Consider the following 72089-nt stretch of genomic DNA (forward strand, 5'->3'; position numbering starts at 1 on the left):
AGATCCGGGGAAGATTGAGACGGTAAAGAGTTGAGGACGACCGACTACACCTACGGAAATCCGAAGCTTTCTCGGGTTGGCCGGTTATTATCATCGGTTTATCCAAGAGTTTTCTAAGATTTATTCTCCATTGACGAAGTTGACGAGAAAGAACGCGAGTTTTAATTGGGAGAACGAGCAAGAAATTGCTTTTCAATTGTTAAAAGAGAAGTTATGTCAAGCTCCGGTGTTAGTGTTGCCGGAAGGGGTAGAAGACATGACGGTTTATTGTGATGCTTCATTAAATGGGCTCGGATGTGTTCTAATGCAAAGAGGTAAAGTCATCGCTTACGCCTCTCGACAATTAAAGGAACATGAAACGAGATATCCGACTCATGATCTTGAGTTGGCGGCGGTTGTGCATGCGTTGAAAATTTGGCGCCGTTACTTGTATGGTGTTAAGTGTACGATTTATTCGGATCATAAGAGTTTGAAACATCTTTTTGATCAAAGAGATTTGAATTACCGGCAACGTAGATGGATGGATGTGGTGAAAGACTATGATTGTGAAATCTTATATCATCCGGGCAAATCGAATGTGGTCGCGGATGCGTTAAGTCGAAAAAGTCAACACCTGGCGATACGAGTAGGATCATTATGCATGATTATTACAAACGATTTTCTTGTAAAGCTTGGTGAGATTCAAATTGAAGCTTTTGTTAATAACAAGCATGAGGAATGAATCTTGGGGCAAACGAAGTCTATTACCTTAGGCCAGCATGGTTTGCTGTCCTTTCTAGGACGAGTATGGGTGCCTAAGATGGGTGGTAATCGATGAGTGCTACTTGATGAAGCACATAAGCCAAAGTATTCCGTTCACCCGGGCGCGACAAAAATGTATCTTGATTTAAAGAAAGAGTATTGGTGGCCGGGCATGAAACGTGATGTTGTTAAGTATGTTGAACAATGCGTCACGTGTTTGCAAGTTAAAGCCGGACATCAAAAGCCGTATGGTATGTTACAACCGTTAGAAATCGTGAAATAGAAATGGGAGCACATTACCATGGATTTCATTACAAAGTTACCAAAGATGGCGAGAACCCAGTTTGATTCGATTTGGGTGATAGTTGATCGGTTTTCGAAGAGTGCTTTGTTTCTTCCCATTCGGGAAGCGATATCGTCGGAGGCTTTGTCAAAGTTATTTATCAAAGAGGTGATATCAAGGCATGGGGTTCCTATATCTATTATTTCGGATCGAGATACTCGTTTCACATCTCGGTTTTGGGAAAAGTTCCACGTAGATATGGGTACACAATTGAAATTGAGCACGGCATACCATCCTCAAACGGACAGTCAAACTGAAAGTACGAATCAAACATTGGAGGATATGTTACGGGCGTGTATTATCGATTTCGGTGGTAGTTGGGATGAGCATTTGCCTTTGGTGGCATTCTCGTACAATAATAGTTATCATACTAGTATCGGGATGCCACCTTATGAGATGCTTTATGGGCGTAGGTGTCGAACTCCAATTTGTTGGGGTGAAGTGGGACATAGAGAAATCGGGAGTACCGATTTGGTTTTAGAGACGAATAGTAAGATTGATATGATTCGGGCTCATTTGAAAAAGGCTCAAGATAGACAAAAGTCGTATGCCGATAAACGTAGGCGACCGATTGAATTCCAATAAGGTGACATGGTAATGCTTAAGGTTTCACCATGGAAGGGTATTATTCGGTTTCGAAAACGGGGAAAGTTAGCTCCTCGGTTTATTGGGCCATTTAAAATTTTAGCTCGGGTTGGTGAAGTTGCGTATCATTTGGAGTTAACCGAAGAGCTTGCGGGGATCCATAATACATTTCATGTTTCCCATCTTCGTAAGTGTCTTGCGAATGAGCGTGGGTACCGTTGGACGAGATTTCCTTAAACAGCAAATTAGAGTATGTTGAGGAACCAATGCGATTCTTGATGAAAAAGTTAAAATGTTGCGTAACAAAGAAGTGAGGACTTTTAAAGTCCAATGGCATCGTAGTAAGGGTTCCGAGTTTACGTGGGAATCCGAAGAGTTTGTTTTGGTATATCTTCTTGCTTATCATGCGGCTTGGATCGTGAGGACGCAATCTGGTTCAAGTGGGGGAGAGTTGTAAGATCCTGTTTTCTCAGAAGGTTTGGACGCCGTCCAAAATGGTGGGACGCCATCCCATTGTGAAGGGCTCGACGCCGTCCAGACTCTTGGACGCCGTCCAGATGAACTGGCGGGTCTGTTGTCCTGTTTTTAGATATTTTAAAGGGGTATCTTATTAATTTTACATGGGGGACGTAATAAAGGTCCCAAGATCAGTTTGGTGGAGGACTTAACTCCATTTTCATCTACCACTACCCTTTCCACTTCAATTCTAATGAGAGAGAAAGTTCTAAAGTGAGAAAGCTCAAATCAAGGAAGAAGAAGGTCGAATCGGGTCTAAGTGCGAGTTCTAAAGTTGCTCATCTAGTCCCTAGCTACATTTTGATTGTAGTGGTAAGTCTTAACCTTGATTTCCTTGTTTTAAATTGTTTAAGGGTTAGGGTTTGGGTTAGTGATGAACATAAAATCCAATTGTTAGTGTTTTGGGGGTTTTTGGGTAAGTTTGGGTCATGAGGACTCGAAGAAGACTAACCTAGGGTTTTGAAATGTTAAATTGTGTATATGGGTCTTAAATGTTAATAAATCACTAGCACACTTAGTGTTTAAAGTGAATGGGTGTATTTGGGTATGATTGATAAGGCTAAAAAGGAACATATATTTTATAGCAATATCCCTCCTAAATAATAGGTTTTCATATGTAATTGTATTATATTTTCATTGTAATTGTTTAAATAAATAAGTGCGAAGACAAAAGGCGAAAACGAAGATTTGAAGACACAAACGTCCAAAAAGCTCAAATGTTCAAGATACAATTCAAAAGGTTCAATTTATTGATGAAAAACGTCTAAAAATGACAAGAGTACAAGTTACAAAACGCAAAGTACAAGATATTAAATTGTACGCAAGGACGTTCGAAAATCCGGAACCGGGACATGAGTCAACTATCAACGCCCGACGCAACGGACCAAAAATTACAAGTCAACTATGCACAAGAATATAATATAATATTTAAATAATTATATAAATTATTTATATATTATATATATTTAAAAATTATGTCGACAAGCTATGAGACAAATGATCCTGAGCTGGATTTTCAAACTCCGCGACTCGCGGAGTTTGAAGGCTAAAAACTCCACGACTCGCGGAGCTGTCAGAAATCAAAATTCCTATAAAAGCTCACGAATTCTGCGTGTAAAAATATAGATAATAATAATAATACTCCCTAGTATAATATAAATAAATATATATATATGTATTTATAGTATAGATTAGTGTTATATTAGATTAGTTTGGGTTATGTAAAAGTTATTTTTACGGGTTTTTAAAGTCGGAGCTCTGTCCGTGTAACACTACGCGATAAATAATCAATGTAAGCTATGTTCTCCTTTTTAAATTAATGTCTCGTACTTAAGTTATTATTATGCTTATTTGAGCCAAAGTAATCATGATGTTGGACTAAATATTAAAGACGGGGTAATTGGGTTTTGTACCATAATTGGGGTTTGGACAAAAGAACGACACTTGTGGAAATTAGACTATGAGCTATTAATGGGCTTTATATTAAATTAACAATACCTCGTTAATTTAATATAAAGGTTATGATTTGAAGTATCTATATATAACCACATACGCTTAATCGGACACGATGGGCGGGATATTTATAAGTACGAATTATTGTTCATTTGACCGGACACGGGGATGGATTAATAGTCAATGGACTCATTAAAACAGGGGTGGATTACATTCAAGGGTAATTGATGTAATTGTTAACAAAGTATTAAAACCTTGGTTTACACACAGTCGATAACCTGGTGTATTCATTAAGCAAAGTATTATGACCTTGTTACAGTTCGAATCCCCAGTTAGTTGGAATATTTGACTTCGGGTATAAGGTTAAATTTGCCGAGCAGTTTATAATTATGACCGATGAACTATTATGGACAAAAACCAGATAGGTTTTAAATACATCCAGGACAAAGGACAATTAGCCCAGGACAATAGATTAAAATCAAAACGTCAAACATCATGGTTACGGAAGTTTAAATAAGCATAATATATTTTATTTCATTTTCCTCGTACTTTTATTTATTGTCATTTTAATTATTGTTATTTATTTTACATTGTTATTTAAATATCGTCATTTACTATACGCTTCGTTTAAAATATAAATCGACAAACCGGTCATTAAACGGTAAACCCCCTTTTATATATTATTATATATAATTATATATATTTTGTACAAATATAGTTGTTTAAAAATATAGTGTGCAATAAGCCCGCTCCCTGTGGAACGAACCGGACTTACTAAAAACTATACTACTCTACGATTAGGTACACTGCCTATAGTGTTGTAGCAAGGTTTAGGTATATCCATTCTGTAAATAATTAAAACTTGTGTAATTTGTATCGCTTTTCGTATAAAAAATATATAGTATTTCACGTACACCTCGCACGACATCAAGTTTTTGGCGCCGCTGCCGGGGAAGTCGGCAAAACTCTATATTTTTAATTTATTTTTGTATAAATATATATATTTTTAGAAAAACAATATAAAACTTAAGTTAAAAAAAAACACGTCGAATTAAAAACTGTACCAGAGTTGAATTTTGGAACCCCGCGACTCGCGGGGTTTGCTGCTTGAAATACCGCGACTCGCGGAGACACTCTGACACACGTGACAGAACCCTAATTTCACATTAATTACGGATTTTATTATTATTATTATTAATAAACCCTAATTAGTTTAATTATTATAATTAGTTTAAGTTTTTTTTAATTAAATTGTATTTTAAATTTTAATTAGTTTTATTATATGTAAAATTAATAGTTTTAATAAATAAATAATATAAAAATAATATTTTTATAAAAATTGTACTTTTTACAACTTTTTGTATATTTTTATATTTTGTCCCTTTTTAATCGTTTTAGCGTAATATTTGTATTTTTAGCTCATATTTAGTTTTAAACTTAGTTTTTGCCATAGTTATTTTTACTTCTAGATTTTTAGGCTTTGCCGTAAAATCCCTTAAGTGCTTTTTCTTTAGACTAAGATTTAGGTGCTTTAGAATTTTGCGACGCCGTTTTTAGATTTTAGTGCCTAATTAAGTTATTGCCGTTTTGGATATAGAATTCCTTTAAGCTTTAATACCTTTAGGCGTAACTTTTTAGATTTAATTTTTAGACTTTTAAGTTACGACGCGCTATTTTCTTATTTTTATTTTTTTGACGTTTTTCGACGCGCATTCTTTTTCTTTCTTATTTCTCGACGCTTTAGTTTTTAGGACTTAGAAATTTTCTCTATTTCTTATCTATTATCTTAAACAGAAAGAAAAATTATTTAAGTGGTTAAATTAATGGACGTTGACAATTTTCTGCTTCGTAGTAATAGTTGGATTTGTTAGTGGCTGAGTTGTGAGCTTCCGATTTAAAGGGTTCTGGCTCCCTGCTGCATCTATTGGCTATTCGAAACGTGGGCAAAAGCAGAAAAGTCTATTAATTGGACAACTTATATAAGTTTTTCTATTTTTATAACTAATAGGATAATTAGTAAATGCACCACATTGTAGCTAAAATTTGGCCATCGCAATAAAATGGAAAATTTTGAAAACAAGGCTATGGAAACTCTTTTTGATATCCAAAATCAATTAAATCAATACTCTCAAACGGGTGTTGATGACAATTCGTTCGGTCAATCTTGGATCACGAATGACGAAACAATAACTGGTTGTGAAATCTGTGGAGATTATCACTCAACATGAGAATGTTATTATTACGTTCCTATGGAAAATTACGCACCCACGGAACCTGAATGGAATGATTATGAAGAATACAATTCAAATTGGAATTATTCCCAAGAATATTTTCAAACTCAACAACCAGTAGACGAGGAAAATTACGTGTCTGAAAATTTATTAGACAATATGAAAATCAAACTCGAAGAACTCAATGCTCAAAATGAACAAATGAGAGAGTTTGTAAACCGGCAAGCTGAAACTCTATCAGACTACACACCTGTTGATCTGAGGAGTCGTGTGCAAGAAAATCTCATATCATCGAATTTTGATGAATTCGAGAGCTCCGAAATCACCAACTATCCCGACGATACTTTTTATTCAGTCTTACCAATTTCACAACATATCGACACATTAGCCTCTACCGACGAAATCATCGATCCATCAATGGATAAAGAAGAAGTAAGGGTGACAAATTGGTACTCTTGGGAATACGATAACGTTGAAAATTTTACCCCCGAGGCCAAACCGAACTTCACCATTCCACAACCTTCCAACCCAATATTCTCAATAGACGAGTCATCCACCGAAAATGAACTACGAGCTGTAATAGATAATGACACCTCGAATTTCACCCAATTGGGTAATAGAGGTGAAAACTTTGATCCTGAGAATAAAAGGAAGGAAATATTAGGAGTTGTCCACCCTATAGAAATATGTATGTCGGTGTATATCGATCCATTTGACCAAGAACCAGAAAAGAGACATATCCATTTACTAAAAGCTACACTTAAAAAAGAATTAAGTAGTGACGATCGGGTGGGTCTAAACTTTAAACCCATTGATATATTATACACCACCCGAGATGTAAATAACTGGCTCACTATTTTAATTCTTGGAACTTATTCTACCGACTTCACATGTCGTCAGCTAAGTGTGGGGAAGTCTAACCCCACTTAACGTTAAATTAGGGGTTCGGGTTAGTGCATAACTCGTTAATAAAATTGCATGATAATTTAGGGTAAAATACGTATATTCAAAGATTCGCAAACAGTTCAGAAAAGCAACCATTTTTGAAGAAAAACATGTGTGATAAAACAATAAAAGGAATGAACGATGAGGCGCGCCATCTATCTTTCGACGAGCTTTGTAATTACAAACTGGGTATTTTTAATTACTTTTCTACACTAATCACCCTCATGAATTTATAATTATAGTCTGATTTCATGCAAATGAGTGCATTGCATGATCTCAAGTGTGGGGAAGGGTTATAAATTCTCTCGGGATTACACTTGGTTTATTTGCCAAATTTTGTGAAAATTTTTCAAAATTTTCAACTAAATGAAGTCAAAATCATGTTTATATATATTTATGAACGGTGAAAATTATCGTTACCTCGGAAAGGACATAAATTGAGAAACACCCTAAAACGATTGAATTCATTTAAATGGAATAAAGGAGAATAAAAAGGCAAAGAAAGAAACTAAGTGTGGGGAGAATGTACCAAGTTATTCAATTAAAAACTATCTATCACATGTTTCTATAAAGTTATTGCAGGTGCTTTTGTTTTGGACTAAATTAACTGTTTTACCCGATTTACTGTAATATATTTGAAAGAAAAGATGGATCTACACGATGAATCAATTCCATCATTAAAAGGAAGTAAAGTCTTCCGAAAAAGACACGCGCTTCTTGATTTAGGTCATGAAGTTGTCGTCCAGACCAGCTGTAGGTTGACGAAAAATCTAGAAAAGTCATCTCTAAAATCAGCAGGAAATCCACGGACCTCAGCATCAAACAGGGTCGCCAAGTGGTCAGATTTATCCTAACCATGAGAAGGATTTATCTCGTACAATGGGGGGGGCACCGTGCAAATTAGCTTGATAAGACTAATGAATCAGATCCCCAGAAAGGATAATCTCCTTAAAGATCAAAAATCAGCTTTTAAGCCTGATATTACTCAATCCTTGAGATTGACCTTAAAGATTGAGAATTACAAACTCATGGAATTCAATGATATCTAAACTCGAGCTTGAACGAGAAAATATTTTGATCAAAAATAAAACCGATTTGTTTTTTGAAAACTCATTTTCAATGCGTTCATTACCTTTGAACGTAAAATCCTAGGAATTCACCTGGAATTCATTAGGTCACCTGAACCAAATCGGGTGTCAACCGTAAGAACGGTGGTTGCATAGCATGGTCGGAGACAGGACCTTGTGCCAGACCAAAAATTCATAGGATGATCTTTACTATTGCTCCTACAAAGGATAGTAATAGCATCCGACACGTTTATAGACCATAATCAAAAGCAAGTCATGGAACATTGCCTTAACAGTTTCTTGTTCATCGCTTTCCTTTACAACCGGACGGTAGTTTACCGAAAGGTAATATACGGAGCAAGTATACTGGACGTGTTGCTTTCCCAATACAAGGTTAGCAAGTGGGTAACACAAAACCACAAGTGTTGAGCTAAAATTTTCAAATCTGAAACCCACACAACCCACAAAAATAATTTGCAAACACCGGTGAAGGGTTATTCCGGAAAACTTATCTAGGGTAAAAACTAGATTGAATTTTCAAAAGATCAAATGTTTTCATAAAGATCCAATTTCCTTACGGATCTAAATTTTCATAGTCATGTGGGACTGTAAACCGCCTTTCAAATGTGCACTTTGCTTTGGAAACCGAAAGTAAATCGGCAATTTGATTGCAAGTGTCGTTGACCTAAACCCGAGGCAACTGTGGATGACACACCCACCTTTAACCATGGTTCTATCGTTACTATCATTGTTTATACCACCATATCAAAATCACTGATGTACAAAGTGTGATGAATAAAAAAGTGATTCATGTATGTTTTTATTTCAAATTCTGTATTGCTTGGGGACAAGCAACGCTCAAGTGTGGGGATGTTTGATAAGGCTAAAAAGGAACATATATTTTATAGCAATATCCCTCCTAAATAATAGGTTTTCATATGTAATTGTATTATATTTTCATTGTAATTGTTTAAATAAATAAGTGCGAAGACAAAAGGCGAAAACGAAGATTTGAAGACACAAACGTCCAAAAAGCTCAAATGTTCAACATACAATTCAAAAGGTTCAATTTATTGATGAAAAACGTCTAAAAATGACAAGAGTACAAGTTACAAAACGCAAAGTACAAGATATTAAATTGTACGCAAGGACGTTCGAAAATCCGGAACCGGGACATGAGTCAACTATCAACGTCCGACGCAACGGACCAAAAATTACAAGTCAACTATGCACAAGAATATAATATAATATTTAAATAATTATATAAATTATTTATATATTATATATATTTAAAAATTATGTCGACAAGCTATGAGACAAATGATCCTGAGCTGGATTTTCAAACTCCGCGACTCGCGGAGTTTGAAGGCTAAAAACTCCACGACTCGCGGAGCTGTCAGAAATCAAAATTCCTATAAAAGCTCACGAATTCTGCGTGTAAAAATATAGATAATAATAATAATACTCCCTAGTATAATATAAATAAATATATATATGTATATATAGTATAGATTAGTGTTATATTAGATTAGTTTGGGTTATGTAAAAGTTATTTTTACGGGTTTTTAAAGTCGGAGCTCTGTCCGTGTAACACTACGCGATAAATAATCAATGTAAGCTATGTTCTCCTTTTTAAATTAATGTCTCGTACTTAAGTTATTATTATGCTTATTTGAGCCAAAGTAATCATGATGTTGGACTAAATATTAAAGACGGGGTAATTGGGTTTTGTACCATAATTGGGGTTTGGACAAAAGAACGACACTTGTGGAAATTAGACTATGAGCTATTAATGGGCTTTATATTAAATTAACAATACCTCGTTAATTTAATATAAAGGTTATGATTTGAAGTATCTATATATAACCACATACGCTTAATCGGACACGATGGGCGGGATATTTATAAGTACGAATTATTGTTCATTTGACCGGACACGGGGATGGATTAATAGTCAATGGACTCATTAAAACAGGGGTGGATTACATTCAAGGGTAATTGGTGTAATTGTTAACAAAGTATTAAAACCTTGGTTTACACACAGTCGATAACCTGGTGTATTCATTAAGCAAAGTATTATGACCTTGTTACAGTTCGAATCCCCAGTTAGTTGGAATATTTGACTTCGGGTATAAGGTTAAATTTGCCGAGCAGTTTATAATTATGACCGATGAACTATTATGGACAAAAACCAGATAGGTTTCAAATACATCCAGGACAAAGGACAATTAGCCCAGGACAATAGATTAAAATCAAAACGTCAAACATCATGGTTATGGAAGTTTAAATAAGCATAATATATTTTATTTCATTTTCCTCGTACTTTTATTTATTGTCATTTTAATTATTGTTATTTATTTTACATTGTTATATAAATATCGTCATTTACTATACGCTTCGTTTAAAATATAAATCGACAAACCGGTCATTAAACGGTAAACCCCCTTTTATATATTATTATATATAATTATATATATTTTGTACAAATATAGTTGTTTAAAAATATAGTGTGCAATAAGCCCGCTCCCTGTGGAACGAACCGGACTTACTAAAAACTATACTACTCTACGATTAGGTACACTGCCTATAGTGTTGTAGCAAGGTTTAGGTATATCCATTCTGTAAATAATTAAAACTTGTGTAATTTGTATCGCTTTTCGTATAAAAAATATATAGTATTTCACGTACACCTCGCACGACATCAATGATAGTGACCCAAATGAGTGTGTTAACCTTGAAATGGGTCAAATGAGTCTTTGATTACCTAAGTGGGTTAATGGGTGTGAAAATGAGATAACTATGTGTCAAAAGGTGTATTAAGACCATAATCGAATTGTTGGTAAGGGTTTGACATAATCCCGACCTAGTGTTAGAATGAGTGGTGCAAATGGGTCACGTTTGCACCATGGGCCAAATGGCACTTGGATGACGAATAAGTTGGTTGACCAACTTGAATGAATGATTGATATATGTGCATAATGTAATAGGTACGTTATTTTGAAGTTGCGAGCTTGGTTTACCAATTCACCGAAGGCGTAAGGTGAGTGGAATAATTATGCGTGTACGTATATAATGTATTTATTTGTGTAGCGTGGAATGTGGAATTGTCGCGGTGTTCAAGACACCACATTCTACGTAACGAGTGGAATTGTCGCGGTGTTCAAGACACCACTCATTGTTTTGATTGACATGTAGAATTATCGCGGTGTTCAAGACACCATATTGTCATGGGAGTGGAATTGTCGCGGTGTTTAAGACACCAGTCATTGGTTTGATTGACATGTGGAATAGTCGCGGTGTTTAAGACAACACATTGTAATGGGGGTGAGTTAGTCGCGGTGTTTAAGACATCACCCAGGGGATTAGCGATTACGCGGCGTATATACACTAATGGATGTTATGAACTCCGATAGTCTTTAGCGAGTACCGTTCCCTTGTACGATTGGTTAACCACGGTTATGTGAATTTTGTATTAGCATATTTAATTGTGAGCTATATGCTATTGGTATCGCTAGCCTATTATAAATTTCGGATATTGGTTTATACATAATGTTTGCATAGTTGTCGAATTGCTAGCTTGTATGCGGTATTGTCTAAGTGGTTGCAAGTAAGTAGGTTATATATGTATATGTATAACTATTACACTCACTAAGCTTTAGCTTACCCTCTCGTTGTTTACCTTTTTAGGCTCCGGCGCGGACAAGGGCAAAGGTATTCGTTTGGAATAGTAGTGGCACTCGGGGGTTTTAGCTTTTGGAAGTTCGTCCAAGATTTGGGTAGTTTAACCCCAAACACCATGCTCTCGTGTCGTTTGGAAATTAAACTAGAACGGTCGAAACTTGTATTTTTGTACGAAACATGTAATTCTGGCCGATGTGGGCCCGACGATGTAAAACTTGTTTTGATGATGGAAATCCCTTAGTTTAACTTATTATGGCATGTTGTGAAAATGTTTTCGTTTAAAAGTGTCGGGAAGCGGGTTTTTCGCCCATGTAAGTTGGACCCCGGAGACAGCAAGCTTTGGTTCATTTGGACCCCGTCCAGATCTTCTGGACGCCGTCCAAGTCTTCTTTGCTGGACGCCGTCCAGATGTTTTGATTCAGAAAAGATTTTTTTTTAAGCGTGTTTTTGGAATAACGAAGTCGGGTCGTTACATTTTGTAAATGTATTATCGATTTATATAAAAGTCGATACATGAGATCTCCCACAGCAACCAATGTTGCACGATTATATAGTGCACACGAGGAGAAGCGTGAGTTCACCCTGTATGCTCGGTATTATCGATTGCATGCATTGGGAGTGGAAGAATTGTTCCGTTGCGTATAAAGGACAATATACTAGGGGTGATTACAAGAAACCGAAAATTATGCTGGAAGCTGTGGCTTCATACGATTTGTGGATATGATATGCTTTTTTCTGGATGGCAGGTTCTAACAATGACATAAATGTTTTGAATCAGTCTCCTCTTTTTGATGCATTAAAGACGGGAACAGCTCCATCTGCACCATTTGAGGTAAATGGTAATCAATACACCAAAGGTTATTACCTTACCGATGGTATATATCCCGATTGGGCGACATTTATCAAAGGAATGTCGTGTCTCAGAGATGAGCCAAGGATTAAGTTTACAAGATTTCAAGCTAGTGCCCGAAAGGACATAGAGCGGGCTTTTGGGTTTCTTCAAGGTCGGTTTCATATTTTAAGTCTACCTGCACGAACAATGAAAGTAAACAAGATGCGAAGAGTAACGGAATGTTGTCTCATTTTACATAATATGATATTAGAAGACAATGATTTTGCGCTATGTAAATGGGAAGAAAGAGTTATAACTGGGGAAACGGCGAATCGTGCACAACGGGTAAGGAACATAGGACGAGATCAAGACATTATCCGAAGAGAAATAAGGGATAGGACAGTGCACAACCAACTTACTGATGATTTAGTCGAGCTTATATGGAATCTGCCGGTTTCTTTTCGTACTACGAATTAGTGTTTCTTCATGTAATCTTTTTTTTTTTTTTAATATTTTTAAGTTATCTGTATTTTTTTATTTTATTTTAAGTATTTTTTTCATTTGTAGTTTGTATTTTTTTTTTTAATTTAATGAATTTTATATTATTAGTTTTATTAATTTATGTGTTTAAAATATATAAGAAAATGTGAAAATAAAAAACTGGTGGACCATACTGAAAACTGACACAAAAAACTGACACATATGATTAAGAAAAGTCGGAAACTGTCCGTGACGTCACAAGCACGCTTATAAATGGTCTTAATAGCTATCACTTATTAAAGTTTTTCATAGATAGCAATAAAATATCACAAAATCAGCTGAGAAGTAGAATAACTAACAACATTTAGCTAGACAGGTGTAAAACTGAACATGGGTATAAAAAAGCCTCTGTTTTTATTCACTAATGCTTCATCAGTCAAGTAGAACAATCAAAGATCTTATAAAAATCTTTGAAAGTTATGGATCATGAAAATAAGCATGTGGAAAGTATGATAGTTTTTGTCACCCAAATGAGTTGCACACCATATAACTTTCACTATCAACGATCCTTTTTCAGTAGTATTATGAACCACCCAACTTCATTCACTGCAAGAGATAATGACTACACTCTTCAAAAAGAAAACTTCAAAAAGTCTGGATTAACACCAAAAACAGTAATACTTCAATTATATGTTAGATAAGATTTCTCGAGCAATAGACTTCCTCCGTCCAAAAAAAACTGTCTACCTTTCTTTGTTTGTTTGTTTCAAAATTATTGTATCTTTCTCCAAGTAACAATTAAATATCATTAAAGTATCAATTATGTATCTGTTAATTTTGGAAATTTAACTTTAAATACATCACTTAATTTATTATTACTCTTTATAACCACATTAAAATATGGGCAAATTAGACAATTTATTATTATATCTTAAACCCAACAAAAAGTTAAATATTACCGTTTTTTTGAAAGGATGAAGTACTAAACTTAATATATATATATATATATATATATATATATATATATATATATATATATATATATATATATATATATATATATATATATATATATATATATATATATTCTATTACAAAAATAATAATATTAGTTAGTGTATATAAATGCAATATTTGCTAAGGCTTACAAGTTTGTTTGAGCTCGAGTTCAAGATCATTTCTAAAAGAGCTTCAAAAAATATTTTACAACGGGATTTATCTCGTTTAGACTCGTCTAGATTCGAACTTTTAATGAGTCGAGCTCGAGTAGTCTGGCTCATTTACACTCCCAGTAACAAATAATATACTCTCTCAGTCCCAAAAGAGTATTCTTAAGGATTTAAGATAGGTATGATAAATGTGAGTTTTGACTTTATATTTAAGGTAAGTTTAACTGAATTTATTAGATACAAATAAGTTCCAAATCAACTACCCAACACTCGACAACAAATTTCAGGACCTAAAAACACAAGATTAACCGGAATTAAAAATTTAGGTTTTATGTTCAAAAATTTAATCTCGAATTTGAAATTGAATATGAGTTTTTAATTCAATTGAAGATTTTCGAAGCTTAAAAATATAATATGAAACACAAATATGATAGCTATTTGATCTATAAACAACTGAAATAATCCATAGATATCAATCTTTGACTTACGGTTTTACTGATCGAAGAACAACGAATCTGCATGTAAAATGTTGCTGTTTATTCGATCTAATTAACGCCGAAGGTTAGGTTTACGATAAGGAACACATATCCGAGTTCAATTTCGGGTTTAATGTTCATGTCAGGAAACGCCTAAAATTATTTGATGAACACAAAGAACATGAATATGAAGATGAAATCTGGATCTGAATATGTTTATGTTTTTGTTAGTGAATCTAATAGTGATTACGATACAGATCGAAAACCTAAGGTTGATTTTGTGAAATGGGTTTTAAGGAACGATGAGTTTGGAAGTGAACCATGATGATTTTTGTTTTAAGCATTTTGTCTTCAGAAAATGCTCAAGGAATAATACTATTAGGCTCTGTTCCACGGATTTTGCCCAAAAGAAATGAAATGAAATGAAGTGAAAGAAAAGGAGAGGATTTGGAATCCTTCCAATTTGGAAAGAAAGATTGAAAGGGAAATTAGGCTAAAATCATCCTTCTCTTTTCTTTCTCTTCCTTAAAATCAAAACTCAGGAACACAATTTTTTTTCAATTCTTTTCAAATCCTTTCATTTCTCTCCAAATATGATCTATGGAACAGAGCCTTAGTGGTTGCTTTAAAAGATTTTGGAAGGAAAGGATTTCTTCAATTGTGGATAAAGTCAAAGAGATGTATCAAGGAGAAAGAAAAAGGGGAGAAAAGGAAAAAAAAAAAAAAAAAGAAAGGAATTTATTGTATTAAATGACCTTTTTACCCTCATGTGCAAAGCATGTGATCATTTAACGGAAAATTTGACAGACGTTAGTTAAATGGACCCTCCGTGAAAAAATGCATACCATAGTGAACCCCCCAAGTTCAAAAAAATCTTTTGAACTACGGTTGTATTTTTGAACATACCACAGGGACCCCTCGTGTAATTATGTCAAAGTTTAATGATGTTTAATATGGAGTAGTTATTTTGTGTAACTTAACAAATTTTTTTAGACAAATAAATAATAAGGCGAATACTTATTTTGCCGAAATAGGCTAAGAAACCCTTTCGATAGACAAGTGGCAGCTTGACTTCTAAATAAGAACAGGAACACCGGTGATCAATAAAACACCACAATCATGAGACGGAAAGAGTAATAGAAACTTTAAACGTTAAAAAGTTAGTCAATTGTACACTCTTTGAATGAATAATAACACACAGGGAGAATGAATTTTGTTTCGTAAGAAATATGAAAGAGAACATATACTCCATGTATATGACAAGAAGTTACCCGACAATTAGCTCTAGTCATTGGAGACAGGGGAATGCACATATAACTCCATAAAAGTACAATAATAGAACATAATAGAGATTACCATTTTTTGACGATCCCACTCGACTCTAAAGTACATAAAAAAGCACCAAAAAGAATGTGTTTTGAACAACTAGACCCAAAATCACATTAATCTATCCTAAAACAACTTTGACCTGGTCAGTGCAAAATTAACCAAAAGGACCTTATGACCATGAAAAATCCTTAATCCAATTACCCTCATCATCATTGAAATAGAAACCATCTTCCTTGACCAACCACGAAACTTTCCTAAGAGTTCCACACTTAGGTCTCTCTCGGTGCACCTGAAAAGGTTCAAATTTTTTCCTGGTTCGATCCCATTTCATAGTGCATGAAAATGCTGGTGTAGATGTCCAAAACCCGAGCGTTATGTCCCACGAAAAGTCATCACCTTCTTGAAGCGCCCGACCGCCAATATCGTCACCATTTTGTGTTACGCACCATATGACTAAAGGGAGTGAGGAGTTGTTGGTGAAACCGTTAACGACACTAACTTGATATGTAACGCCATTAATGGAGAAATATTCAGGTTGGTGGTGTTTCATGGACATGAAGATTATGTATGAACCTAACAAGAATATCAATATGAGTTGCCAATTTTTCATGATGGTGTTGGGATTTTTGTTTGAATGTAAGGGAGTGTTGTAGTGATTGATAGTTGTATTTATAGGAGTTTTTTATGAGTTTCAAAGACAGGATAAATTTAAAAAAAGACAACTTTTTACGTTATTTAATGTTATTTATGTCATATTCTAGATAACAGTTATGCAATTTAATTTAATTTGATTCTATCATCAATGTATAAATTTGATTCTATCATCAATTCATCAATGTATAAAGTATTATTGTTTTAGATTTCTAAAAGAGTTAAAATAAATAAATTATTCATTGATTTATGATCGTAAAATTTTAATCTGTATTTTTTAATTTCCTTTTTTGTCAAAGTAATTACTCCGTAACTAATAATGTAAAAAATTCAAATCCTTGTTAATTCCGCGGTTTATTTTTCAAATGTTTAGCTATCATGTGTTGTAGACACATGACAATTCATATCTAATAAACTCAAGATTTTCTGTATGGCAAAACGTATGCATTTACAAGAGCTATTTACAAGGGAAAATTAGCATTGATCGTAATTTTTCCTATAATATATATAGAAAGAAAAAGAAAAATGTTAATTCATTAAATGTGAATTATTATATGATTTGCAAACTATTTTTAAACTAATTTGAATTTTCTATATATTATCTTATATACTAAAACTCAAACGGAATCCTGCCGTTTTCTTTTTTCCTTACTGTTGTACCGTACATGTTTTATTAAATATTTCCCACTAACACTCACAAACGTATTCTGGTACAGCTGGTTAAGTGTTGTGTGTCTGGCCGAAAGGTCCCGGGTTCGATTCCGGGTTTTTTCCTCCTGTACGATTTTTTTTGGGGATGCCACGTGGGTATTACGTGTCTTACTTCGTAGTTCCCACTATCCCTTTTCTGTTCCCTTTTTTGCTTTTCTTTTTTCTTTTCCGTTTCACTTTTTTATTTACAGATATACTTGCTTTCTCCCTTTTATCTTCCATCTCTGATTTCTACACCTGCATGTTTCTATTTCCTTCAAGTTTTAGGGTTTTCAGATAACGATCGTCGTTTGTTGTTGCTGTTTCTTTATCTAGCGTCTCTTAGCTGCAATCGGGTATGTTTTTAGGATTTAATTATGATTTTGCTCAGCTTTTCGTACTGTGTAATGCTTTTTACACAAGAAATTGCTGTTATTTTTTCTGTTTCGTTTCGGATTACATTCTGTATGGGTCAATGATTTAGATGGATTATTAGTTCAGGTTTGTTATTTTGGTGATTATTTGCTGATTCAATTAGCGGTGATTCTTGCTTCCGAAATTATTGCTATACATGGAATAACGTTTTGCATTTAGGAAATTTAATTGAAACTTGAGACTTTAAAAGTGTTGGTTGTTTCCGTTGGTCAATTAAGGTACTATGCAAAAGTAAAAAAGGGATCTTGAAAAAACAGGAAATGGGGTAGTGGTGACTGTTTTACCGTTCATGTGGGCAAATAGGGTGTCTCTAAAAATACACAAAACTACAAAAGTGAAGTGTGCTTTATCAGAACCTGACTACTGAATTTTGTTTTCATGGGAGTGAAATTTCAAAACCATTTGTTTATTTCATCAGGATATAAAAAAAGAAAATGTATAAGTAAGCTAGAAATTGTGACTTTGTGGGTACAAATGGGGCTGCATGCATCTTTTTTACATAAAAAGTGTGTTCATTGTGACCCATTTCTTGCCCACTGATATTAACTTATTTAGTCCAAGATATTTTAGGTGCTTCTCATTTGTATTAGTATGCACATTTTCACCGATATGTAAATATTTTGATGTTGCCTATACCATACATGTTCCAATACTTATGTATGCACCCAATTTTATACTAGGTAATTCATATTTACATAATATAATCCATTGCATTATTAGGTAACAATTACTTGAAAAGACACTCAAGTCATCTTATAAGGATGTAGGATATACTGATGAAATTGTTGCATTTGTAAAATAGCCAGAAACATTATATATTGGTGATGTAAAAATTGACTTATGGTTATTTTGATAAATTTCTCCCCCTGACTACAAAAGATAAATAATTATATTGAATTAACTTCTAGAATCACTTTACAATTAACTTTATCAAATTGGCTGATTTGGCTGTTTATGTAATGCATATGTGCTATAGATACTTTTATATTAGGAGAATTATATGGTGTGATTCCTGCTTTAGGGTTCTGGTCTGAACCTTTCAGTTTGCAGCCCAATCTATTCGAATTTAGGTGTCCAGGATGACTGCTCTTAGGTGGTGGGCTGCATTTCTAACAATTAGCAATAATGTGATGTTGATAAGGATACTATTTTGATAGATGGTAGGCTAGGATTTTAGCTGCATTTGTTGTTTGTAAAGATGATTAAACAAGTTTCCGTATGGAAGTGGTGTCAAAATCAAATAGCGAATATCAAGTATTCAGAAAGCGATGTGGTAACTGAATGGAAGCATGCTATTGATTTAATTGTTAGATACTTATTAATAGTTATGAGTTTTTTTGCTTAATTTATGTTTATTTGTTGCTGATTTTATCCGTTATTATATGTGCAGAGTTATAGGATTCTACTATTTCATCAGTCTCTTTACCTGCTGCTATTTGGCCGAATTTATATCAGTGTACTTCAGAAGTTTCTATACTCAGCTTTACTCAGGTATATATACATGTTCATGAGTCCCTTTTTTTTTTGCTTCATTTTGTATTGTATTTGCTGAATAACATCAGTAACCTGTTTGTTAGAGTTTTGCGTTTTAATTTAACTGCAAAATATTTAGTAGTAGTAATGCAATTTTTTTATTGCTATTGATTTGGAATTGGTTTTGTTGGCATTACTATTTTGATGCTGACTGTATCGGGATGGGTAAGGCTTAATAATGCCGCCTAAAAAACGAACTAACCAACTACCTGGTTCTGCTATACCATCCTCCTCTGATGGTGTAATTAGTAATATGGAATTAAATCCCTCTAAAAAAGGAAGAAAGTAATTAATAAATTAAACGTTGGAGATGGTAATCTGACTAATATAAGTGACTGTGTGAGTTCTTCAACTACAATTCCAACCGGTTCCTGTGATGATATTGCCTTACCATTGACAACTTCACGTACACATACAGGTATGCTACTCCCATTTCTTTCATTTTGTTTTGTCTTAATTTTTTTTGTTCAACTCATGTCTTCTGAATATCTTACGCTAAATTGTAGCTGCAATACGTTCTGATGTTGGTTTCAATCAGTTGACTTTCGGTTCAAATGATGCAGAAGGTACGGTAATTTTTTCTTTAATATGTTGATTACCTCTTTTTATCAGAAACTCCATCTCACTTATGATTTTATATTTGGTTGTCAGGTGTAACAAATGCGTGTGATGACATCGGTGACTGCGGTTGTGTTTGTTCCTTTTGTGGTGCTACTTTTTGGTATGAAGAAAGACTAAAGATCTCTTCAAGCAGTTTAAGGTTTAATCGTTGTTGTGAAGGGGGTCGTGTTGATCTGCTGCGTGAGGAGGAACCTCCAGCTACTTTTGTGCAGCTCTTAGGCACCAAGAATTATGTTGATAATATTCGTGCATATAATTAGATGTTCAGCATGGCTTTATATGGCGCTCATATCGATGATACTATCAATAACAGTAGGGGGCCTTATGTATTTAAGATTTCGGGTCAAGTTTATCATTGGGTGGGGTCGCTATGTCCAGAAGACGGTGATCCTCCCCGTTTTTTACAACTGTATATATATGATACCGTCAACGAAATCCGAAATAGAATGAGATTTTTTGGTGGAGATAGTTCCGATGTTCTCAAAGCTGAAATCATTAGGCAGTTAATAGAGGTTTTGAATGCTAAGAATGAATTAGTTAAGTTGTTTAGGACTGCGAGGGATAGAATTGAGTCAAATGATATCCCAAATTTACGTATAAGGCTCTACAGCGTCATTGGTACACGGCAACATGAGATGCCTACCAGTGATGCAATTGGTGCTATTATTTTTGAGTCGGGTGATAAGACTAAGACCGACTATGATATGATCATAGAGTATAAAGGTGGTACACCAAAACGTGTAAACAAGCTGCATCCATCTTATATTTCTTTACAATTCCCACTACTATTTGTGTATGGTCAATCGGGATATCATCCGGATCTGAAACTAAGAAATGTTCATGGAGCTGGTGGTAGAAGAAAAGACAAGATGACCATGAACATGTTCTATACTTATCAACTACACGATAGGTATAATACGTTTGGTTTGTTGTCTAAATGCGGGAGGTTATTTCAGCAATATGTAGTCACAGCTTATTGTAGCATAGAAATGGATAGGCTCGACTACGTTAGAAATCATCAGCAGAATATACGCAACGAATATTTAACCGAGTTATATGATGCCATAAATAGGGGTGATTACTTTGGTTCTGACGTTGGTTCGAGAACTATATTACCTGCATCATTTACAGGCGGTCCTAGATACATGTATAGTCATTACCTAGACGCGCTTGCCATATGTCGTGTGCACGGTAATCCAAGGTTTTTCATTACGTTCACCTGTAACGCTCGATGGCCGGAAATCAGAAGGTATATGCGCAGATACCCTGGCCTCACTTCCACTGATCGTGCAGATATTGTTGTTCGGATTTTTAGTATAAAATTGAAGCAGTTTATTTCCGTCTTGAAAGAAGAAGAATTGTTTGGCCCCTACGGATCTGGTACGTAATTATCAATTAATTTTTCTATCCCATATTGTAAAGCACTAAAGCTTAGTAAATATCTATATATTTTTCATAATTCTACATTAATCTTGAATATTTATTCCTTATCGGTTTACTTTACCATTCAATTATATAACACATATAATTTTCATGTACAATTGTTATTTACTGAAATTTAACCATTTATCATTGTTTATGCAGTCCTTTACACGATAGAGTTTCAAAAAAGGGGGCTTCCGCATTGTCATACGTTATTATGGATTAAATCTACACATAAATCCTATGAACCAGAAGATGTGGACCGCTTTATTTCAGCTGAATTGCCTGACCTCATTAGAGATCCTAACGGTTTCAAAGTCATTTCTGAGATGATGATGCACGGTCCTTGCGGTTCATTAAATGATAAAGCACCATGTATGGAACAAACCATGCAGGAACCTATTTGTTCCAAGAAATTTCCGAAACCATTCAATGAAAGTACATATTTTGATAGTGAAGGCTTTGTTCATTACCGAAGACGTAATCTGGGTGTTTCGGTCGATAAAGGTATCTGCCGACTTGATAATGGTTATGTGGTGCCATACAACCGTGCATTATGTTTGCAGTTTCATGCGCATATTAATTGAATGGTGTGGGTGGACGATGCTTATCAAGTATTTATTTAAATACATCTCAAAAGGGACTGATCGTATTGCCGTCCACATTCCCAAACCTATCGGCGAGCATACATCAGCCGATACCGAACAGAACCCGAACGTTTATGAAATAAAGAATTTTGTTGATGCTCGGTTTATCTGTCCATATGAAGCGTTTGGCGAATATTCAATTTTCCAATTCATTATCACGAACCAGCCGTCCAAGTACTCGCTGTTCACTTGAAGGATATGCAGTTAGTCAAATTTCGCTCTACTCAGCGCCTAAAATCGGTTGTCAACAATCCAGTTCAAAAGAAAACAACGTTAACAGAATGGCTATTTTACAATAGACATTCTGATGACGGAAAGCATCTAACCTACTTAGATTTCCCGCTTGAATTTGTCTGGGTGGATAATGAAAAATGATGGAAAAGGAGGCGCAATCTGAATAGACCATCAATTGGCCGACTCACATACATGCATCCTGCCTTTGGGGAAGTATTTTATCTTCGAATGCTTCTGTTCCATCGGAAATGTTGTGGTACATTTGAAGAACTAAGGACAGTCAATGATCATGTTCACTCTACCTATCGGGAAGCATGTCTTGCAATGGGTCTATTAGGCAATGACAAAGAATGGTTAACTGCAATGGAAGAAGCAAGCGCAACAGCGACATCAAGTCAACTACGGACGCTGTTTTCACATATACTTATTTACTGTGATGTTGCAGACCCCCAAAAGTTATGGAAACAATGCTGGAAACTAATGTCTGATGACATACCACTCAGAGTTGCAGCCACCTTCCATATGTCGAAGATATACATAAATTCGACAGAATTGGAAAGTTACGTGCTGTACGAATTACAAATTTTATTACACCAGCATTCGAAGAGTGTTTCCGACTTCGGCCTACCCAAAATTCCACAACACCTTCTAGATGATCTTCAAAACAGACTCATCATGGAGGAAAAAAATTATGATCGTAAAGCATTGATTGCAGAAAAATTGATTCTTGAATCAAAGCTGAATGATAAACAACAAATGATATACAACATGGTCATCAGCTCAAACAACAGTAAAAAACAAGAGCTTATATTCGTTTATGGCCAAGGTGGGATGGGGAAAACCTTTCTTTGGAAAGCAATCACAACTGCACGACGTGCCGAAGGGAAGATAGTACTCGCAGTAGCATCATCCGGTATAGCTTCCATGCTATTACCTTTCGGTCAAACTGCACACTCTAGGTTTAAAATCCCCCTAGATTTGACAGACGAGAGTATGTGCAACATTAAGAAACAAACAAACATGGCGTCATTACTTAAAAAATGGAGCTGATAATTTGGGACGAAGTTCCAATGAATGACCGAAAGTGTTTGAAAGCTCTCGATAGAACACTCAGAGATATCTACGATACCCCAGAAATTCCTTTTGGTGGACTAACATGAGATTATATCAACCGAACCTCTCCATTGAGGAGAAACAAAATGTCGCAAAATTTGCAGAATGGTTATTGCAAATCGAAAATGGTCGTGTTGGCATTCCTGATAAGTCAGACCCCCATAACGCCTCTTGGGTAGAAATTCCAGAAAAGTTTTGTATTCAACATACCAAAGAGAGTCTCCAGCAACTTATATCATTCATCTACGATGAAGAGCTACTACACAATCCAGATGCAATGAAGCTACAACAGCAGGCAATAATTTGTCCAAAAAATGAAACGGTAGACATCATAAACAACATGATCATGAGAAAGAAACAAGGTCAGCAGAAAACGTATACGAGCTTCGATTCTGCAACTCCTTACAGTAATGTTGGCTGGCAGACTGATTTACTTTATCCGACCGAATATCTAAATTGTCAAAACTTTCCAGGACTTCCACCTCATGAACTGTCACTAAAAATCGGTGTTCCCATAATTCTACTCAGAAATTTGAATGTTGCCGGAGGTTTATGCAATGGAACAAGGATGATAGTAACACAACTACTATCAAATCTAATCGAAGGCGAAATCATCATAGGAACAAGAGTTGGCCAGAAAGTCCACATCCCCCGAATATGAAATGTCCCGTTCTTATTGATTAAAAATGTTCCATATTAATTGATTTCGTTGCGAGGTTTTGACCTCTATATGAGACGTTTTTCAAAGACTGCATTCATTTTTAAAACAAACCATAACCTTTATTTCATAAATAAAGGTTTAAAAAGCTTTACGTAGATTATCAAATAATGATAATGTAAAATATCCTATTTACACACGACCATTACATAATGGTTTACAATACAAATATGTTACATCGAAATCAGTTTCTTGAATGCAGTTTTTACACAGTATCATACAAACATGGACTCCAAATCTTGTCCTTATTTTAGTATGCAACAGCGGAAGCTCTTAGTATTCACCTGAGAATAAACATGCTTTAAACGTCAACAAAAATGTTGGTGAGTTATAGATTTAACCTATATATATCAAATTGTAACAATAGACCACAAGATTTCATATTTCAATATACATCCCATACATAGAGATAAAAATCATTCATATGGTGAACACCTGGTAACCGATATTAACAAGATGCATATATCAGAATATATCCATCATTCCGGGACACCCTTCGGATATGATATAAATTTCGAAGTACTAAAGCATCCGATACTTTGGATGGGGTTTGTTAGGCCCAATAGATCTATTTTTAGGATTCGCGTCAATTAGGGTGTCTGTTCCCTAATTCTTAGATTACCAGACTTAATAAAAAGGGGCATATTTGATTTCGATAATTCAACCATAGAATGTAGTTTCACGTACTTGTGTCTATTTTGTAAATCATTTATAAAACCTGCATGTATTCTCATCCCAAAAATATTAGATTTTAAAAGTGGGACTATAACTCACTTTCACAGATTTTTACTTCGTCGAGAAGTAAGACTTGGCCACTGTTGATTCACGAACCTATAACAATATATACATGTATATTAAAGTATGTTCAAAATATATTTACAACACATTTAATATATTTTGATGTTTTAAGTTTATTAAGTCAGCTGTCCTCGTTAGTAACCTACAACTAGTTGTCCACAGTTAGATGTACAGAACTAAATCGATAAATATTATCTTGAATCAATCCACGACCCAGTGTATACGTATCTCAGTATTGATCACAACTCAAACTATATATATTTTGGAATCAACCTCAACCCTGTATAGCTAACTCCAACATTCACATATAGAGTGTCTATGGTTGTTCCGAAATATATATAGATGTGTCGACATGATAGGTCGAAACATTGTATACGTGTCTATGGTATCTCAAGATTACATAATATACAATACAAGTTGATTAAGTTATGGTTGGAATAGATTTGTTACCAATTTTCACGTAGCTAAAATGAGAAAAATTATCCAATCTTGTTTTACCCATAACTTCTTCATTTTAAATCCGTTTTGAGTGAATCAAATTGTTATGGTTTCATATTGAACTCTATTTTATGAATCTAAATAGAAAAAGTATAGGTTTATAGTCGGAAAAATAAGTTACAAGTCGTTTTTGTAAAGGTAGTCATTTAAGTCGAAAGAACGACGTCTAGATGACCATTTTAGAAAACATACTTCCACTTTGAGTTTAACCATAATTTTTGGATATAGTTTCATGTTCATAATAAAAATCATTTTCTCAGAATAACAACTTTTAAATCAAAGTTTATCATAGTTTTTAATTAACTAACCCAAAACAGCCCGCGGTGTTACTACGACGGCGTAAATCCGGTTTTACGGTGTTTTTCGTGTTTCCAGGTTTTAAATCATTAAGTTAGCATATAATATAGATATAGAACATGTGTTTAGTTAATTTTAAAAGTCAAGTTAGAAGGATTAACTTTTGTTTGCGAACAAGTTTAGAATTAACTAAACTATGTTCTAGTGATTACGAGTTTAAACCTTCGAATAAGATAGTTTTATATATATGAATCGAATGATGTTATGAACATCAATTACTACCTCAAGTTTAGTAGGTAAACCTACTGGAAGTGACAAGAAATGATCTAGCTTCAAAGGATCTTGGATGGCTTGAAAGTTCTTGAAGTAGGATCATGACACAAAAACAAGTTCAAGTAAGATTTTTACTCGAATTAAGATAGTTTATAGTTATAGAAATTGAATCAAAGTTTGAATATGAATATTACCTTGAATAAGAAAGATAACCTACTATATATAACAAAGGTTTCTTGATCTTAGATGATTACTTGGAATGGATTAGAAATCTTGGAAGTAAATTAGTAAACTTGAAGGGATTTTTGAAGTGTTCTTGAAGTGTTCTTCCTATGATGATTATAGCTTAATTCTTGAAGTGATTTTTGATGAAGATGATGATTAACTACTGGAAAAATACGTTCATAATAGTGTGTGTGTGTGTTGAGAGAGAATTAGAAAGACAATTGGAAGTGAAATGGAGTGAATGATGAGTGGTAATTGGTGAGTGGTGAGTGGGGTTAAAAGGAGTTCTAGTTAGTTGACTAGCTCATGGTAGAAGTTAAAATTGATTAGTCATACATGACATAATCAAGAGTGGAATCCCATCCTAGTTCCTATTGGTATATACCCATAGTAAGTACGTTTTGAAGCTGTGTATAATACGGGTAAGAATACGACTAGAATTCTTGATGAAAGAAAAGAATGGGAAAGTAACTGTAACCATTTTCGTTAAGTATGAGTGTTTTGATATATGTCTTGAAGTCTTTCAAAAGTATTTTAATACATCTAAATACACTACATGTATATACATTTTAACTGAGTCGTTAAGTCATCGTTAGTCGTTACATGTAAGTGTTGTTTTGAAACCTTTAAGTTAACGATCTCAATTAATGTTGTTAACCCATTGTTTATTATATCTAATGAGATGTTAAATTATTATATTATCATGATATTATGATATATTAATATATCTTAATATGATATATATACATTTAAATGTCGTTACAACGATAATCGTTACATATATGTCTCGTTTCGAAATCCTTAAGTTAGTAGTCTTGTTTATATGTATATAACTCATTGTTAATATACTTATGAAGATACTTACTTATCATAATCTCATGTTAACCATATGTATATCCATATATATATCATCATGTCGTTTTTACAAGTTTTAACATTCGTGAATCGCCGATCAACTTGGGTGGTCAATTGTCTATATGAAACATATTTCAATTAATCAAGTCTTAACAAGTTTGATTGCTTAACATGTTGGAAACATTTAATCATGTAAATATCAATCTTAATTAATATATATAAACATGGAAAAGTTCGGGTCACTACAGTACCTACCCGTTAAATAAATTTCGTCCCGAAATTTTAAGTTGTTGAAGGTGTTGACGAATCTTCTGGAAATAGATGCGGGTATTTCTTCTTCATCTGATCTTCACGCTCCCAGGTGAACTCGGGTCCTCTACGAGCATTCCATCGAACCTTAACAATTGGTATCTTGTTTTGCTTAAGTCTTTTAACCTCACGATCCATTATTTCGACGGGTTCTTCGATGAATTGAAGTTTTTCGTTGATTTGGATTTCATCTAACGGAATAGTGAGATCTTCTTTAGCAAAACATTTCTTCAAATTCGAGACGTGGAAAGTGTTATGTACAGCCGCGAGTTGTTGAGGTAACTCAAGTCGGTAAGCTACTGGTCCGACACGATCAATAATCTTGAATGGTCCAATATACCTTGGATTTAATTTCCCTCGTTTACCAAATCGAACAACGCCTTTCCAAGGTGCAACTTTAAGCATGACCATCTCTCCAATTTCAAATTCTATATCTTTTCTTTTAATGTCAGCGTAGCTCTTTTGTCGACTTTGGGCGGTTTTCAACCGTTGTTGAATTTGGATGATCTTCTCGGTAGTTTCTTGTATAATCTCCGGACCCGTAATTTTTCTATCCCCCACTTCACTCCAACAAATCGGAGACCTGCACTTTCTACCATAAAGTGCTTCAAACGGTGCCATCTCAATGCTTGAATGGTAGCTATTGTTGTAGGAAAATTCTGCTAACGGTAGATGTCGATCCCAACTGTTTTCGAAATCAATAACACATGCTCGTAGCATGTCTTCAAGCATTTGTATCGTCCTTTCGCTCTGCCCATCAGTTTGTGGATGATAGGCCGTACTCATGTCTAGACGAGTTCCTAATGCTTGCTGTAATGTCTGCCAGAATCTTGAAATAAATCTAACATCCCTATCAGAGATAATAGAGATTGGTATTCCATGTCTGGAGACGACTTCCTTCAAATACAGTCGTGCTAACTTCTCCATCTTGTCATCTTCTCTTATTGGTAGGAAGTGTGCTGATTTGGTGAGACGATCAACTATTACCCAAATAGTATCAAAACCACTTGCAGTCCTTGGCAATTTAGTGATGAAATCCATGGTAATGTTTTTCCATTTCCATTCCGGGATTTCGGGTTGTTGAAGTAGACCTGATGGTTTCTGATGCTCAGCTTTGACCTTAGAACACGTCAAACATTCTCCTACATATTTAGCAACATCGGCTTTCATACCCGGCCACCAAAAATGTTTCTTGAGATCCTTGTACATCTTCCCCGTTCCAGGATGTATTGAGTATCTGGTTTTATGAGCTTCTCTAAGTACCATTTCTCTCATATCTCCAAATTTTGGTACCCAAATCCTTTCAGCCCTATACCGGGTTCCATCTTCCCGAATATTAAGATGCTTCTCCGATCCCTTGGGTATTTCATCCTTTAAATTTCCCTCTTTTAAAACTCCTTGTTGCGCCTCCTTTATTTGAGTAGTAAGGTTATTATGAATCATTATATTCATAGATTTTACTCGAATGGGTTATCTGTCCTTCCTGCTCAAGGCATCGGCTACCACATTTGCCTTCCCCGGGTGGTAACGAATCTCAAAGTCGTAATCATTCAACAATTCAATCCACCTACGCTGCCTCATATTCAGTTGTTTCTGATTAAATATGTGTTGAAGACTTTTGTGGTCGGTATATATAATACTTTTGACCCCATATAAGTAGTGCCTCCAAGTCTTTAATGCAAAAACAACCTCGCCTAATTCCAAATCATGCGTCGTATAATTTTGTTCGTGAATCTTCAATTGTCTAGACGCATAAGCAATCACCTTCGTTCGTTGCATTAATACACAACCGAGACCTTGCTTTGATGCGTCACAATAAATCACAAAATCATCATTCCCTTCAGGCAATGACAATATAGGTGCCGTAGTTAGCTTTTTCTTCAATAACTGAAACGCTTTCTCTTATTCATCATTCCATTCAAATTTCTTCCCTTTATGCGTTAATGCAGTCAAGGGTTTTGCTATTCTGGAAAAGTCTTGGATGAACCTTCTGTAGTAACCAGCTAGTCCTAAAAACTGGCGTATGTGTTTCGGAGTTTTCGGGGTTTCCCACTTTTCAACAGTTTCTATCTTTGCCGGATCCACCTTAATACCTTCTTTGTTCACTATGTGACCGAGGAATTGAACTTCTTCCAACCAAAATGCACACTTTGAAAACTTAGCATACAATTCTTCCTTCCTCAATACTTCTAACACCTTTCTCAAATGTTCACCGTGTTCTTGGTCATTCTTTGAGTAAATAAGTATGTCATCAATGAAAACAATGACAAACTTGTCAAGGTATGGTCCACACACTCGGTTCATAAGGTCCATGAACACAGCTGGTGCATTAGTTAAACCAAATGGCATGACCATAAACTCGTAATGACCGTAACGTGTTCTGAAAGCAGTCTTTGGAATATCATCTTCTTTCACCCGCATTTGATGATACCCGGAACGTAAGTCAATCTTTGAATAAACAGACGAGCCTTGTAGTTGATCAAATAAGTCGTCGATTCTCGGTAGTGGGTAGCGGTTCTTGATGGTAAGTTTGTTCAACTCTCGGTAGTCGATACACAACCTGAATGTACCATCTTTCTTCTTGACAAACAAAACAGGAGCTCCCCACGGTGATGTGCTTGGTCGAATGAAACCACGCTCTAAAAGTTCTTGTAATTGGCTTTGCAGTTCTTTCATCTCGCTGGGTGCGAGTCTGTAAGGAGCACGAGCTATTGGTGCAGCTCCTGGTACAAGATCTATTTGAAATTCAACGGATCGATGTGGGGGTAATCCCGGTAATTCTTTCGGAAATACATCGGGAAATTCTTTTGCAATGGGAACATCATTGATGCTCTTTTCTTCAGTTTGTACTTTCTCGACGTGTGCTAGAACAGCATAGCAACCTTTTCTTATTAGTTTTTGTGCCTTCAAATTACTAATAAGATGTAGCTTCGTGTTGCCCTTTTCTCCGTACACCATTAAGGGTTTTCCTTTTTCTCGTATAATGCGAATTGCATTTTTGTAACAAACGATCTCTGCTTTCACTTCTTTCAACCTGTCCATACCGATTATCACATCAAAACTCCCTAACTCTACTGGTATCAAATCAATCTTAAATGTTTCGCTAACCAGTTTAATTTCTCGATTCCGACATATATTATCTGCTGAAATTAATTTACCATTTGCTAATTCGAGTAAAAATTTACTATCCAAAGGCGTCAATGGACAAATTAATTTAGCACAAAAATCTCTACTCATATAGCTTCTATCCGCACCCGAATCAAATAAAACGTAAGCAGATTTATTGTCAATAAGAAACGTACCCGTAACAAGCTCCGGGTCTTCTTGTGCCTCTGCCGCATTAATGTTGAAAACTCTTCCGCGGCCTTGTCCATTCGTGTTCTCCTGGTTCGGGCAATTTCTAATAATGTGGCCCGGTTTTCCACATTTATAACAAACTACATTGGCATAACTTGCTCCGACACTACTTGCTCCGCCATTACTCGTTCCGACACCATTTGTTCCTTTCGTTCTATTAACCCCTGGTCCGTAGACCTCACACTTCGCCGCGCTATGACCATTTCTTTTACACTTGTTGCAAAATTTGGTGCAGAACCCCGAGTGATACTTTTCACACCTTTGGCATAGCTGCTTCTGATTGTTGTTGTTGTTGTTGCGGTTATTATTGTTGTTGGGATGATTGTTGTAGTTGCTGTTGTTGTTGTTGTTGTTGTTGTTGTTGTTGTTGTTGTTGTTGTTGTTGTTGTTGTTGTTGTTGTTGTTGTTGTTGTTGTTGTTGTTGTTGTTGTTGTTGTTGTTGTTGTTGTTGTTGTTGTTGTTGTTGTTGTTGTTGTTGTTGTTGGGCCGTTTGTTGTAGTTGCGATTGATGTTGCGATTGTTGGGATAATTATTGCGATTATTGTTGTAATTGCTGTTGTTGTTGTATTGGTGATTCTTATCACCGTTTTCCTCCCACTTTCTTTTGACTTGCTTCACATTGGCCTCTTCAGCAGTCTGTTCTTTAATTCTTTCTTCAATCTGGTTCACTAGTTTGTGAGCCATTCTACATGCCTGTTGTATGGAGGCGGGCTCGTGTGAACTTATATCTTCTTGGATTCTTTCCGGTAATCCTTTCACAAACACGTCGATCTTCTCTTCCTCATCTTCGAATGCTCCCGGACACAATAGGCACAATTCTGTGAATCGTCTTTCGTACGTGGTAATATCAAATCCTTGGGTTCGTAACCCTCTAAGTTCTGTCTTGAGCTTATTGACCTCGGTTCTGGGACGGTACTTCTCGTTCATCAAGTGCTTGAATGCTGACCACGGTAGTGCGTACGCATCGTCTTGTCCCACTTGCTCTAGATAGGTATTCCACCATGTTAACGCAGAACCTGTGAAGGTATGCGTACGTACTTTACTTTGTCCTCTTCAGTACACTTACTTATGGCAAACACCGATTCGACCTTCTCGGTCCACCGTTTCAATCCGATCGGTCCTTCAGTTCCATCAAATTCCAAAGGTTTGCAGGCAGTGAATTCTTTGTAGGTGTATCCTACACGATTTCCTGTACTGCTAGATCCAAGGTTATTGTTGGTATGTAGAGCAGCCTGTACTGCGGCTATGTTTGAAGCTAGAAAGATATGGAATTCCTCTTCATTCATATTCACGGTGTGTCGAGTAGTCGGTGCCATTTCCTTCAAAATAGTCAAATGGAACAAGTTAATCATACAGAATATTTAGAGTAGTTAATAGTATTTCGTAGCATAATATGAACTCATTTATAAAAGCTTTTTCTTCATATTAGCGTTTTATAAGTTTAAATTCGGGTAGTACCTACCCGTTAAGTTCATACTTAGTAGCTAATATACAATTCAACTACTACAATTCTATATGAAAAACTGATTATAATAATATTTCGCGTTCAAACTTTTATACAATATTTTTACAAACTTACAGTACCGCTTATTTTACATAAAGCATGAAATATAGCACACAATAACTTTGATACAAGATAGTTGTGAAGATAATTCTAGCTAGTACACAAGTCGTTCAGCAAAGGCAATAAATGAAATGTCCCGTTCTTATTGATTAAAAACGTTCCATATTAATTGATTTCGTTGCGAGGTTTTGACCTCTATATGAGACGTTTTTCAAAGACTGCATTCATTTTAAAATAAACCATAACCTTTATTTCATCAATAAAGGTTTAAAAAGCTTTACGTAGATTATCAAATAATGATAATCTAAAATATCCTGTTTACACACGACCATTACATAATGGTTTACAATACAAATATGTTACAACAAAATAAGTTTCTTGAATGCAGTTTTTACATAATATCATACAAGCATGGACTCCAAATCTTGTCCTTATTTAAGTATGCGACAGCGGAAGCTCTTAATAATCACCTGAGAATAAACATGCTTAAAACGTCAACAAAAATGTTGGTGAGTTATAGGTTTAACCTATATATATCAAATCATAATAATAGACCACAAGATTTCATATTTCAATACACACCCCATACATAGAGATAAAAATCATTCATATGGTGAACACCTGGTAACCGACATTAACAAGATGCATACATAAGAATATCCCCATCATTCCGGGACACCCTTCGGATATGATATAAATTTCGAAGTACTAAAGCATCCGGTACTTTGGATGGGGTTTGTTAGGCCAAATAGATCTATCTTTAGGATTCGCGTCAATTAGGGTGTCTGTTCCCTAATTCTTAGATTACCAGACTTAATAAAAAGGGGCATATTCGATTTCGATAATTCAACCATAGAATGTAATTTCACGTACTTGTGTCTATTTTGTAAATCATTTATAAAACCTGCATGTATTCTCATCCCAAAAATATTAGATTTTAAAAGTGGGACTGTAACTCACTTTCACAGATTTTTACTTCGTCGGGAAGTAAGACTTGGCCACTGGTTGATTCACGAACCTATAACAATATATACATATATATCAAAGTATGTTCAAAATATATTTACAACACTTTTAATATATTTTGATGTTTTAAGTTTATTAAGTCAGCTGTCCTCGTTAGTAACCTACAACTAGTTGTCCACAGTTAGATGTACAGAATTAAATCAATAAATATTATCTTGAATCAATCCACGACCCAGTGTATACGTATCTCAGTATAGATCACAACTCAAACTATATATATTTTGGAATCAACCTCAACCCTGTATAGCTAACTCCAACATTCACATATAGAGTGTCTATGGTTGTTCCGAAATATATATAGATGTGTCGACATGATAGGTCGAAACATTGTATACGTGTCTATGGTATCTCAAGATTACATAATATACAATACAAGTTGATTAAGTTATGGTTGGAATAGATTTGTTACAAATTTTCACGTAGCTAAAATGAGAAAAATTATCCAATCTTGTTTTACCCATAACTTCTTCATTTTAAATCCGTTTTGAGTGAATCAAATTGCTATGGTTTCATATTGAACTCTATTTTGTGAATCTAAACAGAAAAAGTATAGATTTATAGTCAGAAAAATAAGTTACAAGTTGTTTTTGTAAAGGTAGTCATTTAAGTCGAAAGAACGACGTCTAGATGACCATTTTAGAAAACATACTTCCACTTTGAGTTTAACCATAATTTTTGGATATAGTTTCATGTTCATAATAAAAATCATTTTCTCAGAATAACAACTTTTAAATCAAAGTTTATCATAGTTTTAAATTAACAAACCCAAAACAGCCCGCGGTGTTACTACGACGGCGTAAATCCGGTTTTACGGTGTTTTTCGTGTCTCCAGGTTTTAAATCATTAAGTTAGCATATCATATAGATATAGAACATGTGTTTAGTTGATTTTAAAAGTCAAGTTAGAAGGATTAACTTTTGTTTGCGAACAAGTTTAGAATTAACTAAACTATGTTCTAGTGATTACAAGTTTAAACCTTGGAATAAGATAGCTTTATATGTATGAATTGAATGATGTTATGAACATCATTACTACCTTAAGTTCCTTGGATAAACCTACTGGAAAAGTGAAAAATGGATCTAGCTTCAACGGATCCTTGGATGGCTCGAAGTTCTTGAAGCAGAATCATGACACGAAAACAAGTTCAAGTAAGATCATCACTTGAAATAAGATTGTTATAGTTATAGAAATTGAACCAAAGTTTGAATATGATTATTACCTTATATTAGAATGATAACCTACTGTAAGAAACAAATATTTCTTGAGGTTGGATGATCACCTTACAAGATTGGAAGTGAGCTAGCAAACTTGAAAGTATTCTTGATTTTATGTAACTAGAACTTGTAGAATATATGAAGAACACTTAGAACTTGAAGATAGAACTTGAGAGAGATCAATTAGATGAATAAAATTGAATAATGAAAGTGTTTTTGGTCGTTGGTGTATGGATTAGATATAAAGGATATGTAATTTTGTTTTCATGTAAATAAGTCATGAATGATTACTCATATTTTTGTAATTTTATGAGATATTTTATGCTAGTTGCCAAATGATGGTTCCCACATGTGTTAGGTGACTCACATGGGCTACTAAGAGCTGATCATTGGAGTGTATATACCAATAGTACATACATCTAAAAGCTGTGTATTGTACGAGTACGAATACGGGTGCATACGAGTAGAATTGTTGATGAAACTGAACGAGGATGTAATTGTAAGCATTTTTGTTAAGTAGAAGTATTTTGATAAGTGTATTGAAGTCTTTCAAAAGTGTATAAATACATATTAAAACACTACATGTATATACATTTTAACTGAGTCGTTAAGTCATCGTTAGTCGTTACATGTAAGTGTTGTTTTGAAACCTTTAGGTTAACGATCTTGTTAAATGTTGTTAACCCAATGTTTATAATATCAAATGAGATTTTAAATTATTATATTATCATGATATTATCATGTATGAATATCTCTAAATATGATATATATACATTAAATGTCTTTACAACGATAATCGTTACATATATGTCTCGTTTAAAAATCATTAAGTTAGTAGTCTTGTTTTTACATATGTAGTTCATTGTTAATATACTTAATGATATGTTTACTTATCATAGTATCATGTTAACTATATATATATCCATATATATGTCATCATATAGTTTTTACAAGTTTTAACGTTCGTGAATCACCGGTCAACTTGGGTGGTCAATTGTCTATATGAAACATATTTCAATTAATCAAGTCTTAACAAGTTTGATTGCTTAACATGTTGGAAACATTTAATCATGTAAATATCAATCTCAATTAATATATATAAACATGGAAAAGTTCGGGTCACTACAGTACCTACCCGTTAAATAAATTTCGTCCCGAAATTTTAAACAGTTGAAGGTGTTGACGAATCTTTTAGAAATAGATGCGGGTATTTCTTCTTCATCTGATCTTCACGCTCCCAGGTGAACTCGGGTCCTCTACGAGCATTCCATCGAACCTTAACAATTGGTATCTTGTTTTGCTTAAGTCTTTTAACCTCACGATCCATTATTTCGACGGGTTCTTCGATGAATTGAAGTTTTTTGTTGATTTGGATTTCATCTAACGGAATAGTGAGATCTTCTTTAGCAAAACATTTCTTCAAATTCGAGACGTGGAAAGTGTTATGTACAGCCGCGAGTTGTTGAGGTAACTCAAGTCGGTAAGCTACTGGTCCGACATGATCAATAATCTTGAATGGTCCAATATACCCTGGATTTAATTTCCCTCGTTTACCAAATCGAACAACGCCTTTCCAAGGTGAAACTTTAAGCATGACCATCTCTCCAATTTCAAATTCTATATCTTTTCTTTTAATGTCAGCCTAGCTCTTTTGTCAACTTTGGGCGGTTTTCAACCGTTGTTGAATTTGGATGATCTTCTCGGTAGTTTCTTGTATAATCTCCGGACCCGTAATCTGTCTATCCCCCACTTCACTCCAACAAATCGGAGACCTGCACTTTCTACCATAAAGTGCTTCAAACAGCGCCATCTCAAAGCTTGAATGGTAGCTGTTGTTGTAGGAAAATTCTGCTAACGGTAGATGTCGATCCCAACTGTTTCCAAAATCAATAACACATGCTCGTAGCATGTCTTCAAGCGTTTGTATCGTCCTTTCGCTCTGCCCATCAGTTTGTGGATGATAGGCAGTACTCATGTCTAGACGAGTTCCTAATGCTTGCTGTAATGTCTGCCAGAATCTTGAAATAAATCTACCATCCCTATCAGAGATAATAGAGATTGGTATTCCATGTCTGGAGACGACTTCCTTCAAATACAGTCGTGCTAACTTCTCCATCTTGTCATCTTCTCTTATTGGCAAGAAGTGTGCTAATTTGGTGAGACGATCAACTATTACCCAAATAGTATCAAAACCACTTGCAGTCCTTGGCAATTTAGTGATGAAATCCATGGTAATGTTTTCCCATTTCCATTCCGGGATTTCGGGTTGTTGAAGTAGACCTGATGGTTTCTGATGCTCAGCTTTGACCTTAGAACACGTCAAACATTCTCCTACATATTTAGCAACATCGGCTTTCATACCCGGCCACCAAAAATGTTTCTTGAGATCCTTGTACATCTTCCCCGTTCCAGGATGTATTGAGTATCTGGTTTTATGAGCTTCTCTAAGTACCATTTCTCTCATATCTCCAAATTTTGGTACCCAAATCCTTTCAGCCCTATACCGGGTTCCGTCTTCCCGAATATTAAGATGCTTCTCCGATCCTTTGGGTATTTCATCCTTTAAATTTCCCTCTTTTAAAACTCCTTGTTGCGTCTCCTTTATTTGAGTAGTAAGGTTATTATGAATCATTATATTCATAGATTTTACTCGAATGGGTTATCTGTCCTTCCTGCTCAAGGCATCGGCTACCACATTTGCCTTCCCCGGGTGGTAACGAATCTCAAAGTCGTAATCATTCAACAATTCAATCCACCTACGCTGCCTCATATTCAGTTGTTTCTGATTAAATATGTGTTGAAGACTTTTGTGGTCGGTATATATAATACGTTTGACCCCATATAAGTAGTGCCTCCAAGTCTTTAATGCAAAAACAACCGCGCCTAATTCCAAATCATGCGTCGTATAATTTTGTTCGTGAATCTTCAATTGTCTAGACGCATAAGCAATCACCTTCGTTCGTTGTATTAATACACAACCGAGACCTTGCTTTGATGCGTTACAATAAATCACAAAATCATCATTCCCTTCAGGAAATGACAATATAGGTGCCGTAGTTAGCTTTTTCTTCAATAACTGAAACGCTTTCTCTTGTTCATCATTCCATTCAAATTTCTTCCCTTTATGCGTTAATGCAGTCAAGGGTTTTGCTATTATGGAAAAGTCTTGGATGAACCTTCTGTAGTAACCAGCTAGTCCTAAAAACTGGCGTATGTGTTTCGGAGTTTTCGGGGTTTCCTACTTTTCAACAGTTTCTATCTTTGCCGGATCCACCTTAATACCTTCTTTGTTCACTATGTGACCGAGGAATTGAACTTCTTCCAACCAAAATGCACACTTTGAAAACTTAGCGTACAATTCTTCCTTCCTCAATACTTCTAACACCTTTCTCAAATGTTCACCGTGTTCTTGGTCATTCTTTGAGTAAATAAGTATGTCATCAATGAAATCAATGACAAACTTGTCAAGGTATGGTCCACACACTCGGTTCATAAGGTTCATGAACACAGCTGGTGCATTAGTTAAACCAAATGGCATGACCATAAACTCGTAATGACCGTAACGTGTTCTGAAAGCAGTCTTTGGAATATCATCTTCTTTCACCCGCATTTGATGATACCCGGAACGTAAGTCAATCTTTGAATAAACAGACGAGCCTTGTAGTTGATCAAATAAGTCGTCGATTCTCGGTAGTGGGTAGTGGTTCTTGATGGTAAGTTTGTTCAACTCTCGGTAGTCGATACACAACCTGAATGTACCATCTTTCTTCTTGACAAACAAAACAGGAGCTCCCCACGGTGATGTGCTTGGTCGAATGAAACCACGCTCTAAAAGTTCTTGTAATTGGCTTTGCAGTTCTTTCATCTCGCTGGGTGCGAGTCTGTAAGGAGCACGAGCTATTGGTGCAGCTCCTGGTACAAGATCTATTTGAAATTCAACGGATCGAGGTGGGGGTAATCCCGGTAATTCTTTCGGAAATACATCGGGAAATTCTTTTGCGACGGGAACATCATTGATGCTCTTTTCTTCAGTTTGTACTTTCTCGACGTGTGCTAGAACAGCATAGCAACATTTTCTTATTAGTTTTTGTGCCTTCAAATTACTAATAAGATGTAGCTTCGTGTTGCCCTTTTCTCCGTACACCATTAAGGGTTTTCCTTTTTCTCGTATAATGCGAATTGCATTTTTGTAACAAACGATCTCTGCTTTCACTTCTTTCAACCAGTCCATACCGATTATCACATCAAAACTCCCTAACTCTACTGGTATCAAGTCAATCTTAAATGTTTCGCTAACTAGTTTAATTTCTCGATTCCGACATATATTATCTGCTGAAATTAATTTACCATTTGCTAATTCGAGTAAAAATTTACTATCCAAAGGCGTCAATGGACAACTTAATTTAGCACAAAAATCTCTACTCATATAGCTTCTATCCGCACCCGAATCAAATAAAACGTAAGCAGATTTATTGTCAATAAGAAACGTACCCGTAACAAGCTCCGGGTCTTCCTGTGCCTCTGCCGCATTAATATTGAAAACTCTTCCGCGGCCTTGTCCATTCGTGTTCTCCTGGTTCGGGCAATTTCTAATAATGTGGCCCGGTTTTCCACATTTATAACAAACTACATTGGCATAACTTGCTCCGACACTACTTGCTCCACCATTAATCGTTCCGACACCATTTGTTCCTTTCGTTCTATTAACCCCTGGTCCGTAGACCTCACACTTCGCCGCGCTATGACCATTTCTTTTACACTTATTGCAAAATTTGGTGCAGAATCCTGAGTGATGCTTTTCACACCTTTGGCATAGCTGCTTCTGATTGTTGTTGTTGTTGCGGTTATTATTGTTGTTGGGATGATTGTTGTAGTTGCTGTTGTTGTTGTTGTTGTTGTTGTTGTTGTTGTTGGGCCGTTTGTTGTAGTTGCGATTGATGTTGCGATTGTTGGGATAATTGTTGCGATAATTGTTGTAATTACTGTTGTTGTTATATTGGTGATTCTTATCACCGTTTTCCTCCCACTTTCTTTTGACTTGCTTCACATTGGCCTCTTCAGCAGTCTGTTTTTTAATTCTTTCTTCAATCTGGTTCACTAGCTTGTGAGCCATTCTACATGCCTATTGTATGGAGGCGGGCTCGTGTGAACTTATATCTTCTTGGATTCTTTCCGGTAATCCTTTCACAAACGCGTCTTCTCTTCCTCATCTTCGAACGCTCCCGGACACAATAGGCACAATTCTGTGAATCGTCTTTCATACGTGGAAATATCAAATCCTTGGGTTCGTAACCCTCTAAGTTCTGTCTTGAGCTTATTGACCTCGGTTCTGGGACGGTACTTCTCGTTCATCAAGTGCTTGAATGCTGACCACGGTAGTGCGTACGCATCGTCTTGTCCCACTTGCTCTAGATAGGTATTCCACCATGTTAACGCAGAACCTGTGAAGGTATGCGTAGCGTACTTCACTTTGTCCTCTTCAGTACACTTACTTATGGCAAACACCGATTCGACCTTCTCGGTCCACCGTTTCAATCCAATTGGTCCTTCGGTTCCATCAAATTCCAAAGGTTTGCAGGCAGTGAATTCTTTGTAGGTGCATCCTACACGATTTCCTGTACTGCTAGATCCAAGGTTATTGTTGGTATGTTGCGCAGCCTGTACTGCGGCTATGTTTGAAGCTAGAAAAGTACGGAATTCCTCTTCATTCATATTCACGGTGTGTCGAGTAGTCGGTGCCATTTCCTTCAAAATAGTCAAATGGAACAAGTTAATCATACAGAATATTAAGAGTAGTTAATAGTATTTCGTAGCATAATATGAACTCATTTATAAAAGCTTTTTCTTCATATTAGCATTTTATAAGTTTAAATTCGGGTAGTACCTACCCGTTAAGTTCATACTTAGTAGCTAATATACAATTCAACTACTACAATTCTATATGAAAAACTGATTATAATAATATTTCGCGTTCAAACTTTTATACAATATTTTACAAACTTACAATACTGCTTATTTTACATAAAGCATGAAATATAGCACACAATAACTTTGATACAAGATAGTTGTGAAGATAATTCTAGCTAGTACACAAGTCGTTCAGCAAAGTCAATAAAGACACGTAATTCATACGTCCAGAAACAAGTCATGCATTCTGGTTTTACTAGGACTACTTCCCATCCTTGGTCTTGTGGAACATAACCGTTATGGCCGTTGATAAGACAGCGTGTTGTAACGTCGTCAAAGGGACGAGGGTTACGTAATGTCCAACAGTCCCGTAACAATCTAAAAACCTCATTTCTTACCCCAATTACCGACTCCGTCACTTGTGGGAACGTTTTGTTTAATAGTTGTAGGCCGATGTTCTTGTTCTCACTTTGGTGAGAAGCGAACATTACTAATCCGTAAGCATAACATGCTTCTTTATGTTGCATGTTAGCCGCTTTTTCTAAATCACGAAGTCCAATATTCGGATATATTGAGTCAAAATAAATTCTTAACCCATTGCGTAAAATAGCATTTGGGTTCCCCGCAATATATGCGTCAAAGTAAACACATCGTAACTTATGGATTTCCCAATGTGATATCCCCCATCTTTCGATTGAAAGCCTTTTATAAACCAAGGCATTCTTGGAACATTCTTCGAATGTCTTACAAACTGATCTCGTCTTAAATAGTTGTGCCGAAGAATTCTGACCGACTCTAGACAAGATTTCATCAATCATGTCTCCGGGTAGGTCTCTTAAAATATTGGGTTGTCTATCCATTTTGTGTTTTTATACTGTAAAATAGACAAGAGTTAGATTCATAAAAAAAAATACTTATTAATACAAGCAATTTTTACATATATCATAAAGCATAAGCACACTATATTACATATATTACACCACACGAATACAGCTATCTTATTCCGACTCGCTTGTTTCTTCTTCTTTGGTTTTGGTTCATTTTGCCAAGTTTCTAGGGATATATGATGCTCCCCTAATACGAGCCGTCGTTATCCACATTGGTTTAGAAAAACCTGGTGGTTTAGAGGTTCCCAGGTCATTGTTACAACTTAAGGAATCCGGGGGTTGACGATACATATAGAGTTCATCGGGATTGGAATTAGATTTCTCTATTTTTATGCCCTTTCCCTTATTATTTTCTTTTGCCTTTTTAAATTCAGTTGGGGTAATTTCTATAACATCATCGGAATTCTCGTCGGAATCCGATTCATCGGAGAATTAGTAATCCTCCCAATATTTTGCTTCCTTGGCGGAAACACCATTGACCATAATTAACCTTGGTCGGTTGGTTGAGGATTTTCTTTTACTTAACCGTTTTATTATTTCCCCCACCGGTTCTATTTCTTCATCCGGTTCCGATTCTTCTTCCGGTTCCGATTCTTCTTCTGGTTCCGACTCTTCTTCCGGTTCCTCTTCGGGAACTTGTGAATCAGTCCACGAATCATTCCAATTTACATTTGACTCTTCATTATTATTAGGTGAGTCAATGGGACTTGTTCTAGAGGTAGACATCTATCACATAATATCAAACGCGTTAAGAGATTAATATATCACATAATATTCACATGTTAAAAATATATAGTTTCCAACAAAATTTGTTAAGCAATCATTTTTCAAGTAAACACGGTCGAAGTCCAGACTCACTAATGCATCCTAACAAACTCGATAAGACACACTAATGCAAAATTCTGGTTCTCTAAGACCAACGCTCTGATACCAACTGAAATGTCCCGTTCTTATTGATTAAAAACGTTCCATATTAATTGATTTCGTTGCGAGGTTTTGACCTCTATATGAGACGTTTTTCAAAGACTGCATTCATTTTAAAACAAACCATAACCTTTATTTCATCAATAAAGGTTTAAAAAGCTTTACGTAGATTATCAAATAATGATAATCTAAAATATCCTGTTTACACACGACCATTACATAATGGTTTACAATACAAATATGTTACAACAAAATAAGTTTCTTGAATGCAGTTTTTACATAATATCATACAAGCATGGACTCCAAATCTCGTACTTATTTAAGTATGCGACAGCGGAAGATCTTAATAATCACCTGAGAATAAACATGCTTAAAACGTCAACAAAAATGTTGGTGAGTTATAGGTTTAACCTATATATATCAAATCATAATAATAGACCACAAGATTTCATATTTCAATACACACCCCATACATAGAGATAAAAATCATTCATATGGTGAACACCTGGTAACCGACATTAACAAGATGCATATATAAGAATATCCCCATCATTCCGGGACACCCTTCGGATATGATATAAATTTCGAAGTACTAAAGCATCCGGTACTTTGGATGGGGTTTGTTAGGCCCAATAGATCTATCTTTAGGATTCGCGTCAATTAGGGTGTCTGTTCCCTAATTCTTAGATTACCAGACTTAATAAAAAGGGGCATATTCGATTTCGATAATTCAACCATAGAATGTAGTTTCACGTACTTGTGTCTATTTTGTAAATCATTTATAAAACCTGCATGTATTCTCATCCCAAAAATATTAGATTTTAAAAGTGGGACTATAACTCACTTTCACAGATTTTTACTTCGTCGGGAAGTAAGACTTGGCCACTGGTTGATTCACGAAGCTATAACAATATATACATATATATCAAAGTATGTTCAAAATATATTTACTACACTTTTAATATATTTTGATGTTTTAAGTTTATTAAGTCAGCTGTCCTCGTTAGTAACCTACAACTAGTTGTCCACAGTTAGATGTACAGAATTAAATCGATAAATATTATCTTGAATCAATCCACGACCCAGTGTATACGTATCTCAGTATAGATCACAACTCAAACTATATATATTTTGGAATCAACCTCAACCCTGTATAGCTAACTCCAACATTCACATATAGAGTGTCTATGGTTGTTCCGAAATATATATAGATGTGTCGACATGATAGGTCGAAACATTGTATATGTGTCTATGGTATCTCAATATTACATAATATACAATACAAGTTGATTAAGTTATGGTTGGAATAGATTTGTTACAAATTTTCACGTAGCTAAAATGAGAAAAATTATCCAATCTTGTTTTACCCATAACTTCTTCATTTTAAATCCGTTTTGAGTGAATCAAATTGCTATGGTTTCATATTGAACTCTATTTTATGAATCTAAACAGAAAAAGTATAGGTTTATAGTCAGAAAAATAAGTTACAAATCATTTTTGTAAAGGTAGTCATTTCAGTCGAAAGAACGACGTCTAGATGACCATTTTAGAAAACATACTTCCACTTTGAGTTTAACCATAATTTTTGGATATAGTTTCATGTTCATAATAAAAATCATTTTCTCAGAATAACAACTTTTAAATCAAAGTTTATCATAGTTTTTAATTAACTAACCCAAAACAGCCCGCGGTGTTACTACGACGGCGTAAATCCGGTTTTACGGTGTTTTTCGTGTCTCCAGGTTTTAAATCATTAAGTTAGCATATCATATAGATATAGAACATGTGTTTAGTTGATTTTAAAAGTCAAGTTAGAAGGATTAACTATTGTTTGCGAACAAGTTTAGAATTAACTAAACTATGTTCTAGTGATTACAAGTTTAAACCTTCGAATAAGATAGCTTTATATGTATGAATTGAATGATGTTATGAACATCATTACTACCTTAAGTTCCTTGGATAAACCTACTGGAAAAGTGAAAAATGGATCTAGCTTCAACGGATCCTTGGATGGCTCGAAGTTCTTGAAGCAGAATCATGACACGAAAACAAGTTCAAGTAAGATCATCACTTGAAATAAGATTGTTATAGTTATAGAAATTGAACCAAAGTTTGAATATGATTATTACCTTGTATTAGAATGATAACCTACTGTAAGAAACAAAGATTTCTTGAGTTTGGATGATCACCTTACAAGATTGGAAGTGAGCTAGCAAACTTGAAAGTATTCTTGATTTTATGTAACTAGAACTTGTAGAATATATGAAGAACACTTAGAACTTGAAGATAGAACTTGAGAGAGATCAAATAGATGAAGAAAATTGAAGAATGAAAGTGTTTTTGGTCGTTGGTGTATGGATTAGATATAAAGGATATGTAATTTTGTTTTCATGTAAATAAGTCATGAATGATTACTCATATTTTTGTAATTTTATGAGATATTTTATGCTAGTTGCCAAATGATGGTTCCCACATGTGTTAGGTGACTCACATGGGCTACTAAGAGCTAATCATTGGAGTGTATATACCAATAGTACATACATCTAAAAGCTGTGTATTGTACGAGTACGAATACGGGTGCATACGAGTAGAATTGTTGATGAAACTGAACGAGGATGTAATTGTAAGCATTTTTGTTAAGTAGAAGTATTTTGATAAGTGTATTGAAGTCTTTCAAAAGTGTATAAATACATATTAAAAAACTACATGTATATACATTTTAACTGAGTCGTTAAGTCATCGTTAGTCGTTACATGTAAGTGTTGTTTTGAAACCTTTAGGTTAACGATCTTGTTAAATGTTGTTAACCCAATGTTTATAATATCAAATGAGATTTTAAATTATTATATTATCATGATATTATCATGTATGAATATCTCTTAATATGATATATATACATTAAATGTCTTTACAACGATAATCGTTACATATATGTCTCGTTTAAAAATCATTAAGTTAGTAGTCTTGTTTTTACATATGTAGTTCATTGTTAATATACTTAATGATATGTTTACTTATCATAGTATCATGTTAACTATATATATCCATATATATGTCATCATATAGTTTTTACAAGTTTTAACGTTCGTGAATCACCGGTCAACTTGGGTGGTCAATTGTCTATATGAAACATATTTCAATTAATCAAGTCTTAACAAGTTTGATTGCTTAACATGTTGGAAACATTTAATCATGTAAATATCAATCTCAATTAATATATATAAACATGGAAAAGTTCGGGTCACTACAATAAAGACACGTAATTCATACGTCCAGAAACAAGTCATGCATTCTGGTTTTACTAGGACTACTTCCCATCCTTGGTCTTGTGGAACATAACTGTTATGGCCGTTGATAAGACAGCGTGTTGTAACGTCATCAAAGGGACGAGGGTTACGTAATGTCCAACAGTCCCGTAACAATCTAAAAACCTCATTTCTTACCCCAATTACCGACTCCGTCACTTGTGGGAACGTTTTGTTTAATAGTTGTAGGCCGATGTTCTTGTTCTCACTTTGGTGAGAAGCGAACATTACAAATCCGTAAGCATAACATGCTTCTTTATGTTGCATGTTAGCCGCTTTTTCTAAATCACGAAGTCTAATATTCGGATATATTGAGTCAAAATAATTTCTTAACCCATTGCGTAAAATAGCATTTGGGTTCCCCACAATATATGCGTCAAAGTAAACACATCGTAACTTATGGATTTCCCAATGTGATATCCCCCATCTTTCGAACGAAAGCCTTTTATAAACCAAGGCATTCTTGGAACGTTCTTCGAATGTCTTACAAACCGATCTCGCCTTAAATAGTTGTACCGAAGAATTCTGACCGACTCTAGACAAGATTTCATCAATCATGTCTCCGGGTAGGTCTCTTAAAATATTGGGTTATCTATCCATTTTGTGTTTTTATACTGTAAAATAGACAAGAGTTAGATTCATAAAAAAAAATACTTATTAATACAACCAATTTTTACATATATCATAAAGCATAAGCACACTATATTACATATATTACACCACACGAATACAACTATCTTATTCCGACTCGCTTATTTCTTCTTCTTCGGTTTTTGTTCGTTTTACCAAGTTTCTAGGGATATATGATGTTCCCCTAATACGAGCCGTCGTTTTTCACATTGGTTTAGAAAAACCTGGTGGTTTAGAGGTTCCCGGGTCATTGTTACAACTTAAGGACTTCGGGGGTTGACGATACATATAAAGTTCATCGGGGTTGGAATTAGATTTTTCTATTTTTATGCCCTTTCCCTTATTATTTTCTTTTGCCTTTTTAAATTCAGTTGGGGTAATTTCTATAACATCATCGGAATTCTCGTCAGAATCCGATTCATCGGAGAATTGGTAATCCTCCCAATATTTTGCTTCCTTAGCGGAAACACCATTGACCATAATTAACCTTGGTCGGTTGGTTGAGGATTTTCTTTTACTCAACCGTTTTATTATTTCCCCCACCGGTTCTATTTCTTCATCCGGTTCCGATTCTTCTTCCGGTTCCGATTCTTCTTCTGGTTCCGACTCTTCTTCCGGTTCCTCTTCGGGAACTTGTGAATCAGTCCACGAATCATTCCAATTTACATTTGACTCTTCATTATTATTAGGTGAGTCAATGGGACTTGTTCTAGAGGTAGACATCTATCACATAATATCAAACGCGTTAAGAGATTAATATATCACATAATATTCACATGTTAAAAATATATAGTTTCCAACAAAATTTGTTAAGCAATCATTTTTCAAGTAAACACGGTCGAAGTCCAGACTCACTAATGCATCCTAACAAACTCGATAAGACACACTAATGCAAAATTCTGGTTCTCTAAGACCAACGCTCGGATACTAACTGAAATGTCCCGTTCTTATTGATTAAAAACGTTCCATATTAATTGATTTCGTTGCGAGGTTTTAACCTCTATATGAGACGTTTTTCAAAGACTGCATTCATTTTTAAAACAAACCATAACCTTTATTTCATAAATAAAGGTTTAAAAAGCTTTACGTAGATTATCAAATAATGATAATCTAAAATATCCTGTTTACACACGACCATTACATAATGGTTTACAATACAAATATGTTACATCGAAATCAGTTTCTTGAATGCAGTTTTTACACAGTATCATACAAACATGGACTCCAAATCTTGTCCTTATTTTAGTATGCAACAGCGGAAGCTCTTAGTATTCACCTGAGAATAAACATGCTTTAAAGGTCAACAAAAATGTTGGTGAGTTATAGGTTTAACCTATATATATCAAATTGTAACAATAGACCACAAGATTTCATATTTCAATATACATCCCATACATAGAGATAAAAATCATTCATATGGTGAACACCTGGTAACCGATATTAACAAGATGCATATATAAGAATATCCCCATCATTCCGGGACACCCTTCGGATATGATATAAATTTCGAAGTACTAAAGCATCCGATACTTTGGATGGGGTTTGTTAGGCCCAATAGATCTATCTTTAGGATTCGCGTCAATTAGGGTGTCTGTTCCCTAATTCTTAGATTACCAGACTTAATAAAAAGGGGCATATTCGATTTCGATAATTCAACCATAGAATGTAGTTTCACGTACTTGTGTCTATTTTGTAAATCATTTATAAAACCTGCATGTATTCTCATCCTAAAAATATTAGATTTTAAAAGTGGGACTATAACTCACTTTCACAGATTTTTACTTCGTCGAGAAGTAAGAATTGGCCACTGTTGATTCACGAACCTATAACAATATATACATGTATATTAAAGTATGTTCAAAATCTATTTACAACACTTTTAATATATTTTGATGTTTTAAGTTTATTAAGTCAGCTGTCCTCGTTAGTAACCTACAACTAGTTATCCACAGTTAGATGTACAGAAATAAATCGATAAATATTATCTTGAATCAATCCACGACCCAGTGTATACGTATCTCAGTATTGATCACAACTCAAACTATATATATTTTGGAATCAACCTCAACCCTGTATAGCTAACTCCAACATTCACATATAGAGTGTCTATGGTTGTTCCGAAATATATATAGATGTGTCGACATGATAGGTCGAAACATTGTATACGTGTCTATGGTATCTCAAGATTACATAATATACAATACAAGTTGATTAAGTTATGGTTGGAATAGATTTGTTACCAATTTTCACGTAGCTAAAATGAGAAAAATTATCCAATCTTGTTTTACCCATAACTTCTTCATTTTAAATCCGTTTTGAGTGAATCAAATTGCTATGGTTTCATATTGAACTCTATTTTATGAATCTAAACAGAAAAAGTATAGGTTTATAGTCGGAAAAATAAGTTACAAGTCATTTTTGTAAAGGTAGTCATTTCAGTCGAAAGAACGACGTCTAGATGACCATTTTAGAAAACATACTTCCACTTTGAGTTTAACCATAATTTTTGGATATAGTTTCATGTTCATAATAAAAATCATTTTCTCAGAATAAAAACTTTTAAATCAAAGTTTATCATAGTTTTTAATTAACTAACCCAAAACAGCCCGCGGTGTTACTACGACGGCGTAAATCCGGTTTTACGGTGTTTTTCGTGTTTCCAGGTTTTAAATCATTAAGTTAGCATATCATATAGATATAGAACAAGTGTTTAGTTAATTTTAAAAGTCAAGTTAGAAGGATTAACTTTTGTTTGCGAACAAGTTTAGAATTAACTCAACTATGTTCTAGTGATACGAGTTTAAACCTTCGAATAAGATAGTTTTATATATATGAATCGAATGATGTTATGAACATCATTACTACCTCAAGTTTAGTAGGTAAACCTACTGGAAGTGACAAAAAATGATCTAGCTTCAAAGGATCTTGGATGGCTTAAAAGTTCTTGAAGTAGGATCATGACACAAAAACAAGTTCAAGTAAGATTTTTACTCGAATTAAGATAGTTTATAGTTATAGAAATTGAATCAAAGTTTGAATATGAATATTACCTTGAATAAGAAAGATAACCTACTGTATATAAAAAAGGTTTCTTGATCTTAGATGATTACTTGGAATGGATTAGAAAGCTTGGAAGTAAATTAGTAAACTTGAAGGGATTTTTGAAGTGTTCTTGAAGTGTTCTTCCTATGATGATTATAGCTTGATTCTTGAAGTGATTTTTGATGAAGATGATGATTAACTACTGGAAAAATACGTTCATAATAGTGTGTGTGTGTGTGTTGAGAGAGAATTAGAAAGAGAATTGGAAGTGAAATGGAGTGAATGATGAGTGGTAATTGGTGAGTGGTGAGTGGGGTTAAAAGGAGTTCTAGTTAGTTGACTAGCTCATGGTAGAAGTTAAAATTGATTAGTCATACATGACATAATCAAGAGTGGAATCCCATGCTAGTTCCTATTGGTATATACCCATAGTAAGTACGTTTTGAAGCTGTGTATAATACGGATAAGAATACGACTAGAATTCTTGATGAAAGAAAAGAATGGGAAAGTAACTATAACCATTTTCGTTAAGTATGAGTGTTTTGATATATGTCTTGAAGTCTTCCAAAAGTATTTTAATACATCTAAATACACTACATGTATACACATTTTAACTGAGTCGTTAAGTCATCGTTAGTCGTTACATGTAAGTGTTGTTTTGAAACCTTTAAGTTAACGATCTCAATTAATGTTGTTAACCCATTGTTTATTATATCTAATGAGATGTTAAATTATTATATTATCATGATATTATGATATATTAATATATCTTAATATGATATATATACATTTAAATGTCGTTACAACGATAATCGTTACATATATGTCTCGTTTCGAAATCCTTAAGTTAGTAGTCTTGTTTATATGTATATAACTCATTGTTAATATACTTATGGAGATACTTACTTATCATAATCTCATGTTAACCATATGTATATCCATATATATATCGTCATGTCGTTTTTACAAGTTTTAACGTTCGTGAATCGCCGGTCAACTTGGGTGGTCAATTGTGTATATGAAACATATTTCAATTAATCAAGTCTTAACAAGTTTGATTGCTTAACATGTTGGAAACATTTAATCATGTAAATATCAATCTCAATTAATATATATAAACATGGAAAAGTTCGGGTCACTACAGAATATCCCTAATATATAAAGACAACATGTTGCCATATGTTTTTAAAAGAATACAACACCCAGTAAAGTTGTCATATGCAATGACCATTAATAAGAGTCAGGGACAGTCTCTAAATAAAATCGGCATATATTTGCCAAAACCCGTCTTCGGTCATGGGCAATTATATGTTGCTCTATCGAGAGCAACATCACCAAATGGGCTCAAAATACTTATAAAAAGTGAAGACGGTCAAAGTCATAATGTGACAAAAAACATCGTTTACAAAGACATTTTGGATACCATTTTCTATCAACAGGTCATTAATAAACTATTAATTTTAATGATAAAATAGACCATATACGTATCCACGCGTAATCATGCATTATTAGTAAATATTTTTACATATCATATACATCTCTAATAACATCAAATTTACTCTTATTGCAGAATGAATCAAGAAGCAGAGCTGGTACCAATCTCAACATTACGCCCATGTCAGAGAATGAAAATCATACAGGCAATAGTGTACACACTATGGATAGCGAAACATCCCAGAGAAGCTAGGCCTCACGGATACTCTTGCATACTACTTGACATTGAGGTAAATACGATCAACCATTTAAAAAATTAGAATTTAAATCCTACCTTAATAAAATTTGAATTCATCGCACACAGGGTAATGCAATTCAAGCCAATATAGCCTGGAGGAACAGAAACCGCTTCATGCAAATTCTTCAAGTAAATAGAGCCTACAAAATGTCAAACTTCGTATGCACAACATCGGAAAAAATAGACCAAGCAATATCCAACCCTACATCCCTGGCTCTCGGTCTTGAAACCCGTATCGAAAACATCCCAGCTGTTGGTTACCCATTACATTTCTTCGAATTTACTCCCTACACGCATCTGGAACTATATACAGTAACAGGTAAACTTAACCCAATAATTTATCACCTCATTATTTCATAATTATATACTAACATACAATCATTACAGACTATATTGGATGCATACAACACGTAGGAGACGTTCAAGAAAGTCGTGGGAAAAGAGGAGAGCTAATTTTGCGCCGTTCCATGAACATCGTTAATCTCAGGTTACTACCGAAATCATTCATAAATAAATTATCTGTATATTCAACAATATAATTCAGAATTGCATCACTAAAAACACCCCTGAATCTAATGCAGTGAAATAACAATCGAATTTACATTATGGAACGACATGGCAACAAGCTTTGACAAGGAAGCGTACGATGCAATGCCAAAACCAGTCATGATAGCAATCGGTTCTTGCTGGGTAAAAGAGAACATAGGTATGCACAAAATGCATTTATAAATATCTTTCAATAAAATACCTGCTTTAATCATAAGTAAAAGGTAGTGAATATGAATATAAATATAATATGAAGAAAAAATAAAAAAAAGATAAAAAAAAGCCAGTCCCTTTTTAACTCATAAAGATGCAAAGCAATTGCCCAATAATGCTTATGGTATCAGTAAATTTGTGTTGGGTCACACCAAAATAATATAGGTATGAATTTATATCCAAAAAACATAATTGCTATAGCTTCTAACATGTATGTACTTTTAGTAGTAGACAAATCATGAATTATATTAGTTCTGTAAAGGTAAATTATTTGGTGTGCTTCTATTTCTAAAGCAGGTTCAATCTATTTTGACAAACTTTCAACTTATTTGTACTCCGTATATGTTAGTTATCATTATGATCGTTATTAGTGACATTTAGTTGAAATTTATATGGTACTTGACATTTTCTTCAACTGGTAGTGTGTATATTAGTCTATTTTAAGATTATGTTCCCTACAAAAAGGTTTAGGAATAAGTTGAATGGTAAGAATTGTACTACTAATTCTGCAATTGGCATTGTGGGTTGTGTGTTCTAACCTAACGCAAACTCACAGACTGCCAGATGTGGAACTCTGAGAAATGGTAGTTGTCAAGCTGGATAAATACATAACCCGTTGATAGTTATCAAATGATATATAACAAAATCATAGTCTGCTGTAGTCATCTCGAAATCTAAACTTCGGGATCCATAACCTTATACTGAAATGTAAATGGTAGTAGACCAAATGCCAAAAACAACCCAACAAATTTCTACCCAACTAGATAAATTGTACAAAAGCAACACAACTAGCATTTCGATATTTGTTTCAGTCACGAACGAAAAACAACTCTCGGGAGTATCAGCAACACATTACTATCTAAATCCGGAAATTGACTAATATCATCAACAAATTGAAGCATAAGTACCAATTACAATAAGTTTATAAAAAATAAACACACAAAACTAACGCAACTATAATGACAGATTCAGAGAGAAATTCGCAAGTCAGCCTCTTCTCCAGCCAGAACGCATTCAGTACAATGATCCTGACGTTGAAAAATATGCAGATAAATATCTTCTCACCGAAATACTTTAATTTAATCCAACCGCTTACAGGGTACACAAACATGTACAAAAAACGTCAGCTTCACAAATCTGAAAAAAAGAAAGAAAACTAAACTGAAAATATTACTTACAGGGACGATCATTCAAGTTCGAAGGAACGATCTGCACAATAGTTCCAAATAATAATTGGTTCTATTACGGATGTCCATCATGCACAAGAGCAATGCGCGGAAATCCACCAAATCTACAGTGCCCGGATCACGAAACCGAAGGCGACTGCCTTTTATGGTAACACATTCTTTTCCGAAATTGAAATTCATAAATCTCATAGAATTCATATCAATAAACCCTATTTTGTGAACCATTCTATACTAGAATACTGATTCTTCACTCAAGCACACAGTTTTCGTTACTTATGTGGAATTCACTTAGCAATAACCATATATATTTTTTCGAATTTTATTTTACCATCTTACATCAGTATTGATAGCAGATAAGTGTTACTACTGCAACAGTCTCATTAAGGTAGTTTCTAACATTCTTTTTGAATGTCGTCTATAGCATCTGTTAGTTACATATGCTTCACTTTTCCCTTTCTTTTATCTTTCTTTTTTTTTTCATCACTTAGTATAGTCTTAAACTTGGTGATATATGCCTAATTGCTTTAATGATATTTTACCTATTTTTGAAGTTTTTGCTGCTCGGATCCGAGTCAAACACGCATTCATCCCTCTTTTGCCACTAGTTTTACATTTCTTTTTTGTTTATTATACAAAACCTCATCAGTTTTTAAACTCTTATAGGAACTGTATAATTTTACCCTTTACTGCTTTAGAAAACAATACCTTGCTAGCCTGGGAGAGCAGCCTCATAGTTATCTTTACAAGCAACCAGCGTTCAATTCTTCCATGTGTGTAGTTTTATTTTGTTAGTCTAACTTTAAATGCGACTGCATATTTGTGGTCATCCTAGATTACATTTTTACTTAGTTATAATATAGGACAGTAGTTAATAAAGAAAAATCAAAAGCCAACCAAAAGTTATCCAAAACTAACTTAAACACTTTATCATACAAAAACTGCAGTTATTCATTCAAAGCAACAGTAATGGACGACACTGCATCAACAATCCTCACGTTCTTCTCAAATTTGGCTGACGAATTGGTAGGTAAATGCTGGGACACGACAACAAGAAAGAGATACCGCCTCAAATAAAACAACTAGAAGGAACGCACCACATTATTGAGATAACCATCGGTACCGACAAATACGGAGAACCCAGCTACGTCTTCAAACGCCATTTCCCAACCACAACAGCACCATCTCCATCAGGTAACAAAATTAGAAAAAAATCCAACTTTGATAATACGAAAAGAAATGTGCATTCACAAGCAGAATCACCAACTACTAATTGTTATATCACAATGTTAGGGAAAAAACAAGAAGAAAGCAGCAGCCAAATTCAGGAACCACTCCCTCCAACACCAGCAAAAGAACAGCCATAAAACAGAACTCCAACATCACCAGGTTAGTCCCTTATAAATCTCACATATTAGCACTATCACTTCAAACACTTATTAGCCAATTACGCTACCATTCATACATACAATGTTTACAACGCAGGGAAAAATCAACAAGAAGCCAGCAACCAGAATCAGACACCAATCCCTCCAACCCCAGCAAAAGAACAGGAACAGAAGACAACCCGCACGGACACTAAAAGATCGCTCACTCCCGCACCAGAACAAGAAATGCCAAAAAAGAAAAAAGACTAGACAGCGAACCAATCCGCGAAAACAAGAAAAACAAATCCGTTAAATAATAAGTGCAACAATTTTCATTATGTATACATTAAATTTTGCACAAACGAATCACGTTCTCCAGTATGTAACTGCAGCCATTTTCATTGTGAATATATATAGCTGCCATAAATAAAAATTAACGAAACAGAAACATCACATAATAGACCGCAGCAACGCGCGGTCCGATCCATTTCTAGTTGATACTAATCAAACCATAAACCAAAAAAAACTATAAAATATTTAAACTCTAATTATATACTTTATCCGTACTATAATAAGGGTGCGTTTGTTTGCATCTTAATGGAATGATTCAGCGTTGAATGCTGGATCATTTAGCATTCAATGCGCTTGTTTCTAACCTCTGAAGGATATATGATGCTAAATGGTTCAATATTCAGTGATGAACCATTCAGAACTCAGAACTAAAACACTCTCTTAACCATTAAGAGCCTAAATTTTAAGTGATATTCTTCTTAAATCATAGTCACAACACTTGACCAACATGCATATAGAATTTTATATTCATGTCACAAGTTATTAAGGTAATTTTAGTTAATTAATATTATTATTCAAAACAATTATCAAACAACTTATTTTCATTCAGTTGAAACTTTATTCAGAGGCTTTGAATCATTCAGATTCTGAACTATTCAGCGCTAAATCATTCAGTTTTATCAAACGCACTATAAGTGTCCTATTTTAAATTTTAAAAATCTTTCTTTTTCAAATATATTTATTTATTAAATATGATAGTTGATAAAACTCATATCAATAAAAAAAAAGATTTAAAACCAATCCACTCATATATTTTTCATCAATATTTTTCATCAATATTTTTCATCAATATTTTATATAACACATACAAATATATTTAAAGTGAAAATTAAAAAAAAAAAAAAAACAAATAGGAGAGTCACATACATAATTTTTATCTCAAATTAGAAAATTATAACGTAAATTACATAAAACAAAAATTGATTACAATATTAACACTTTATTTGGCAAAAAAATTCGTTCACAAATAATAGGAAGTACAAATAATTCGAAGTAACCAAAAATAACACTGGAGAACAATTCTCTCCTCCTGGATTAATGTTCACCAACAAAATCTCAATTTATGATAGTTTAGTAAAATGTTCACTTTAATTTCATTTAATAAGTCATTTCACTTAATTAACTTTTAAAATAGAATAAGAAATATATGAAACAAGTATTAAAAGATTTGCTGACTTTCATATATAAAAAGAGTAGAATTGAAACTTTATGATCATGCATATTTTAACCGTGGGGTTTAATATGCCTGCTCAATACATAAAGAGGGGTTTAAGGATCTTAGAACGTGGCTCTCCGGTCCGGCTACCGTGAATAACCCTGGCCGACATGATGATGTCGGCGGGGTGGCCAAGTGATTAAGTCCACCTCCGATAACGATCGTCGATCAAGAGGCCCCAAATAAGGTCGTAGGTACTAGCTTACGAAAGACTAACCTGTTAACCTTGAAAAGATGACGAATGATGCTTTGGTATCGTAGGTGATGGTTACGTAATATGCTGTGTCCGGTAAATGATGATTAGGGTTTGTACTTATAGGCAAACCCTAATTCTATAACCGTCCCAGATCACGTTAATCTCATCCATAACTGACTCCCCCGAATCACGGATATAATTATGGAAAAGATATTTACTTGACAGCTAAGCAACCGCCGTACCGGGAACAAAGGCATTCGCACGCCGCATACCGCACACAAGAACACGCATACGCACAATAGTGATTGTCCGCATACATTTGCGGTGCGCCTGCGGGTTGCGGTATCATTATGTCCCCCCAGTTTGATGTTATATGGCGCGATGCGTATGATATCAAACTATTAAGCGAAAAAGAAAAAACAAGAAAACGGCTAGCATTTAATATTCCGCGTGCGCCTCGATGCCATTAAATGCCTGTCACAATCGCAGAAGCCCATTCGGTGGACATGACATAAAGTGGCAGTGTGTCAGGCGCGTGCCAACCACGCGCGTACATGTAATCATACCCAACTGGCATCTACGCGCATAAATACAGTGCTGGCCGTCGATTGCGTAACACGTGTATAGCCACGATCACACCACTCCATCCCATGACTCCCAATCTTCCCTATAAATACCCCATTTTGCAGCTCATTTCCACTTTCCTGCTTCAAGCTTCCTCGTTACGCTGCCAATTTGAATTCCGATCAAAAATCAAACATTCCGGCCATCATTTAAAGGTTAGTATTCATCCGATTACTCCTAGAAAATGACTAAAGCTAACGAGACGTATGTAGATAGCGTAGAGTCTGTTATAGAGCAGAAGCACATAGATTACTTAGTGAAACAGTATCCTCCCTTAGCCAAGTACAATCCGGTGCCACCCCTACCCCATCAGCGTGCTCACGAGCCACCGGAGAAGAAAGTGGCCATCTATGAACATGCGTTCAAGCATGGTAACTTTAGGGTTCCTCCCTCTTACTTCTTCTTAGGCGTATTAGATCACTTCAGAGTGGGATTAGGGCAACTACACCCGTATGCCATAGGAAAAATAGTTCTGTTTGAAATGTGGTGCGCCGCAATCGACAGGGTACCGTTGGTTAAAGTTTTCTGTCATCTATACCGCCTAGCCAATCACCACAAATCCTGCTTCACCTTCTTCGCCCGTCAAAATTTCACCAAACCCCAAATTCGAATACGGGTAACTGGAAAGAAACTTTCTTTTTCATTGACCAAACTGTAGTTGGTACCGCTTTTCCGCAAACGCTTATATGGTGCGAGAAGGTGGAAAAGGATGTGAACAAAACCCCGGTCCTTGATGACGAGGAAACAAAGCTGTTAGCGGAGTGCGCTAACGCACAGCTGGTGCACCGGTCATACGGGAACGTGATGTTGCGGCTAGGGAAGATATCCGCACACTGACCATGGGAGGATGTGCGTCCAGCCATAGTCGGACCGGATGGAAAGGGTAGGAATAGTATAATCACGTACTAACAACAGTTTGCTATTTATGTGTTATAACGCATGCGTGCATGTTTGCAGAGATGAAGATGAAGAGAGTACTGACTGCGGAGGAGATTGCGGGCATCGCCTTCCGCAAACAGAATGTGAACCAGCCGTTAGAGCAGGAGAAGACTGGCGAGAATGCACCTGCCACCTCCGGCAATAAGCGCAAGGCCGTCGAAGCCTCCCAATCCCAACAGAAGAAGAAGAAACTCACTCCCAAACAGAGGGAGGACAAGCGGAACGACAACTTCGTTCCCATCGAACCCCGTTCTGCGGATCTACCTCCCCCATCATCTGGTAAGAGTTCTGCTTGCACGCATACCGCACATTTAAGTTTGCATTTATTTAACCATTTATGAATACGCAGGGCATGCTGAAGAGACTCATCACACCCCACCGCGGGTCAATCCGGACCTCAAAGCTACCGCCGAGTCAAAGGATAAGACGATACACCTGGACTCCGAGTCCACACCAAACCCGCCACACGGTAGCTTCCGATTGGCAAACCTGGCGCAGCTCACCAAGTCATCGGCGGAAAACGCCGCAGAGCAGTCCGCCTTCCTCCAATAAATCTTCCCAGCTAAATTCCGCAACCAACTAGCCGCACTGCCTTTTAATCAGGCGCTCAACGCCTTCGTCCAAAACAGCCTTGTCTTTTTTGGCATGGTTGTAGATCAAGCCCGCCGTTCCACTAACTTGTATCAAGTGGCCTTGCGGAAAGAAACAGAGCTAGGGCTGCTGCAAGCGGGGGTTGATCAGGTGAAGAAAGACAGGGACGCCGCAGAAGAAGCGCGTAAGGCGGTGGAGTTAACCGTGGCGAAACCCAAAACAGTACTGATTGAAGAGAGAAAGAAAAACCGCGAGCTGGTTGGAGCGGTTGACCAGTCCAAGGGGGAGGCGGAGCGTCTGCGGGTGGAGCTGGAAAGGGTGACGAGGGAAAAGGATGATGCGGTTACAGGTCGCGAGCTAGCGGAGGCGGACTTGACAAAACTCCGCACCGCTCTTCCCACCATTGCGCAGAAAGTAATGGATTTCGAGCCTGTGTTCGACAAGTTCAACGCCTATGTTGACGCGGTTAAAGACCACGAAATCAACAAGGCAGTGCTAGAGGTGATCCAAGCCTGCGGGCTCACACCGCCGTACCCCGACGTCGTGCAGAAAAAATTGAAGGAGGGTACTGCTGCGGTGCTCATGGAAGCGGAAGAAGCCATCACTGCCATCCCGATCCCCCAAATTAATGCGTTTGCCACGGACCCTAATATATCGATTGATGGGTTCCTCAAGGAAGAGTTTTAGTTTGTTGTAATAGTTTGCGCCGTAAGTCCTATGCTTAGGCAGGCAATTGTAAATACAATTTTTGAACCATGGGTCCCGTGATGGGTAGGCGTTTAAAACAATTACCATTTGTGTAACAACTTAATTTGATTTATATATATTTCTGTTATGCATGCGTAGTGTGTTTATTTGTTTATATATCGCGAATCAAAACAAAAGGTGAACCGCATGCCCACATGCGCATAGTTAACCAAAACTCATGCGTATGCGGATGGTACTGCGTAAAATAAACCAATACTTTAACAATTTACCTTTAACAATTTAGACTCAGAAGCTACTGCGTTTTTGCTTTGTCATGTACTAGAGGTGCACGGTAGATGTATGGTAAGCAACGCAACTAAAAACAAGCCAATGTCTTTATGCTTAAGAGTTCCTCAAGCAAACCAATGCGAGAGTAATTACGCACATGCAAACCAATACTTGTAATTTTTTAAGTCGACTTTGCAGCCATCTAGTCTGCGTGGCGCTTGGCTAGGGGAAAACCAATTCCCTTTGCCTGCCGTTAGCGTCTAGCCTTGCAACCAAACAGGATTCTGCCGCACGGGGGCTAGAGGACACCCCTTAAGTAGGCAGGAACCGCATACAAAAAAGATTTAAACAACAAAAGTATGCGCGAGTAAATATTTAATTGGCATTAATCACAATTACAACCGCGACACATCCAAACGGACGGAAATTACATAGAAAAAATAATGTGCTACAATAAACTGGAGTGATCAGGTCCACTTAGCTACATATAACATTTTTTCAATAACGTCGCATGCCAAGTGCGTTTCACAGGTTTTCCATCTAATGTCTCGAGATGGTACGCCCCGGTATTGTTTGCCTTCGCTACCCTGTATGGACCTTCCCAACGGGGGCCCAGTTTCCCAGTATCCTCCGCATGACTTGCGTCGTTCTGACGCCAAACCAAGTCACCGCACTTGTAAGAGCGCGAACGCACACGCTGATTATAGTACTTTGCAATTTTTTTGCTTGTTATTTGCTTCGTTGACAGCCGCAGAGAGTCTGCGCTCTTCCAGCAAATTAAGATTTTCCCGCAAAGCTTCAGAGTTATTTTGCTCATCAAAATTTTGTATGCGGAACGTTGGTACCCCAATTTCTGCGGGTACAATAGCTTCTTATCCATAGATCAAACTGAACGGGGTCTCACCAGTGCTTGCTTTGGGTGTTGTTCTATGCGCCCATAAAACCTTCGGTAGTTCATCCACCAAACCACCGCGACCATGACCCAACCTAGCTTTGATTCCAGCTACTATATCCCGGTTGGTGACTTCGCACTGGCCATTCGCCTGCGGATGCGCAACAGATGTAAAAGTTTGCTTAATTTTAAGCTCCGCGCACCAGCTGCGAAAAGGGTCACCCACGAACTGCGTACCGTTAACGCTAACAATTTCGTTTGGTATACCAAATCGACAGACGATGTCTTCCCATACAAAATTTCGCACCCTTTTTCCTGAGATTGCTGCCAGCGGTCTCGCTTCGACCCACTTTGTGAAATAGTCGATTGCAACAATCAAGAATTTGATGTTTCCTGCGTGTGCAGAATGTGTGTAAGGTACTGATGTGAGTAACATGTTTAGAAAATAAATGATAAAATTACCTCGGCCTTTTGGGAATGGTCCGACTATGTCGATTGCCCATTTGCAGAATGGCCACGGTGAGGAGACTGGTATCATTGGATGCGCAGGTGCTCTGCTAATAGGTGCATGTATTTGGCATTATTCACATTGCTTAACTATGCGCGCAGTATCCGCGTACATGGTGGGCCAATAATATCCTAGCCGCATTATTTTTGACACAATGGACCTGTACCCCGAATGGAGTGCGCATGCACCTTCATGCACCTCGCGTACAACTTCCACTGCCTCTTTCGGGCCAATGCACCTTAAGTGCGGTCCCAAATAATTCTTTCGATATAGGACGTCACCCTCAAGGGCATACAGCGGTGCCTTAATGCGGACTTTCTTTGCATCAGCGGAATCCGCAGGAGATGTGCCATTTCGCAGAAAAGCCACAATGGGCGTCATCCATGTAGAGCTTGATTCCTCAACTGGTGCCACTAAAGGCATCATAACAATGGATTTCGCATTGAGTTCTTCTATTAGAACTTTCTTCCCCATATGATCAAAAGCCAAGGCAGCCAGTTTGCTTAGCGCATCCGCCTTCTTATTTTGCCCACGCATTACGTGGGAGATTTGAAAAGCTTCAAATTGGTCAGCGAGGTTGTAAACAAGCAATAGATATTGCTGCATGGCTATGTCATGCGCTTCGAAATCTCCGCTGACCTGACTGCATACTAGCTTTGAATCCACATATGCGTGCAAAATTTTAACATTTAACCTATGCGCAATGCGCATACCTGCTAACAGAGCCTCATACTCTGCTTCATTGTTCGTAACAGCAAAATTAAACCGCAGTGCGTATGTATGCTCTTCGCCATCTGGGCCTGTTAAAATTATACCCGCACCTGCACCAGATGCGCTGCACGCACCATCAGTGTATAATTCCCATGGTGACAATGTTGGTGCAGGTGGATCCTGATGTTCTGCTAACGCCTCGACATCCGCAGGTAATTCTGCTAGGTAATCAGCAAGTATTTGACCCTTAACCGCACTGCGCGAAGAGAAATTTATTTCATGTTCACCTAATTCAACTGCCCACTTAGCCATTCGGCCAGAAATCTCAGGCTTGTATAACACCTGAAAGAAAAATGATTGCGTTAGTCAATGCGGTAACCCCGGTCATTGCCGCAAAGTAGGCGTTTACCAACCTGTTTGATTGGTTGATCAGTTAGAACCACAATTGGATGTGCTTGAAAATATCGGCGCAAACGCCGCGCCGTATGGGCCAGCGCATATACAAGATTTTCTATTGGTGAGTAGTTTACTTCGCTTGATGTCAGCATCTTGTTTACGAAGTAGACCGGCATTTGCGTCTGAGAAAAACCTCAGTCGTTAAATTTCTGCGATATAAATAAAGCATGTAAATTAATGGATTACCTTTCCGTGATCTGCGATGAGGACTGAGCTGACAGCTTCCTTCGATGCCGCGAGGTACAGCGTTAGCGTTTCTCCTGATACTGGCGCAATAAGTGTTGGTAATTCTGTAAGCACCTTTTTCATCTCCTGAAAGGCTGATTCTGCTTCCTGAGTCCATACGAAGTCTTTTTTCTTCAAACAATTTTTCAAAGTATTGAAGAATGTAACTGTCGTTCTGCAGCTTTCGACAGAAACGGTGTGATAGCCGCAAGCTTCCCCGTTAGACTCTGCACATCTTTCTTTGTCTTCGGAGATGGAAAATTATCAATGGCTTCAATCTTTTTGGGATTGGCCTTGATACCCCGCGCTGTCACCACATGACCTAAAAACTTGCCTTCCTCTTCCCCAAAACTACATTTTAGCGGGTTAAGCTTCATGTTGATCCTGCGCAGAGATGCAAACGTTTCCAGGATGTCCGTGAGCATGTCTTCTTCGGTGTTACTTTTAATTACCAAGTCGTCGACGTACGCTTCAAGATTTCTTCCGATTTGGTGCTTGAATGCTGCGTCAATTACACGCTGATAGGTCGCGCCCGCATTCTTTAAACCGAAAGGCATCTTCGTGTAACAATAAATACCCTGCGGCGTATGAAAAGCAGTCTTGTCCTCATCTTCTGCAGCCATTAAGATCTGGTGATAACCCTTGTATGCGTCCAAAAAACACTTGTACCTAAATCCCGACAGTGATTCTACCTTCCAGTCTATCTCCGGGAGAGGGTAGTTGTCCTTAGGACATGCCTTATTAATGTCTTTGAAATCAACACACTTTCGCCAGTTACCGTCAGCCTTTTTTACCAACACAAGATTTGCAACCCAAGTCTGATAATGCACTTCCCGCAGAATCTTTGCTTTGACAAGGTTGTCCACCTCTGCGCACAACCAATCACTGCGGTCTAGGGCCATATGCCGCTTCTTTTGCCTAACGGGTGTCAATGATGGATTAACGTTTAACTTATGTTCCGCAATATCCCGCGGAACCCCGGTCATGTCTGAATCGAGCCATGCGAAAATATCTGCGTTAGCTGACAGTATTCCATGCAACTTGCCCTCGTTTCGGCTGACAAGCCTGCGCCGATTTTAATTCGCTTATCCGGATGCAAGCGGTTTGCTATTACTACACAGTTTGCAAGTTGCTCTCCTACGCTAGGAGCACTTACAGACACGACAGATCCACACAGCTCGGTTGCTTGATGTGACGCAACTGTGGCAACGCCTCCTACTGTGGGAAACTTAATCAAACCATGCACTACCGATGGGATGATGTTGAAACGCCGTATGAAGTTTCTCCCTAGCAGTGCGTTATATCGTGAAGTTGAACGAACCACATAAAAGTCGACCAATTCATGCCTGATCATCTGCGGGTTCCTGTCATCCGCAAGCTCTATCATTAATTCTATTCGGCCTAGCGGCCACGAGTTTTCTCCGGAAAACCCTAATATCGTAATATCAGGCTGGCGTAACTGCGCTTTGACTTCTGCCGGAAGGAAACGATAACAATGCTCATACATAATATCGACACCGCTGCCAGTGTCAACATGCATGCGCTTAACCTGGATTCCGCAATCGGGGATGCGACACTTGATGATAATGGGCTCATTAATAGAATCAATTGACATTACAGGAGGGAAAGTGATTGGGAGAAGCTCCCAATCCTGGTGATCGTTGTACTTTCTCCGCTGGCTGATTTTCTCTGCGTCAACCATGTTAATGGTTAAGTCGGCATTTTTCGCTTTGTCAACTTTCTGCCACGCGAAAGTCTTAGACTTCGAAGCCTCTTCTGCGGCCTTTCCCTTGTCCTTTTTAGGTGGTTTTAGATGATCCAATTTGCCCGCGCGAAGCGCTTTCAGAACCCGTTCCATCAAGTTTTTACACCGATTGGTGTCGTGACCATAATCGTCATGAAATTCACAATACTTTGTTTTGTCCCGCTTGCCAAATTCTGTAAGCGGAGTTGGAACCGCGAAGGTCGCGCATACTGGCTCCGTTGCCAAAATTTCCTTGGGCGTTTTGGACAAACTTTTGAGCAGCGCATAGTTCTGATTATTGATGCCGCGCTGATTATTGTTTCGATAATTGCCACTTGATTTCCCTTTATCATTCCTGATAGGACCACCGCTAGGATACCTTCCGCGAGAGTTGTTACCACGATTTTGATCGCGCGAACGATCATCATCGTCTTTCCTCTCGTTGCGTGAGCTAGCTGTTGGGATGTCATTATCTTCGCCACTCCGCATATAGTCGTGGCATTCATTAAGCGCCTCAGCATAAGTTGTTGGGACTGTATGGCGCAGACGCCTTACCAGTGTTGGATGACGTTCTGAGTTTATACCATGTATGAGTCCGGAAATCTGTTGCTCTGGTTTGAGATCTGGTATATGCAGGCACTCATTAGTATACCTTGTGAGAAATTCGCCCAAAGATTCCTTGGACTTCTGCACGATGTCATGGCATTCAATGTGAGTGCGCTTGCGTGGTCTCTGATTCTGATATTGCAGCAAAAACTTTGTCCGCAGATCCATAAACCCGGCAATACTACCCGCCGGCAACTTATTAAACCACTCACGAACAATACCCTGTAGTGTCATAGGAAATATCTGACACGCAACCGGATCCACCCAGCCTTGAGTGCGCATTGCGCCTTCGAAACGCTGTAAAAAATCATCTGGATCGGTCAGGCCATTGTAAGTACCCAACGTGCTAGGTATCTTTGGTGCTGATGGAAACGGGTATGCGGATATATGCGGAGGAAACTTGTCAAAGGTAGTCGGTAGCTCGAAGGGTGGTTTAAGAGGATCCCCTTTCAAGTTTGCAAAGAAACTCTTCATCATGTCCAGAACAAAGTCAGGTTGTGAAAATAAGTGAACCATATCAGGAGGTGCAGCCTGCATGAATTGACTTGCAAGATTTGCCTGCCCTTGAACATTTTGCCAAGGTTGACCCTGCGTCTGCGGATATAACCAAGGCTGTTGTGTTGGAAAAGAGGGATAACTTGAAGACGCAGAGTACATAGGTGGCTGTAAAGGAAGCGAAACCTGTGGCGCAGATATCTGCGAAACTTGAGGATACACACTTAAAAGCCCACCTGTATGCGCTGTGCTTTGCTGCTGCGCTGTTATCGGCGCCCAATGAGAGTTTGCATCTGGGATGACACCAAATCCCCAACTATTAAGTAACGCCTGTGCATCCGCAGGAGTTAAAAATTGTGAAACTGGGCGCGGTGGTTGCCAAGGTTGCAACGGTGACGAATTCTGCTGAATGCTCTGCGTATGCAGAGGTATTGAAACGGTGGTACTGTAAATAGGTACCTGGCCGCAGCAAACCACATGCGGCCCTGTTGTTCCACCGCTAGTGCCTGCAAAGGTGACCCTTGGATCCACTGACGAAAAGTCCAGCCGCGTGGTTGTGAATGGTGAGTTTGCTCTTGGCGGTGTAACCCCGTCTGAATATATCAGATTGTACCTCTGAAAGGGTTCACCGGATATAGGTGGAGGGTACATCGTGTACCCCGCCTGAATAGCGGCCCCCGTAGTCATAACCGGTGTCTGTTGACTACCAGACGGTGCGTTCTGAACATCTGTTTGGGTATGTTCTGATGATTCCTCGGAAGTCATGATACTATTAAAGAAAAAATTCAAAAATTTTGTAAATAACGAGTCATACAATTCAAAACCTTAAAAGAAAAAGCAATTAAACAGTCTTGAATTAATTCGTCTCTCAATGAAAGAACCACTTGATCGTGCATATTTTAACCGTGGGGTTTAATATGCCTGCTCAATACATAAAGAGGGGTTTAAGGATCTTAGAACGTGGCTCTCCGGTTCGGCTACCGTGAATAACCCTGGCCGACATGATGATGTCGGCGGGGTGGCCAAGTGATTAAGTCCACCTCTGATAACGGTCGTTGATCAAGAGGCCCCAAATAAGGTCGTAGGTACTAGCTTACGAAAGACTAACCTGTTAACCTTGAAAAGATGACGAATGATGCTTTGGTATCGTAGGTGATGGTTACGTAATATGCTGTGTCCGGTAAATGATGATTAGGGTTTGTACTTATAGGCAAACCCTAATTCTAGAACCGTCCCAGATCACGTTAATCTCATCCATAACTGACTCCCTCGAATCACGGATATAATTATGGAAAAGATATTTACTTGACAGCTAAGCAACCACCGTACCGGGAACAAAGGCATTCGCACGCCGCATACCGCACACAAGAACACGCATACGCACAATAGTGATTGTCCGCATACATTTGCGGTGCACCTGCGGGTTGCGGTATCATTACTTTATTAATTTTTTATTTATTTTAAATAACGGATATTTAATAGTAAGGTGAACTCTTTTTAAGGAATGGGGAGAGTATTAATTTTATTAATTATAAATTTAACATGAGAATCATACTCCGTAATAATTATACATATATTATCAAATATAGAAGGCATAGGGTTCAGAGTTGGTTAAGTTGGTTAACGAAGCTCAGTTTTACTATTCCAAAATTAACATTAACCAAACTTATATTTTGCAATTAGTCTCCCACCATTTTGTTGCCCAGTTTAAGCCCCTGTCCACTTTTCTTTTTGGGTTATGTTTTCGGCAAATTTTTAGTTTCAATCATTCCTTATTTTTTGATCGATTTAAACCCTCAATATTTTCTATTTTCTTTAAAAACTTTTGACATTATGGTAACAAATTTTTTACAAATTGTTTATGTTGGTTAAGATTTCAATCATAATATTCAAAAGTTAATCACTTTGTTTTGATGGTGACACAAAAGAGATAAGTACTTAATCATATGTAAGACGACATGAGTTCATAAGCCTACACTATCTCTAGCAAAAGACCAATACATAAATAATTAATTTGGTAAATTTGCTATGCGGCTGAACCACGGTCGACCGTGGGTCTGACCGTGGATGTCCTGTACCAACGGCTGCAATCCTTTTAAAATTTATGATGTGCGGTCAATTACACGGTCGACCGCAGTTCGACCGCAGTTTTCTCTGTTACCAAAATCATCCACTTTAAGTTAGACCACTTTGAGGCATCTATAATTTACAAAACCGTTTTAAACATACTTATAATAGTTGTCCTTTTTGATCTCAAAAAAGTTTTGAACCAAAAGATGTTAATTTCTACTAATCACACCTAATGACATCGTAATGACATTTTAAGCTCAATTAAGGGTAAACACATAAGTGTTTTATTTTTCACTTGTTACAAAATGTCACTCAAATACATACTAATGATGGTCATTAAAAATCCCAACAAAAGAGTTGCTCTCCCATAACTTTTATGTATCATCTTTATGTATGCGCAATTATGACCTAGTAAGTTGTGGATGTAATAATAATCTTCAAGTAAGCTCCAACTAGATTCAAACTAGTTCATTTGAAATGGAACAAGATTCCAAAGGACAATACACTTCCATTAGCAAGATGACAAGTAATTAAGAAAGGTTGATGAAGTTTTTTGGAAGATAATGTTTTGTCAAGAGACAAAATTCTGCAATTACCCTATTAAGTAATCAATGACAAATGGTCAAAGCTTGAAGACTTTCTCCTATTATGGACATGTCAACTTTTACACTTATGTCCAAAACAAAAAGGGTAATGGAGATGATTTCGGAGATAATTGGCTTTTAGTTGCAGTTATTCAACAAGGGAAAATGATAATTTTCAAAGGACAAAAACGGCTATAAGAATCAGATTTTAGAGGTACACGGTCGAACCACGGTCGATCGTGGAGTGAGCCATACAGCTTTCAGGCAGATTTCTCTTTTCTATAAAAGTCAATGCTTGGAGCATTTGAAGACTCACCTATTGCACTCATATTTTCTTATACTTATTGATATCATTCTCATAATTCATTGTAATCTTTTATAGTGATTCTAGCAAGAGTACTTGTAAGCTTAAGTTGTAAGTTTACTTGTAAACTATCTTCTTAAAGGGATCTAGAAGGTAGTTGTGTTTTCACTAGGATAGTGCATTAGGATCTTATGGTAAGAGCTTTAGGTATTTGTGAAGTCTTCAAAGAGGCGTAAGGGTTCACAAATTGCGGCTTATCAAAGTACTAGTGTTGTATTCGGACACTCCACCGAGTTTGGAGTATCATAGTGAAGAAAAATCTCAATTCGTAGAATTGGGGAGTGGATTATGAAAGATTAGTTAACATCTTCCTGAACCACTATATATCGTTGTGTTTGTTCTGTCTTCCCTTATCTCTTTGATTACATATACACTTGCATATATTTTATATACATATTTTTTGAGAACAAACATTTCAAATCACACTATATCAAGTTCAAGAAAAGGTAAAGAAATTTTAAAAATTGACTAAGTAATTATTAACCTCCCTCCCCCTCTAGTTACTTACAATTGGTATCAGAGCGGTTGCTCTAAACGTTTTGCTAAAAATTACTAATTTGGAATTAAGGCTAATTTTTACAAATCTTAGAGTTTAAGATCATGGAACAAAAATTTGAAAACTTGAACTGTTGTGAAGGATGCTCCATGCAAAGGCCTCCACTTCTTGAAAGTGAAGAATTTTGTTATTGGAAGCATCGATTTGAAACGTATGTCCGCTCCAAAGACATGGACTATTGGAACATCATTACTAAAGGTAATTATGTTCCATTTAAACTTGGTGATGATAGAAAAACTAAAATCTTTATATCCGAGGATGAGTGGTCTAAGGAACACAAAGTAGATGTAGGCAAAAACTATGAAGCAAAAATGACCATTTTTAATGCTTTGCCTAGGAAAGAATATGAGAGAGTTTTATGACAGGTAGTACTAAAGAAATTTGAGATAGTAACGTGGTTACTCATCATGAAAACCCGCAAGTCATAGAAAATAAAGTAGAGTTGCTTATAACCAAATATGAACAATTTGCTATTGAATATTATGAGAAAATAGATAGTGCTTATACTAGATTTAACAATATTTTTTCAAGTTTGAAAGCTCTAGGTACAATCTATACGGATAAGCAATATGTTCGAAAGTTCTTGAGAGCTCTACCATCAAGATGGAGACTAAAAGTGACGGCCATTGACAAATCAAAGAATGCGGAAAAGTTGACTCTAGATGAACTCATTGGAAATCTCAAAGTACATGAGGTCATACTAGACAAAGATGATGAAATAGAAAAGGCCAAAAGAGAGAAGAACAAGTCAATTGCTCTAAAGGCTAAGATTCATGAAGAATATTATCTCAATGATGATGATGATGACATTCTAAATGATGATGAACAACTTGCATTCATTGTTCGCTCATTTAAGAAATTATATCGAAGGTCGGGAAACCATGTTCGTCCTCCAATGGAACCAAAGAAGACATCATTTGATTCCAAGAAGAAGTTTGTGCGAAAATGCTTTGGGTGCGGTGATCCAAATCACTTGGTAAGTGAATGTCCAAAAAGAAGGAATGAAAAGGCATTCCTTGGAGGTGCATGGGATGATGAAGAAAATGACACACAAAAAGAGGGAAAAGAAACATGTCTCATGTCCATTGATAATCCAAATGACGACGGCGAAGCATCGCAAGTCGGACAAACCGACAATGAGGTACTTTCAAATACATTTGAATTTAATGTTGACAACTTTGTCAAATTATGTGTTTTGAGTAATAGAGTAAGTAATAACAACATAAGCCTTAAGAAAGAAAACAACTTACTTAGGTTAGAAATCTTACAACTCAAAGATAGAATCTCTAACTCACAAGAATGTCTCACATGTGATGATTTAAAACATGAAAACCTTGTTTTAAACAAAGCTAACAAACTACTCGAAAATAGAATTAAATTCTCGAAATATGATGGAAGTAGAAAAGTGTTAGAAAACATTTTGAATGTTCAAAAACCAAAGAATAACAAACAAGGGTTAAGATATAAGGAGAATACTCTTAAGGTAGAAACATCTAAGCATAAACCAATCGTGTTTGTTAAACCCAAGAAAATTCCAAAATAGTAGAAAAACTCAAAGTAGTGGAAATACTAAAGGCTAACATGATTGATCGAGTTGAAACAAATAGGAAAGAAGTCAAGTTACTTATGAAAAATCCTCTAAAAAGAATGATTAATCAAAATACTAGGAGTAACAAGACCGAAACTAAAACACATCTCAAAAAGAACAATAATGTCAAAATTGTGAAAAGATGGGTTAGAATAGGAATCTTTGATGCTAATCATGTGACGACCCAGAAATTTCCGACCAAATTTAAACTTAATTCTCTGATGATTTCGACACGATAAGCAAAGTCTGTAATGTCGAGTCTCAAAATTTTGTAAACTGTTCCATGAAAACATTTAACCTTTGACTATTCCCGATGATTCACGAACAATTACGTGTAAATATATATGAATTCTATACATAAGTAATATTATATATATATATATATATATATATATATATATATATATATATATATATATATATATATATATATATATATATATATATATATATATATATATATATATATATATATATATATATTATAATATATAGATAATTAATAAATATTAAAGATTCAATAAAATATATATTTGATGGATATGATCTTATAAATAGAAATATATTAAACTTAATTACAAGTTTGAATACAATTTTTATATTAATATTATTAACATTACTTGTATTATTATTAAGTAGTATTATTATCAATAAGGTCATTATTATTATTATCGGTATATAGATTGTAATGTATAAATATGAAATATATGTTGTTATATATATATATATATATATATATATATATATATATATATATTATATAAGTATTAAATATCACATAATTAATATTATATGTGAAATGTCCCGTTCTTATTGATTAAAAACGTTCCATATTAATTGATTTCGTTGCGAGGTTTTGACCTCTATATGAGATGTTTTTCAAAGACTGCATTCATTTTAAAACAAACCATAACCTTTATTTCATCAATAAAGGTTTAAAAAGCTTTACGTAGATTATCAAATAATGATAATCTAAAATATCCTGTTTACACACGACTATTACATAATGGTTTACAATACAAATATGTTACAACGAAATAAGTTTATTGAATACAGTTTTTACACAATATCATACAAGCATGGACTCCAAATCTTGTCCTTATTTAAGTATGCGACAGCAGAAGCTCTTAATAATCACCTGAGAATAAACATACTTAAAACGTCAACAAAAATGTTGGTGAGTTATAGGTTTAACCTATATGTATCAAATCGTAACAATAGACCACAAGATTTCATATTTCAATATACATCCCATACATAGAGATAAAAATCATTCATATGGTGAACACCTGGTAACCGACATTAACAAGATGCATATTTAAGAATATCCCCATCATTCCGGGACACCCTTCGGGTATGATATAAATTTCGAAGTACTAAAGCATCCGGTACTTTGGATGGGGTTTGTTAGGCCCAATAGATCTATCTTTAGGATTCGCGTCAATTAGTGTGTATGTTCCCTAATTCTTAGATTACCAGACTTAATAAAAAGGGGCATATTCGATTTCGATAATTCAACCATAGAATGTAGTTTCACGTACTTGTGTCTATTTTGTAAATCATTTATAAAACTTGCATGTATTCTCATCCCAAAAATATTAGATTTTAAAAGTGGGACTATAACTCACTTTCACAGATTTTTACTTCGTCGGGAAGTAAGACTTGGCCACTGGTCGATTCACGAACCTATAACAAATATGTACATATATATCAAAGTATGTTCAAAATATATTTACAACACTTTTAATACATTTTAATGTTTTAAGTTTATTAAGTCAGCTGTCCTCGTTAGTAACCTACAACTAGTTGTCCACAGTTAGATGTACAGAAATAAATCGATATATATTATCTTGAATCAATCCACGACCCAGTGTATACACATCTCTGGCTAGATCACAACTCAAAGTATATATATATATTTGGAATCAACCTCAACCCTGTATAGCTAACTCCAACATTACTGCATATAGAGTGTCTATGGTTGTTCCAAATAATATATATACATGGGTCGATATGATATGTCATAACATTTGCATACGTGTCTATGGTATCCCAAGATTACATAATATATTAGAATAAATGTATAATACAATATAAGTTATCTAGGATATGATTTGTATAGAATTGTTAATATTTCCCGTAGCTACAAAAATAAAAAATATTCAATCTTGTTTTACCCATAACTTCTTCATTTTAAATCCATTTTGAGTGAATCAAATTGCTATGGTTTCATATTGAACTCTATTTTATTTATCTAAACAGAAAAATTATAGGTTTATAGTCAGAAATATAAGTTACAAGTCATTTTTGTAAGAGGTAGTCATTTCAGTCGAA

At 35.9% G+C, this 72089-nt stretch overlaps 5 protein-coding genes across 5 annotated transcripts; 4 read left to right on the forward strand and 1 right to left on the reverse strand.

The window, feature by feature from the left end:
- Nucleotides 1–12074: 12074 nt before the first annotated feature.
- LOC139854564 (uncharacterized) lies at nt 12075–12870 on the forward strand. Its single transcript, XM_071843863.1, has 2 exons — nt 12075–12132; nt 12308–12870. The coding sequence occupies exons 1-2, from the start codon at nt 12075–12077 to the stop codon at nt 12868–12870; spliced, it is 621 nt and encodes a 206-aa protein (XP_071699964.1).
- A 3146-nt stretch (nt 12871–16016) lies between these two features.
- On the reverse strand, nt 16017–16403 carry LOC139854565 (uncharacterized). The gene has a single exon (XM_071843864.1). The coding sequence runs from the start codon at nt 16401–16403 to the stop codon at nt 16017–16019; it is 387 nt and encodes a 128-aa protein (XP_071699965.1).
- Nucleotides 16404–20046: 3643 nt separating this feature from the next.
- On the forward strand, nt 20047–21786 carry LOC139854566 (uncharacterized). Its single transcript, XM_071843865.1, has 2 exons — nt 20047–21157; nt 21362–21786. The coding sequence occupies exons 1-2, from the start codon at nt 20047–20049 to the stop codon at nt 21784–21786; spliced, it is 1536 nt and encodes a 511-aa protein (XP_071699966.1).
- A 486-nt stretch (nt 21787–22272) lies between these two features.
- LOC139854568 (uncharacterized) lies at nt 22273–23130 on the forward strand. Its single transcript, XM_071843866.1, has one exon. The coding sequence runs from the start codon at nt 22273–22275 to the stop codon at nt 23128–23130; it is 858 nt and encodes a 285-aa protein (XP_071699967.1).
- A 106-nt stretch (nt 23131–23236) lies between these two features.
- Nucleotides 23237–23854, forward strand: LOC139854569 (uncharacterized). Its single transcript, XM_071843867.1, has one exon. The coding sequence runs from the start codon at nt 23237–23239 to the stop codon at nt 23852–23854; it is 618 nt and encodes a 205-aa protein (XP_071699968.1).
- The last annotated feature ends 48235 nt before the right edge of the window (nt 23855–72089 follow it).

The sequence above is a fragment of the Rutidosis leptorrhynchoides genome, chromosome 6 (genome assembly GCF_046630445.1).
Source record: "Rutidosis leptorrhynchoides isolate AG116_Rl617_1_P2 chromosome 6, CSIRO_AGI_Rlap_v1, whole genome shotgun sequence".
NCBI classification, from domain to species: Eukaryota; Viridiplantae; Streptophyta; class Magnoliopsida; order Asterales; family Asteraceae; genus Rutidosis; species Rutidosis leptorrhynchoides.

What these genes read in the sequence shown, in the direction of transcription:
- LOC139854564 (XM_071843863.1), top strand. Translation starts at nt 12,075, where the DNA reads ATGAGATCTCCCACAGCAACCAATGTTGCACGATTATATAGTGCACAC. An exon ending in TAGTGCACACGAGGAGAAGC is followed by an intron (nt 12,133 to 12,307) that starts GTGAGTTCACCC and finishes TCTGGATGGCAG; the next exon opens with GTTCTAACAATGACATAAAT.
- LOC139854565 (XM_071843864.1), bottom strand. Translation starts at nt 16,403, where the DNA reads ATGTCCATGAAACACCACCAACCTGAATATTTCTCCATTAATGGCGTT.
- LOC139854566 (XM_071843865.1), top strand. Translation starts at nt 20,047, where the DNA reads ATGGCTTTATATGGCGCTCATATCGATGATACTATCAATAACAGTAGG. An exon ending in GTTTGGCCCCTACGGATCTG is followed by an intron (nt 21,158 to 21,361) that starts GTACGTAATTAT and finishes TTGTTTATGCAG; the next exon opens with TCCTTTACACGATAGAGTTT.
- LOC139854568 (XM_071843866.1), top strand. Translation starts at nt 22,273, where the DNA reads ATGCATCCTGCCTTTGGGGAAGTATTTTATCTTCGAATGCTTCTGTTC.
- LOC139854569 (XM_071843867.1), top strand. Translation starts at nt 23,237, where the DNA reads ATGAGATTATATCAACCGAACCTCTCCATTGAGGAGAAACAAAATGTC.